General features: G+C 44.2%; 3 protein-coding genes and 1 pseudogene across 4 annotated transcripts; 3 read left to right on the top strand and 1 right to left on the bottom strand.

The window, feature by feature from the left end:
* The first annotated feature begins 20,401 nt into the window (after positions 1 to 20,401).
* On the top strand, positions 20,402 to 27,024 carry LOC125534164 (annotated as a pseudogene).
* A 5,615-nt stretch (positions 27,025 to 32,639) lies between these two features.
* LOC125539797 (CRIB domain-containing protein RIC10-like) lies at positions 32,640 to 35,615 on the top strand. Of its 2 annotated transcripts, none has more exons than XM_048703316.1 (5): positions 32,640 to 32,683; positions 32,765 to 32,876; positions 32,978 to 33,093; positions 33,166 to 33,247; positions 35,203 to 35,615. In XM_048703316.1, exons 2-5 carry the CDS (start codon positions 32,813 to 32,815, stop codon positions 35,454 to 35,456), a joined length of 516 nt encoding a protein of 171 aa, XP_048559273.1. In that variant the 5' UTR covers positions 32,640 to 32,683; positions 32,765 to 32,812; the 3' UTR covers positions 35,457 to 35,615. The 2 variants fall into 2 exon arrangements, with proteins under 2 accessions (XP_048559273.1, XP_048559272.1); XM_048703315.1 differs by having other exon boundaries at positions 32,658 to 32,676.
* Positions 35,616 to 42,368: 6,753 nt separating this feature from the next.
* Positions 42,369 to 43,312, bottom strand: LOC125534163 (vascular-related unknown protein 4-like). Its single transcript, XM_048697447.1, has 3 exons — positions 42,909 to 43,312; positions 42,717 to 42,791; positions 42,369 to 42,606 (listed from the first exon to the last, which is right to left on the bottom strand). Exons 1-3 carry the CDS (start codon positions 43,215 to 43,217, stop codon positions 42,439 to 42,441), a joined length of 552 nt encoding a protein of 183 aa, XP_048553404.1. The 5' UTR covers positions 43,218 to 43,312; the 3' UTR covers positions 42,369 to 42,438.
* A 14,930-nt stretch (positions 43,313 to 58,242) lies between these two features.
* Positions 58,243 to 59,307, top strand: LOC125539796 (ABC transporter I family member 1). Its single transcript, XM_048703314.1, has one exon. It carries the CDS (start codon positions 58,466 to 58,468, stop codon positions 59,138 to 59,140), a length of 675 nt encoding a protein of 224 aa, XP_048559271.1. The 5' UTR covers positions 58,243 to 58,465; the 3' UTR covers positions 59,141 to 59,307.
* Positions 59,308 to 72,089: the final 12,782 nt, after the last annotated feature.

Raw genomic sequence — 72,089 nt, 5'->3', positions numbered from 1 at the left:
TAGCGGTCGATGAGTGGAGTAATAGTAGTAGATGCAGGCAGGAGTCGGTTTACTTGTGTCGGACGTGATGCCTATATACATGATCATACCTAGATAATCTCATAACTATGCTCAATTCTGTCAATTGCTCAACAGTAATTTGTTCACCCACCATAGAATATTTGCTTTTGAGAGAATCCACTAGTGAAACCTATGGCCCCCGGGTCTATCTTTATCATACTGATCTCCTACTACTTAGTTATTTCCTTTGTTATTTACTTTGCCTTTATTTTACTTTGCATCTTTTATCATAAAAATACCAAAAATATTATCTTATCATATCTATCAGATCTCACTCTCGTAAGTGGCCTTATAAGGATTGACAACCCCTATTTGCGTTGGTTGCGAGGATTTTTTTTGTGCAGGTACGAGGGACTGGCGCGTAGCCTCCTACTGGATTGATACCTTGGTTCTCAAAAACTGAGGGAAATACTTACGCTACTTTGCTGCATCATCCCTTCCTCTTCGGGGAAAACCAACGCAGTGCTCAAGAGGTAGCAAGAAGGATTTCTGGCGCCGTTGCCGGGGAGGTCTATGCAAAAGTCAACATACCAAGTACCCATCACATACCATTATCTCCCGCATTACATTATTTGCCATTTGCCTCTCGTTTTCCTCTCCCCCACTTCACCCTTGCCATTTTATTCGCTCTCTCTCTCTCTCTCTATTCTCCATCTCTTTCCCTATTTGCCTCTTTTTGCCCGCTTGCTTTTTGTTTGCTTGTGTGTTAGTTTGCTTGCTTGTCACGATGGCTCAAGATAATACTAAATTGTGTGATTTCACCAATACCAACAACAATGATTTTATTAGCACTCTGATTACTCCTCTTAACGATGCTGAATCTTGTGAAATTAATACTGCTTTGCTGAATCTTGTGATGAAAGATCCGTTTTCCGGTCTTCCTAGTGAAGATGCCGCTACCCATCTAAATAGCTTCTTTGATTTGTGTGACATGCAAAAGAAAAAGATGTGGATAATGATATTGTTAAATTGTAGCTATTTCCTTTTTCGCTTAGAGATCATGCTAAAGCTTGGTTTTCGTCTTTGCCTAAAAATAGTATTGATTCATGGAACAAGTGCAAAGATGCTTTTATCTCCAAGTATTTTCCTCCCGCTAAGATCATCTCTCTTAGAAACGGTATTATGAAATTTAAGCAACTTGATCATGAACATGTTGCACAAGCTTGGGAGAGAATGAAACTAATGATACGTAATTTCCCTACTCATGGTTTAAATTTGTGGATGATTATACAAATTTTTTATGCTGGATTGAATTTTGCTTCTAGAAATCTTTTAGATTCGGCCGCGGGAGGCACTTTTATGGAAATCACTTTAGGAGAAGCTACTAAACTCCTAGATAATATTATGGTTAATTATTCTCAATGGCATACTGAAAGATCTACTAATAAAAAGGTGCATGCGATAGAAGAAATTAATGTTTTGAGTGGAAAGATGGATGAACTTATGAAATTATTTGCTAATAAGAGTGTTTATTCTGATCCTAATGATGTTCCCTTGTCTACTTTGATTGAGAATAATAATGAATCTATGGATGTGAATTTTGTTGGTAGGAACAATTTTGGTAACAACGCGTATAGAGGAAATTTTAATCCTAGGCCTTATCCTAGTAATCCCTCTAATAATTATGGTAATTCCTACAACAATTCTTATGGAAATTATAATAAGATGCCCTCTGATTTTGAATCTAATATTAAAGAATTTATTACTTCGCAAAAGAATTTTAATGCTATGATTGAAGAAAAATTGCTTAAGATTGATGATTTGGCTAGGAACGTTGATATAATTGCTCTTGATGTTGATTCTTTGAAACTTAGATCTATTCCACCTAAGCATGATATCAATGAGTCTCTCAAAGCCATGAGAATTTCCATTGATGAGTGCAAAGAAAGAACCACTAGGATGCGTGCTAAGAAAGATGCCTTTATAAGAGCGTGTTCTTCTAGTTCCTACGAAAATAAAGATGAAGATCTAAAAGTTATTGATGTGTCCCCTATTAAATCTTTGTTTTGCAATATGAATCTTGATAATGATGGAACTAATATGATCCACCTTTACCTAGAAGGCGTTCCAAGAATTCAAAATTTGTTGATCTTTGATGCTAAATTTGATAAAAGTGGGATTGAAGAAATTAAAACCCTAGATGTTGCTAAACCCACTACTATTTATTCCAAGGAATTTAACTATGAAAATTGCTCTTTGATTGATTGTATTTCCTTGTTGCAATCCGTGCTAAATTCTCCTCATGCTTATAGTCAAAATAAAGCGTTTACTAAACATACCGTTGATGCCTTGATGCGATCTTATGAAGACATAGATTGCAATCCTTCATGTCCTATTATTCTTGGTAGACCTTTCCTTAGAACGATTGGTGCAATTATTGATATGAAGGAAGGAAATATTAGATTCCAATTTCCATTAGGGAAAGGCATGGAACACTTTCCTAGAAAAAAAATTAAATTACCTTATGAATCTATTATGAGAGCCACTTATGGATTGCCTACCAAAGATGGCAATACCTAGATCTATTCTTGCTTGTTATGCCTAGCTAGGGGCGTTAAATGATAGCGCTTGTTGGGAGGCAACCCAATTTTATTTTTATTCCTTGCTTTTTGCTACTATTTAGTAATAAATAATTTATCTAGCCTCTGTTTTGGTTGAGTTTTTTGTGTTTAATTAGTGTTTGTGCCAAGTAGAACCGTTGGGAAGACTTGGGGAAAGTCTTGTTGAACTTGCTGTAAAAAAACAGAAACTTTAGCACTCTAGAGAACTACTCTAATTTTTATTTGGAAAGTGATATTTAGTTAATTCTTTTTGCAGATTATTAATAGATAAATTCCTCACGTCCAGAAATTTATTTTAGAATTTTTCGGGTTCCAGATCTTGTGCTAGCAACAGATTACTACAGACTGTTCTGTTTTTGACAGATTCTGTTTTCGTGTGTTGTTTGCTTATTTTGATGAATCTATGGCTAGTAAAATAGCTTATAAACCATAGAGAAGTTGGAATACAGTAGGCATAACACCAATATAAATAAAGAATGAGTTCATTACACTACCTTGAAGTGGTCTTTTATTTTCTTTCGTTAACGGAGCTCACGAGATTTTCTACTTTAAGTTTTGTGTTGTGAAGTTTTCAAGTTTTGGGTAAAGATTTGATGGATTATGGAACAAGGAGTGGCAAGAGCCTAAGCTTGGGGATGCCGATGGAACCCTCAAGATAATCTAAGGACACCTAAAAGCCAAAGCTTGGGGATGCCCCGGAAGGCATCCCCTCTTTCGTCTACTTCTATGGTAACTTTACTTGGAGCTATATTTTTATTCGCCACATGATATGTGTTTTTCTTGGAGCGTCTTGTATTATTTGAGTATTTGCTTTTTAGTTTACCACAATCATCCTTGCTGTACACACCTTTTGAGAGAGCCATACATGATTTGGAATTTGTTAGAATACTCTATGTGCTTCGCTTATATCTTTTGAGTTATATAATTTTGCTCTAGTACTTCACTTATATCTTTTAGAGCACCGTGGTGGATTTGTTTTATAGAAACTATTGATCTCTCATGCTTCACTTAGATTGTTTTTAGAGTCTTAATGGCATGGTAATTTGCTTAAAATCCTAATATGCTAGGTATTCAAAGTTAGTAAAATTTTCTTAAGGGTGTTCTGAATACTAAGAGAAGTTTGATGCTTGATGATTGTTTTGAGATATAGAGGTAATAATATCAAAGTCGTGCTAGTTGAGTAGTTTTTAAATTGAGAAATACTTGTGTTGAAGTTTGCAAGTCTCGTAGCATGCATGTATGGTAAACATTATGCAACAAATTTGAAACATGAGGTGTTATTTGATTGTCTTCCATATGAGTGGCGGTCGGGGACGAGCGATGGTCTTTTCCTACCAATCTATCCCCCTAGGAGCATGCGCGTAGTACCGAGGTTTTTGATGACTTGTAGATTTTTGCAATAAGTATGTGAGTTCTTTATGACTAATGTTGAGTCCATGGATTATACGCACTCTCACCCTTCCATCCTTGCTAGGCTCTTCGGTACCGTGCATTGCCCTTTCTCACATTGAGAGTTGGCGCAAACTTCGCCGGTGCATCCAAACCCCGTGATATGATACGCTCTTTCACACATAAACCTCCTTATATCTTCCTCAAAACAGCCACCATACCTACCTATTATGGCATTTCCATAGCCATTCCGAGATATATTGCCATGCAACTTTCCATCATTCCGTTCATCATGACACATTCATTATTGTCATATTGCTTAGCATAATCATGTAGTTGACATAGTATTTGTGGCAAAGCCACCGTTCATAATTCTTTCATACATGTCACTCTTGGTCCATTGCATATCCCGGTACACCACTGGAGGCATTCATATATAGTCATTTTTGTTCTAGTATCGAGTTGTAATCATTGAGTTGTAAATAAATAGAAGTGTGATGATCATCATTTTCTAGAGCATTATCCTAAGTGAGGAATATAAAAAAAAGAAAGGCCATAAAAAAGAGAAGGCCCCAAAAAAGAAAAAAAATAAAGAGAAAGGCCATAAAAAAGAGAAAGGCCACAAAAAATGAGAGAAAAAGAGAGAAGGGACAATGTTACTATCCTTTGCCACACTTGTGCTTCAAAGTAGCACCGTAATCTTCATGATAGAGAGTCTCTTGTTTTGTCACTTTCATATACTAGTGGGAATTTTTCATTATAGAACTTGGCTTGTATATTCCAACAATGGGCCTCCTCAAGTGCCCTAGGTCTTCATGAGCAAGCAAGTTGGATGCACACCCACTAGTTTCTTTTGTTGAGCTTTCATACATTTATAGCTCTAGTGCATCCGTTGCATGGCAATCCCTACTCCTTGCATTAACATCAATTGGTGGGCATCTCCATAGCCCATTGATTAGCCTCGTTGATGTGAGACTTTCTCCTTTTTTGTCTTCTCCACATACCCCCCCTCATTATATTCTATTCCACCCATAGTGCTATGTCCGTGGCTCGCGCTCATATATTGCGTGAAAGTTTATAGGTTTGAGATTACTAAAGTATGAAACAATTGATTGGCTTGTCATCGGGGTTGTGCATGATGAGAGCATTCTTGTGTGACGAAAATGAAACATGACTAAACTATATGATTTTGTAGGGATGAACTTTCTTTGGCCATGTTATTTTGAGAAGACATAATTGCTTTGTTAGTATGCTTGAAGTGTTATTATTTTTATGTCAATATGAACTTTTGTCTTGAATCTTTCGGATCTGAATATTCATACCACAATTAAGAAGAATTACATTAAAATTATGCCAAGTAGCACTCCGCATCAAAAATTCTGTTTTTATGATTTACCTACTCGAGGACGAGAAGGAATTAAGCTTGGGGATGCTTGACACGTCTCCAATGTATCTATAATTTTTGATTGCTCCATGCTATATTATCTACTATTTTGGACATTATTGGGCTTCATTATCCACTTTTATATTATTTTTGGGACTAACCTATTAACCGGAGGCCCAGCCCAGAATTGCTGTTTTTTGCCTGTTTTAGAGTTTTGAAGAAAAGGAATATCAAACGGAGTCCAGACGGATTGAAACCTTCGGGAACGTGATTTTCTCAACGAACAAGACCCGGGAGACTTGGACCCTACGTCAAGAAAGAAAAGAGGAGGCCACGAGGTAGGGGGCGCACCTGCCTACCCCAGGCGCGCCCTCCACCCTCGTGGGCCCCCTGTTGCTCCACCGAAGTACTCCTTCCTCCTATATATATCCACGTACCCCCAAACGATCAGATACGGAGCCAAAACCCTAATTCCACCACTGTAACTTTCTGTATCCACGAGATCCCATCTTGGGGCCTATTCCGGAGCTCCGCCGGAGGGGGCATCGATCACGGAGGGCTTCTACATCAACACCATAGCCTCTCCGATGAAGTGTGAGTAGTTTACCTCAGACCTTCGGGTCCATAGTTAGTACCTAGATGGCTTCTTCTCTCTTTCTAGATCTCAATACAATGTCCTCCCCCTCTCTTGTGGAGAACTATTCGATGTAATCTTCTTTTTGCGGTGTGTTTGTTGAGATTGATGAATTGTGGGTTTATGATCAAGTCTATCTATGAACAATATTTGAATCTTCTCTGAACTCTTTTATGTATGATTGGTTATCTTTGCAAGTCTCTTCGAATTATCAGTTTGGTTTGGCCTACTAGATTGATCTTTCTTGCAATGGAAGAAGTGCTTAGCTTTGGGTTAAATCTTGCGGTGTCCTTTCCCAGTGACAGTAGGGGCAGTAAGGCACGTATTGTATTGTTGCCATCGAGGATAACAAGATGGGGTTTTCTTCATATTGCATGAGTCTATCCCTCTACATCATGTCATCTTGCTTAAGGCGTTACTCTGTTTTTAACTTAATACTCTAGATGCATGCTGAATAGCGGTCGATGAGTGGAGTAATAGTAGTAGATGCAGGCAGGAGTCGGTCTACTTGTCTCGGACGTGATGCCTATATACATGATCATACCTAGATATTGTCATAACTATGCTCAATTCTGTCAATTGCTTAACAGTAATTTGTTCACCCACCGTATAGAATACTTATGCTCTTGAGAGAAGCCACTAGTGAAACCTATGGCCCCCGGGTCTATCTTTATCATATTGATATCCTACTACTTAGTTATTTCCTTTGCCTTTATTTTACTTTGCATCTTTTATCATAAAAATACCAAAAATATTGTCTTATCATATCTATCAGATCTCACTCTCGTTAGTGGCCTTATAGGGATTGACAACCCCTATTTGTGTTGGTTTCGAGGATTTATTTGTTTTGTGCAGGTACGAGGGACTCGCGCGTAGCCTCCTACTGGATTGATACCTTGGTTCTGAAAAACTAAGGGAAATATTTACGCTACTTTGCTGCATCTGTTGGGGAACGTAGTAATTTCAAAAAAAAATCCTACGCACACGCAAGATCATGGTGATGCATAGCAACGAGAGGGGAGAGTGTTAGCACAACGCGGTTGATGTAGTCGTACGTCTTCACGGCCCGACCGATCAAGCACCGAAACTACTGCACCTCCGAGTTCTAGCACACGTTCAGCTCGATGACGATCCCCGGACTCCGCTCCAGCAGAATGCCGGGGAAGAGTTCCATCAGCACGATGGCGTGATGACGATCTTGATGTTCTACCGTCGCAGGGCTTCACCTAAGCACTGCTACAATGAGGATTATGGTGGAGGGGGGCACCGCACACGGTTAAGAGATCAATGATCAATTGTTGTGTCCATGGGGTGCCCCCTGCCCCTGTATATAAATGAGCAAGGGGGAGGAGGTGCGGCTAGGCAAGGGGCGCGCCAGGAGGAGTCCTACTCCTACCGGGAGTAGGACTCCCCCCTTTTTTCCATGTTGGACTAGGACTTGGGGGGAGGAGAGAGAGAGGGGAAAGGAAAGGGGGGGCGCCGCCCCCCTCCTTGTCCAATTCGGACTTGGGGGGAGGGGCGCGCAGCTGCCCCTTGGCCTCCTCTCCTCTTCCTCCACTAGGCCCATTAAGGCCCATTAGGTTACCAGGGGGTTCCGGTAACCTCCCGGAACTCCAGTAAAATGTCGATTTCACCCGGAACACTTCCGATGTCCAAACATAGGCTTCCAATATAACAATCTTCATGTCTCGAGCATTTCAAGACTCCTCGTCATGTCCGTGATCACATCCGGGACTCCGAACAACCTTCGGTACATCAAAACATATAAACTCATAATGAAACTGGCATCGTAACGTTAAGCGTGCGGACCCTACGGGTTCGAGAACAATGTAGACATGACTGAGACACGTCTCCGGTCAATAACCAATAGCAGAACCTGGATGCTCATATTGGCTCCTACATATTCTACGAAGATCTTTATCGGTCAGACCGCATAACAACATACGCTGTTCCCTTTGTCATCGGTATGTTACTTGCCCGAGATTCGATCGTCGGTATCTTAATACCAATTTCAATCTCGTTACCGGCAAGTCTCTTTACTCGTTCTGTAATACATCATCCCGAAACTAACTAATTTGTTGCAATGCTTGCAAGGCTTAAGTGATGTGCATTACCGAGAGGGCCCAGAGATACCTCTCCGACAATCGGAGTGACAAATCCTAATCTCGAAATACGCCAACCCAACAAGTACCTTCGGAGACACCTATAAAGCACCTTTATAATCACCCAGTTACGTTGTGACGTTTGGTAGCACACAAAGTGTTCCTCCGGTAAATGGGAGTTGCATAATCTCATAGTCATAGGAACATGTATAAGTCATGAAGAAAGCAATAGCAACATACTAAACGATCAAGTGCTAAGCTAACGGAATGGGTCAAGTCAATCACATCATTCTCCTAATGATGTGATCCCGTTAATCAAATGACAACTCATGTCTATGGCTAGGAAACATAACCATCTTTGATCAATGTGCTAGTTAAGTAGAGGCATACTAGTGACACTCTGTTTGTCTATGTATTCACACAAGTATTATGTTTCCTGTTTAATACAATTCTAGTATGAATAATAAACATTTATCATGATATAAGGAAATAAATAATAACTTTATTATTGCCTCTAGGGCATATTTCCTTCAGTCTCCCACATGCACTAGAGTCAATAATCTAGATTACACAGTAATGATTCTAACACCCATGGAGCCTTGGTGTTGATCATGTTTTGCTCGTGGAAGAGGCTTAGTAAGCGGGTCTGCAACATTCAGATCCGTATGTATCTTGCAAATTTCTATGTCTCCCACTTGGACTAAATCCCGAATGGAATTGAAGCGTCTCATGATGCGTTTGGTTCTCTTGTGAAATCTGGATTCCTTCGCCAAGGCAATTGCACCAGTATTGTCACAAAAGATTTTCCTTGGACCCGATGCACTAGGTATGACACCTAGATCGGATATGAACTCCTTCATCCAAACTCCTTCATTTGCTGCTTCCGAAGCAGCTATGTACTCCGCTTCACATGTAGATCCCGCCATGACGCTTTGTTTAGAACTACACCAACTGACAGCTCCACCGTTCAATGTAAACACATATCCAATTTGCGATTTAGAATCATCCGGATCAGTGTCAAAGCTTGCATCAACGTAACCATTTACAATGAGCTCTTTGTCACCTCCATATACGAGAAACATATCCTTAGTCCTTTTCAGGTACTTCAGGATGTTCTTGACTGCTGTCCAGTGATCCACTCCTGGATTACTTTGGTACCTCCCTGCTAGACTTATAGCAAGGCACACATCAGGTCTGGTACACAGCATTGCATACATGATAGAGCCTATGGCTGAAGCATAGGGAACATCTTTCATTTTCTCTCTATCTTCTGCGGTGGTCGGACATTGAGTCTTACTCAACTTCACACCTTGTAACACAGGCAAGAACTCTTTCTTTGCTTGATCCATTTTGAACTTCTTCAAAATTTTGTCAAGGTATGTACTTTGTGAAAGTCCAATTAAGCGTCTTGATCTATCTCTATAGATCTTAATGCCCAATATGAAAGCAGCTTCACCGAGGTCTGTCATTGAAAAACTCTTATTCAAGTATCCCTTTATGCTATCTAGAAATTCTATATCATTTCCAATCAGTAATATGTCATCCACATATAATATCAGAAAAGCTACAGAGCTCCCACTCACTTTCTTGTAAATACAGGCTTCTCCAAAAGTCTGTACAAAACTAAATGCTTTGATCACACTATCAAAGCATTTATTCCAACTCCGAGAGGCTTGCACCAGTCCATAAATGGATCGCTGGAGTTTGCACCAGTGCATAAATGGATCGCTGGAGTTTGCACACTTTGTTAGCTCCCTTTGGATCGACAAAACCTTTTGGTTGTATCATATACAACTCTTCTTCCAGAAATCCATTCAGGAATGCAGATTTTACATCCATCTGCCAAATTTCATAATCATAAAATGAGGCAATTGCTAACATGATTCGGACAGACTTAAGCATCGCTACGAGTGAGAAGGTCTCATCATAGTCAATCCCTTGAACTTGTCAAAAAACCTTTCGCAACAAGTCGAGCTTTGTAGATAGTAACATTACCGTCAGCGTCAGTCTTCTTCTTGAAGATCCATTTATTCTCAATTGCTTGCCGATCAACGGGCAAGTCAACCAAAGTCCACACTTTGTTCTCATACATGGATCCCATCTCAGATTTCATGGCTTCTAGCCATTTTGCGGAATCTGGGCTCACCATCGCTTCTTCATAGTTCGTAGGTTCATCATGATCTAGTAGCATGATTTCCAGAATAGGATTACCGTACCACTCTGGTGCGGATCTTACTCTGGTTGATCTACGAGGTTCGGTAGTAACTTGATCTGAAGTTTCATGATCATTATAATTAGCTTCCTCACTAATTGGTGTATGTGTCACAGAAACCGGTTTCTGTGATGTACTACTTTCCAATAAGGGAGCAGGTACATTTACCTCATCAAGTTCTACTTTCCTCCCACTCACTTCTTTCGAGAGAAACTCCTTCTCTAGAAAGGGTCCATTCTTAGCAACGAATGTCTTGCCTTCGGATCTGTGATAGAAGGTGTACCCAACAGTCTCCTTTGGGTATCCTATGAAGACACATTTCTCCGATTTGGGTTCGAGCTTATTAGGTTGAGGCTTTTTCACATAAGCATCGCAGCCCCAAACTTTCAGAAACGACAACTTTGGTTTCTTGCCAAACCACAGTTCATAAGGCGTCGTCTCAATGGATTTTGATGGTGCCCTATTTAACGTGAATGCGGCCGTCTCTAAAGCATAACCCCAAAATGATAGCGGTAAATCAGTAAGACACATCATAGATCGCACCATATCTAGTAAAGAACGATTACGACGTTCAGACACACCATTACGCTGTGGTGTTCCGGGTGGCGTGAGTTGCGAAACTATTCCGCATTGTTTCAAATGTAGACCAAAGTCATAACTCAAATATTCTCCTCCACGATCAGATCGTAGAAACTTTATTTTCTTGTTACGATGATTTTCAACTTCACTCTGAAATTCTTTGAACTTTTCAAATGTTTCAGACTTATGCTTCAATAAGTAGATATACCCATATCTGCTTAAATCATGTGTGAAGGTGAGAAAATAACGATATCCGCCACGAGCCTCAATATTCATCGGACCACATACATCTGTATGTATGATTTCCAACAAATCTGTTGCTCTCTCCATAGTACCGGAGAACGGTGCTTTAGTCGTCTTGCCCATGAGGCACGGTTCGCAAGTACCAAGTGATTCATAATCAAGTGGTTCTAAAAGTCCATCAGTATGGAGTTCCTTCATGCGCTTTACACCGATATGACCTAAGCGGCAATGCCACAAATAAGTTGCACTATCATTATCAACTCTGCACCTTTTGGTTTCAACATTATGAATATGTGTATCACTACTATCGAGATTCATCAAAAATAGACCACTCTTCAAGGGTGCATGACCATAAAAGATATTACTCATATAAATAGAACAACCATTATTCTCTGATTTAAATGAATAACTGTCTTGCATCAAACAAGATCCAGATATAATGTTCATGCTCAACGCTGGCACCAAATAACAAGTATTTAGGTCTAATACTAATCCTGAAGGTAGATGTAGAGGTAGTGTGTCGACCGCGATCACATCGACTTTGGAACCATTTCCCACGCGCATCGTCACCTCGTCCTTCGCCGGTGTTCACTTAATCCGTAGTCCCTGTTTCGAGTTGCAAATATTAGCAACGGAATCAGTATCAAATACCCAGGTGCTACTGTGAGCTCTAGTAAGGTACACATCAATAACATGTATATCACATATACCTTTGTTCACCTTGCCATCCTTCTTATCCGGCAAGTACTTGGGGCAGTTCCACTTCCAGTGACCAGTCTGCTTGCAGTAGAAGCACTCAGTTTCAGGCTTAGGTCCAGCTTTGGGTTTCTTCTCCTTAGCAGCAACTTGCTTGCTGTTCTTCTTGAAGTTCCCCTTCTTCTTCCCTTTGCCCTTTTTCTTGAAACTAGTGGTCTTGTTGACCATCAACACTTGATGCGCTTTCTTGATTTCTACCTCCGCAACCTTTAGCATTGCGAAGAGCTCAGGAATTGTCTTGTTCATCCCTTGCATATTATAGTTCATCACGAAGCTCTTGTAGCTTGGTGGCAGTGATTGGAGAATTCCGTCAATGACGCTATCATCCGGAAGATTAACTCCCATTTGAATCAAGCGATTATTATACCCAGACATTTTGAGTATATGCTCACTGACAGAACTGTTCTCCTCCATCTTGCAGCTATAGAACTTATTGGAGACTTTATATTTCTCAATCCGGGCATTTGCTTGAAATATTACTTCAACTCCTGGAACATCTCATATGCTCCATGACGTTCAAAACGTTGTTGAAGACCCGGTTCTAAGCCGTAAGGCATTGCACACTGAACTATCGAGTAGTCATCAACTTTGCTCTGCTACACGTTCATAACATCTGGTGTTGCTCCAACAGCAGGCCTGGCACCCAGCGGTGCTTCTAGGACGTAATTCTTCTGTGCAGCAATGAGGATAATCCTCAAGTTACGGACCTAGTCCGTGTAATTGCTACCATCATCTTTCAACTTTGCTTTCTCAAGGAACGCATTAAAATTCAATGGAACAACAGCACGGGCCATCTATCTACAATCAAACATAAACAAGCAAGATACTATCAGGTACTAAGTTCATGATAAATTTAAGTTCAATTAATCATATTACTTAAGAACTCCCACTTAGAAAGACATCCCTCTAATCCTCTAAGTGATCACGTGATCCAAATCAACTAAACCATAACCGATCATCACGTGAAATGGAGTAGTTTTCAATGGTGAACATCACTATGTTGATCATATCTACTATATGATTCACGCTCGACATTTCGGTCTTAGTGTTCCAAGGCCATATCTGCATATGCTAAGCTCGTCAAGTTTAACCTTAGTATTCTGCGTGTGCAAAACTGGCTTGCACCCGTTGTAGATGGACGTAGAGCTTATCACACCCGATCATCACATGGTGTCTGGGCACGATGAACTTTGGCAACGGTGCATACTCAGGGAGAACACTTTTATCTTGAAATTTAGTGAGAGATCATCTTATAATGCTACCATCAATCAAAGCAAGATAAGATGCATAAAAGATAAACATCACATGCAAGCAATATAAGTGATATGATATGGCCATCATCATCTTGTGCTTGTGATCTCCATCTCCGAAGCACCGTTATGATCACCATCGTCACCGGCGCGACACCTTGATCTCCATCGTAGCATCGTTGTCGTTTCGTCAATCTTATGCTTCTACGACTATCGCTACCGCTTAGTGATAAAGTAAAGCATTACAGGGCGATTGCATTGCATACAATAAAGCGACAACCATATGGCTCCTGCCAGTTGCCAATAACTCGATTACAAAACATGATCATCTCATACAATAAAATTTAGCATCATGTCTTGACCATATCACATCACAACATGCCCTGCAAAAACAAGTTAGACGTCCTCTACTTTGTTGTTGCAAGTTTTACGTGGCTGCTACGGGCTTAGCAAGAACCGTTCTTACCTACGCATCAAAACCACAACGATAGTTTGTCAAGTTGGTGTTGTTTTAACCTTCGCAAGGACCGGGTGTAGCCACACTCGGTTCAACTAAAGTTAGAGAAACTGACACCCGCCAGCCACCTGTGTGCAAAGCACGTTGGTAGAACCAGTCTCGCGTAAGCGTACGCGTAATGTCGGTCCGGGCCGCTTCATCCAACAATACCGCCGAACCAAAGTATGACATGCTGGTAAGCAGTATGACTTATATCGCCCACAACTCACTTGTGTTCTACTCGTGCATATAACATCAAACCATAAAAACCTAGGCTCGGATGCCACTGTTGAGGAACATAGTAATTTCAAAAAATTTCCTACGCACACGCAAGATCATGGTGATGCATAGCAACGATAGGGGAGAGTGCTGTCTACGTACCCTCGTAGACCGAAGCGGAAGCGTTGACGCAACGTAGAGGAAGTAGTCGTACGTCTTCCCGATCCGACCGATCCAAGCACCGTTACTCCGGCACCTCCGAGTTCTTGGCACACGTTCAGCTCGATGACGATCCCCGGGCTCCGATCCAGCAAAGCGTCGGGGAGGAGTTCCGTCAGCACGACGGTGTGGTGACGATCTTGATGTTCTACCGTCGCAAGGCTTCGGCTAAGCACCGCTACAATATGACCAAGGTGGAATATGGTGGAGGGGGGCACCACACACGGCTAAGGAACGATCACGAAGATCAACTTGTGTGTTCTAGGGTGCCCCCTTGCCCCCGTATATAAAGGAGTGGAGGAGGGGAGGGCCGGCCCTCTCTATGGCGCGCCCTAGGGGAGTCCTACTCCCACCGGGAGTAGGATTCCCCCTTTCCTAGTCCAACTAGGAGTCCTTCCATGTAGTAGGAGTAGGAGACAAGGAAGGGGAAGGGAGAAGGGAAGGAAGGAGGGGCGCAGCCCCTCCCCCTAGTCCAATTCGGACTAGGCCTTGGGGGGCGCGCGGCCTGCCCTAGGCAGCCCCTCTCTCTTTCCCGTATGGCCCAATAAGGCCCAATACTTCTCCTGGCGAATTCCCATAACTCTCCGGTACTCCGAAAATACCCGAACCACTCGGAACCTTCCCGATGTCCGAATATAGTCGTCCAATATATCGATCTCTACGTCTCGACCATTTCAAGACTCCTCGTCATGTCCCCGATCTCATCCGGGACTCCGAACTCCTTCGGTACATCAAAACTCATAAACTCATTATATAACTGTCATTGAAACCTTAAGCGTGCGGACCCTACGGTTCGAGAACAATGTAGACATGACCGAGACACGTCTCCAGTCAATAACCAATAGCAGGACCTGGATGCCCATATTGGCTCCTACATATTCTACGAAGATCTTTATCGGTCAGAGCGCATAACAACATACGTTGTTCCCTTTGTCATCGGTATGTTACTTGCCCGAGATTCGATCGTCGGTATCTCAATACCTAGTTCAATCTCGTTATCGGCAAGTCTCTTTACTCGTTCCGTAATACATCATCTCACAACTAACTCATTAGTTGCAATGCTTGCAAGGCTTATGTGATGTGCATTACCGAGAGGGCCCAGAGATACCTCTCCGACAATCGGAGTGACAAATCCTAATCTCAAAATACGCCAACCCAACAAGTACCTTCGGAGACACCTGTAGAGCACCTTTATAATCACCCATTTACGTTGTGACGTTTGGTAGCACACAAAGTGTTCCTCCGGTAAACGGGAGTTTCATAATCTCATAGTCATAGGAACATGTATAAGTCATGAAGAAAGCAATAGCAACAAACTAAACGATCAAGTGCTAAGCTAACGGAATGGGTCAAGTCAATCAGATCATTCTCCTAATAATGTGATCCCATTAATCAAATAACAACTCTTTGTCTATGGTTAGGAAACATAACCATCTTTGATTAATGAGCTAGTCAAGTAGAGGCATACTAGTGACACTCTGTTTGTCTATGTATTCACACATGTATTATGTTTCCGGTTAATACAATTCTGGCATGAATAATAAACATTTATCATGATATAAGGAAATAAATAATAACTTTATTATTGCCTCTAGGGCATATTTCCTTCATCCTCAAGCAGTACAAGGTGACATTGACGACAATCATCATATTTAGTTCTAGATGATATCGACGACGATCATCATATGTAGTTCTACATGATATCGGCGACGATCATCATATGTAGTTCTAGATGATATAGCCACACACACATATGTAGTTCTAGATGATATCGATGACGATCATCATCCTCAAGCCTGGGCGGTGGGTGTTCCTGATAGTAATTAGGATGGCCTGTCCAACACGAAGATTCTTGCCAACGAGGAATCTCTTCCACCCAACCGAGTTCAAGTGTGTGCGACCATCTGTGTCCATGCGGTAAGTACAGGTGGTGATGGAGCCCCTTGCGGTAAGGCGTAGTCCAACTGAGCCTTCTTCATCAGGCTCGATACCACAACTCACAGATAGGTTCTTTGGCAATCTCTGAACAAGAAAAACATATCAATTAATAAATAGCCTCACACATGCTCTTGCAAATATATTTCTATTAAGTCTAGATTTCTACACTATCAAAAGACACAGTACTACGCATTTGTACTAATTAATCATGAATTCTACTAATAAGTATATATGGATTATCTACAGTATTAATAGTTCCTTGGATTCTACACTAATAAGCATGTGATCAGACTCTACACTAAAGTATATCATTGACTAGATTCCACAAAGCATATCATTAGACTCTACACTAAGCATATCATCGGATTCACTAAGCATATAATCGGATAATTTGCATTTGTAAGTATAACAATAAAGCATATATATATCATCAAATTACTACATGCAGTACGTATAACATACCATTTCATGCCGATCGACCATGGTACTTGTCAGGCGGGTCACGAATGGCACCCTGACAAAGTCATCACATGGCGGAATTATGTCCCATAGGTTGCACACCTCCTCCTCGCTCAGCCTCATTCTTTGAGCTATGATGGCTTCATGAAGTGGGTTCTCATCATCTTCATTGAGTGGGTCCTCATTATCTTCATCATCTTCCACCAGGTTGATATAAATGACAACCAGCTTGGGTCTTTCTGCTCTGAAGGAGAATCTGATCAACTCACCACCAGTAAGACGCATGCGAGCGAGGAAACGGGCCCATCCATCTCCTCCAATCTGTGACATATTGCATCCTTTCTCGACCTCCATAGTGTACGCCCCCCCCCCCCCCCAGGAGCCTCAAATGTCACAGTGTCTCATGTCAGCTTGTTGAATTTCAACCTCACATTGCATGGGACAATCTGTGTAAGAAAAGCAAAATGACACAATGCAGTAATGCCAACACTAAAAATAAAATAGTTGTTACATTTCATCTAATTTCTTACCGCCGCATGACGAAAACTCGGATGAAAGTAGATGCTGAATAGCTTGCCAGTTGCAAGGCTGCTGGCGCACCTTGACTTGTATAGTCGACATAGTGGTGCTGGTGGTGGCGCCATTTTCCTAAAGCAATATGATCAAAGGATTAACGATTCACTTCACAGGAAAGAAAAACAGTAGCATGTGATATTTTTGGTTCTTCCGCGAGAAACAATTTTATGGACAATTATAATCCTAATTTGGCCCCTATTGCCTAAGATAATTGTTTAAACAAACAAGTGGCAAATTTAACTAAATTGGCACCTACATTTTGCCAAAAAAATAACTTATTACAAAAAAACTAAATCGAGCATACTAAATCAACTAAATCAACTAGCATACTAAATCAACTAGCATACTAAATCCACTAGCATACTAAATCCACTAGCATACTAAATCAACTAAATCAAAATGTTCTAAATCAACTAGCCTACTAAATCAACTAAATCAACTAGCCTACTAAATAAACTAAATCAAAATGTTCTAAATCAACTAAATCAACTAGCCTACTAAATCAACTGAATCATATCAACTAAATCAAAATGTTACATATGAAAGCCTACTAAATCAAAATGTATGAGGAAGGAGGGACAAGGAGGGGCGACTCGAGGAGGGAGAAGATAGTAGGACGGAGGAGGAAGGCGGAGCGAGGAGGGGCCGACCGGCGGCGAGTGGAGGGAGGACGGATCGAGGAGGAAGGCGGAGCGAGGAGGGGCCGGCCAGCGGCGAGTGGAGGGAGGACGGAGGAGGAGGCCGGTACCGAGTCCAGCGAGGAGGATGAGGCGACAGCGGCGCAAATCGAGGGAGGGGCGACGGGGGATGACCGGCGGCGCGGGGGGTGAGGAGGAGACCGAGTGAGTGTGTGTGAGTGTGATCTGTGGATGAGGCTAGTGAGTGGGAGGAGATGGAATGGCATAGCAGTGGCGCACTATAGGGAAATGCGCTACTGCTAAACGACCTATCAGTAGCGCCTTTCGGCGTGGACGCGCTACTGCTATGTGTCAGTATGTAAAAATAGACATAGGCATAAAAATACATTGATCATCAATGGTCTTTTTGTATACAATCTGATTTGTCAATAGGAATCCTCGCCGGTTGGTTTAAGAACTGGCAAGGATTCCTATTGCGGCCACAGATCCTACACATAGAGTTCAATGAAGACCAAGTGTTTGTGAAAGTTGTAGAAGAAACATATTTAAGGTGGGTAAAACTCTCTTCACGGAGCGAGGTGGGACTAAATTTTTGTAGTTAATTTAGCAGTAACGATTATTGTCTGAATGCGCTACTGCTACGTTACGTAGCAGTAGCGCTATTTAGTTTAACGCGCTGCTGCTATAACTGGCCTTGCGGCGGCGTCGTGGAAATTTTAACAGTAGCGCTTCTTGGAGTGCACGCGCTACTGATAAACTTGTTTCAGCAGCGAGTTTCTATAGCCCGCGCTACTGCTACTTAGCAGCAGCGCCTGATTTTAAAGCGCGCTGCTGTTAAGATTCTGTGTATAGGCTTTTCACTAGTAGTGTATAGTTGTCTTATACTATAAAATGGTTCATATATATATCCTCTTGTCATCGAGCTAATGAACTTTGCCCGCATAAAGTTTATACAGGTGTATTCGCACCAGAATCTGTGTGGACGGACTTAACCACGTGGCAGAAATCTTTTGGTAAAAGGCATAGTAAACACAATCAATTTTCAATGTTCAACAAGAGAAATGGTGAAAACCAACCTCACAGAGGTAAAACTTATTTTCTTCCTCCTTCCTTCCTTGCTCCTGTAAGCGTGTTCTATTATACTGCTAGTACTAATTCGAACAAACTTGAAGTGAACTATCTTGATATAAGTCTGCATCTTTTTATACTAGTTGTAATCTAGTTTACAGGAAGGCTGGGATAAACGTTGCACCAAAAAAAGGCTCACGTCCCACTTTATATATAAAGCAATGATGATGCAAATCAAGCCATACAACACGAACCAGCAATGTACGCACACAAGGCTAGATACAAGGGTGTTAAGGACAACTACACAACCCCGAAAACTCGAAGCACACTAAACGAGGAAGCAACTTGGAGACGTCGGAGCTCTCAACCGTGAACGAGTCACCGCGAAGAGATGAAGTCGTGCACGACGAGCCGTGTACTTCAAGGGCGCGCCATCAAGAAGGGCAAGACATTGGAGCGCCGCCACCGCCTGATCCAAGGATCAAGGTTTCCCTCGAAGCAACATGAAGGACGAAGAGTAGCCACGACAACGCCTTCAACAAGGAAATGACGCCCATAGCCGCTGCCTCCTCGTCCTGGTAGAGCCAGAGCAGGCTTCCACCCTGGCAAGCACTTCTCCTTCAAAACATAGTACAACAGGCTATGGCTCCCGCGCCAACGCCACCGACCACCGGACTCTGGCTACCACGCCGCCCACATGGCCAAGTCACCTAGTCAATACCCGAGCCACGAGCTCTGCCCCTAAGCACCGCAGCTCCCACCACCAAGGCCGCCGCCCCGACATCCATAGCTCAAACTTCACCCTTGCCCCACGCTTGCAACCAAGATGACAAAAGAGACGGGCGGGAAGGCACCACCTTCCCAACCCCTGGACAACGCCCAAGACCACACTCACCCCCGGTCTAGCCATCTCTAGCCTCCACTGCCCCACCTTGCGCCTCCGGGCAAAGGAGAGCTCCCCAGTAGCGCACCACCACTAGACAGGAGGCAAGGATGATGTCAAGGCACCCCTGCCGATAGAACATCCCTCAACGGTGGGCGAAATTGGAAAAGTCTAGCCCTTTGGGCACCCTGCACACGCCTATCTTGGCGATGGAGCGGACCCGCTCTCAGATCAACACCGCCACCGAAGACCGCGCCATCCACCACCGCTACATCTGTCGTGAGCAGCAGGTGTCGCAACTCCCTCGACGAGGGCGGCCACGAAGGCAGCAGCGGCCTTGCCGCACCCAGATATGTGTCGACAGCCTCGGCCGCCGCAGCCCCGCCCCCGCCACGTACCTGGGCTCCTCGACGCCGCTGGCTCCTGCCCGACGCCCACTAAGATCCGACGCCTCATCACGGCGCCGACGCACGCAGATCGGGCGAGGTCCGTTGTGCTGCCGCCACCAGCCACGAGGTTGGGAGAGTTGGGCGGGGATTGCGCAGGGGTCCGCTCCGCAGCCACCTTCCTTGGAGGCCGTCCGGACTTTACAGGTGGCGCCTCCGGCGGCTACACGACGAGAAGGGGGAAGAAGGGGAGTCGGTGGCACGCAAGGATCCCCCCCCCCCCCCCCCCCCCCCACGTGTCGCCAGACGCGGGAGAATTACTATTACAATCCCAGGATAAACGTCGCAGAGGCGTCCAGTAACTCAAAGGGAGAAGGAAGACGCCATGGAGAAGACGCGGAGGTTCAAATCCGAGAGGCCCTCCGCCGTCAAGGAAATGAAGCTCACTGATGTCTAAGCCTCGTACTTCATGGTAACTACCGTCTTCCTCCTGAGTCACAATTGTTCAAAGCCAAGTATTTAGTATCCCTTTCTTTTTACTCTCTGTATTACTTGTTGACAATACTCATATGTACAACTATTTGACTCCTTGCTCGCTTACTGATCGACTTGGGACACTTTAGATCATCCTAAACATGTTCATCGAAAATTTCCTCCCGAAGGACAGCAGGTAGATGACGCTGTGGGACCCGTAGGCGAAGCCATGGAAGGTGCGGGACGAGTACACCAGCGGCGTGTGCCCCCCTGCGGCATTCAACAACGGGTGGGGCGTGCTCGTCATGGAGAACAACCTGGAGAGGTGGGACGTGTGCGTCTTCGAGCTCCTGGGCCATGACTACAACATCAAGCTGCACATCTACAGGGCCGTGCCGGAGATGACCCCTGCGTCATCGCCACAAACCCAGTCACAGACGAGTGATTGTGTGCCTGAAAGTGGCAGACATGTTATATTGTCGTTGTCAAAACATAACGTTTGGAATTATGTGTTTCCGTTTGTTCGCCGTGACCTAGGGTTTTTCCCTTGCCCCGAATTCCCTTTTATATGTATATATATGTAATCCCGAAATATTTGAAAGTTCCATCCAGCCGCCGGGCCGCCGCCCCAACCCATCTAAATCTCATCGAGATCTTCTCCCGTCCTCACAACCAACGAACCTCCATCTAAATCCACATCCAGATCTTCTCCCGTCCTCTCCTTCGAATTTGAATCGATCGAACACCCCTTGGAGAGGCCTGTATTCTGATCCATCGAGATCGCGATTGGTTCACTGCTACGCGCTTGGTAAGCCCTACTACGGTATATCTGATCTATGCTAGATCAACAAAATCTTTAGCTTTTCAATCACCTTGGCGTTCTACAAATCCATGGTGTGCATCGTGATTTTGTTCTTTCCACCCCAAGAAATGGTGTTCGTTGTTCCTACATGATTTAGTTCAGCGTAGATTCAACTTGTGGGATATAATTAATTACAGGTTTTACCGGTTGACAAGATTGAATTCCTTCTTCTCTCGCCCTGGGCGTATATTCCTAATGATGCATTCGGTTTTATGCTACCTCTTCTCCAGTGATAGTCGTTGTGTTGCTAGTTAGGCCATACTTTTCTTGTCTCAAGACAAGGATGGTGCAAATTTGAATCATCCATATATGCATGCTCTTGATTTCCTGAATTTGCACAAGAATGGTCGAATTTGTAAATCTCTTCAAGAAAAATAAATGTGTTAATTTGGCAAATACTCTAAAAGGATAAAAAAAAGGGGACCACTGTTAATGGATAGATCAGACAGGGTATCAAAACCGCATTACCTAGCGACATGGATATATACAGATATACAAGTATGCCGCGACACAAAATTATGTGTGCATGTAGCCACTATATATATATATATATATGTTAATATGTATGTATGTATACTGGTGTGCACTGGTGAAGCATCGTTAGGGCAAAAGTGTGTCGTTGCCCGCCTCAGCCTTTCTAGATACACCCAGCACAACCTCACCTCGCCCTGCTCAGCAAGAGGTGGGGCGGAGGTCTAGCCGAAAAGATTAGCTTAGTAGAAGCGTGAAGTAGTGCCAAGGGCGACCCATCTCTCGTGTCGTGGCGGCGTGGCCACAGCCATGCCCAGGCAGCGGCGAGCGACTTTTTTATTCTCCTGTGAGGTCAGCCACCATGTATTTCCTTTGTAGCTCCGCCACTGCTTGGGTGTCCAACATTCAAATATAAATATGGGATACATTTTGTTCTTTTTCCATCCCTCAAGAGCTTATATAGTAATTATATTTATGTTGATTGTTAGTTTTATAACAAAGGAGTCTGTAGGAGTGTTCTTGAAAATAAGTAATGCAGTTGGGAATATCCAATGCAAACAAACTTGTGTTTTATGTAGATTCAGCTCTTGAGTAAAACTTGAGTATATATATACATCATTGTTACCTTCGCCAAAAGTGTTATACTAATATATGCATATATTTCTCCTATTGTATTGCAGAGACAGAAGTGTGTGGCATATGTAAAGGTCCAATCATGGTACACCATCAAAAGCAATATAGCACTATGGGTATGATAGATGATAAGCAGAATGTGAAAGTGAAAGAAGAGGGTGGTGAAAATACGAATGCGAAAGAGAAAAAGAAACAAAGCAAAGAAGAAGGTGATAAGAAAAAGGAGGTGAAGAAGATGACTAAGTATAAGGAGAAGAAAGAGAGAACGAGGGGTAATGACAAGGATAATGAGAAGGAGAAGGAGGATCAGAGGAAAAGGAAAGAAAATGAGAAGAAGATGAGGGCACATAAGGAAAGAGAGAAGAAGGAGAATGATAAAGAGGAGGAGTTGAAGGAGCAGAATGACACAAAAAATTGCCCACAGTTCTTTAGGTTCCTAATGACCAGTTCATCTATGGAACAAGAGGTAAGTTTTCTTGATTCATAACAGAAATTAAGGAGACTAACCCATTTTTGGTCCTCCATTTTTATGTATCGTATTTTCATGATTGTTGTGAAGGTTCTCTTTCCGTTTGCTGTCCACTTTAGGAATGGTGCTTACTAATTTGACAAAGTTAAAATGGTACATATTTCATCAGAATTTTTGTTCGATTAGTCATTGATATTTTTCAAATATGGACTATACTATGTGGTCTGACTTTGAAAAGGAATAAAAGAGAGATAACATATCCGCAACATATATGAGTATGTCATCCAATATATAAACTAGTTCATCAAAGTTGATTTTATTCGTATTTATAGTTTTGTAGATTGTAAAGAAAAGAGACACATGTAAATTTTTCCCCAAAATATAATGCCAAGTGAGAGTGACCGAGACAATATATGCTTGTTTGGATAGGGGCTTGGACCCAAGCCTTGAATTCGTTTAGACTGATTATTTACACCATTAACTATTACCAAACTCTTGAAATCAATCTCCAACACTACTATCAAACATGTCACTACTAAAGGGGCAGAACTGATCGCTTTTGATGGGTGCCAGGATCAGCACTAATCTGTTGTCTGTGGAGACTCATCCATCACTCGTGGGATAGAGCCCATCAGTGGAGTGCCTATGTTTTAAATAGCGGGCTATGGCATTTAGCGGCGACCCTTAAAAACAGCTATAGCGGGCTATAGGGGAGCTATAGCGGCAAATTGTACGTGAAATCATTTAGCGGCAACACCCTCAAACAGCTATAGCGGAGCTATAGCGGGGCTATAGCCGGCTATTTAAAACTATGTAAGACACGGACAGTCGCTCGTCACTGACCATGTCAGCACTCTGACGTATATATGACCGTCCTTATGTGGTGACAAGTTAAATGCTATGTATTCATAGCATGCAGCACATATCATTTTTCACTATAACAAACATTTCATATATTCAGAACATTTGCTTGAAAGATTCTGAAAAACTGCATCATCACATAGACAGAAACTCATTACACATTCATCTGAACATAAAATCCGTCGGCCATTTGTAAGACATAGCACACAACCTTTTTATATTATTTTTTAGTTTTGGGTTGTGCTTGACATACTTAGTCATTGATTTATATGATAACATATGTTGCAGACAATTCCCGAAGACTGCCACAAATACTTGGAAGAGTGTACAGGAACAGTTTCACTGAGAGGTCCAAGCGGAAATTTATGGCCCGTAGAGCTGGCTAAAATCTCCGGGGAGCTATGCTTTGCACGTGGATGGAAGGAGTTCCTCTGCGACCATCGCATCGTGTATGGCTACCTGCTGGTTTTCCGTTACGATGGGAACTCACAGTTCTCAGTCACGGTATTCTTGCCATCATCCTGCGAGGCACCGTATGCGTTTCTAGCCCAGCCGCAGCGCATGGGCGCCACCGCTGTGGCAGCAAAGGATGAGAATGGGCACACGGGCACCAATGCAGATGGTACTGCCCCGCAAGAAGAAGACTCTCACATTGGCACAGGTGCAGATGGTACTCCACAAAATGAAGGAGAAGAAGAAGATGCTTCAGAAGAATATGAAGGGAGCGACAACATGAGTGTCGATGCTGACGGCGCTGGTCCACAAAAGGAAGAAGAAGATGCATTATCAGAGAATCCGGATAATGAGGAAGAAAGTGAATGGCGCAGCGCACCATCGCAGCAACAGAAGGAGGATCAAGACAAGATCGACAATGGTTTTGTGGTCGGGAAGAGGACTAGGTTCAGGAAGGTTGATGATATCATGACAGAAGTGGTCCGATCCAAGAAGTCCAAGGCTAAGGAAGGGAAAAGACATGAAGCTCAATCTAGTGATTCGAAGTCTGAAGGAGAAGCATTAGGTGACAGTTTAGAAAGTAATTAAGAAGAACCCTCCCACACTGATCGATTGATTTCAAAATTATTAGTACCACTTCTACTTTTTACATATATGTTGGTTTGAAATGGTTTAATGTTGTCAAATGATTCTTATGATGGTTTTATCGAGCTAATTGTGACTGTGTGCACATCAATTAAAAGCAGAATCGGGGCTTCGTCCACCCAGGAAGTCCAAGGCTACTGAGGAGAAAAGGCCTGAAGCTCCATCAGGTGATAGTTTGGCAGGTAACCAAGAATAACCCTCCGATGGATGATTGATTTCAAAATAATTGATAGTACTACTTTTTACATACATATTGGTGTCAGATGGCTTGGTGTTGTAAAATGATTTATGTGCTCTTGTTATCGAGCTAACATGTACATGTGTGCACATCGATGTAAGCAGAATTGGTCCATTGTTCACCCAAGAAGTCCAAGGCTGAGGGGAAAAGGTCTACTGCTTTAGCTTCTAAAGGAGCAGCATCAAGTGACAGATTGAAAGGTAATTAAGAGGAAGCCTCTGATCGAGAATCGGTTTCAAAATAAGTAGAATTTTTCTTGCAGGTAAAAAAGTATTACTTGTTTCACACACATGTATTAGTTTGGGATGGCTTAAATGTGTGTCAGTTTTCATTCTGCTATCTAGATAGCAATGGTCTTGTACTGTAAAATGATTCCTATATAAGCATTAGGTGACAGTTTAGCAAGTATTAAGAAGAACCCTTCCACACTGATCGATTGATTTCAAAACTATTATTACCATTACTTTTTACACGTATATTGGTTTGAAACGATTTAATGTTGTAAAATGATTCTTATGCTCTTTTTATGGAGCTAACCTGTGTCTCTGTGCACATCAATCCAATTATAAGCAGAATCAAAGCGTTGTCCACCCAGGAAGCCCAAGGCTGCGAAGGGGAAAAGGCCTCAAGGTCCATGTGGCCATTCGGAGTCTGAGGGAGCAGAATCAGGTGACAGTTTGGCAGGTAACTAGAATAACCCAATCAATGATTGATTTCAAAATAACTGGTACTATTTTTTACGTATATATTGCTATGAGATGGCTTGGTGTTGTAAAATGATTTCTGTGCTCTTATTATCGTGCTAAAATGTACATGTGTGCATATTGATGTAAGCAGAATTGGTCCGTCGTCCACCCAAGAAGTCCAGGGCTGAGGGGAAAGGGTCTGCTGCTTCATCAGCTTCTAAAGGAATGACGTCAAGTCACAGTTTGGCAGGTAATTAACTTGAAGCCTCCGATCGAGTATTGGTTTGAGATGGCTTAAATGCTGTGTCAGTTTTGACTCTGCTATTTAGATAGCAATGGTCTTCTCCGCTGAAAAAAGATAGCAATGGTCAATTGGTCATGTCATCGAGCTAACTTGCGCACATATAGTTCATACAGGTGTACTTGCGCCAGAATCCGTATGCAAGGACTTAACCAAATTACACAAATCTTTTGGTAAAAAATATAGTATGAAAGCTCAGTTCCCGATGTTCAATAACAGCAATAGTGAAAACCAACCTGGTAGAGGTAAATCTTCTTCCTTCCTACGCTGATTACAACAAAATTTGAACTGAACTATCTTAGTAATTTGCATCTTCTTTTATACTTAGTTATCGTCAAGGTTCAGAGAAGGCCGGAATTAAAGTCGCAGAGACGTCAAGTAACCCAAAGGGACAAGGAATATGCTATGGACAGGGCACAGAGGTTCCAATCCAAGAGGCCCTTCGTGATCAAGGAAATAAAGCACACCGATGTCTATGTGTCGTACTTCATGGTAATTGATCGAATTCTTCTCTGGATGGATACACATATTCTAAAACTGCATTGCTCGCTTACTGATCGACCTGGGACACTGCAGATCATTCCAGAAATGTTCGTTGAAAATTTCCTCCCGAAGGAAAGCAGGAAGATGACGCTGTGGGACCCACAGGCGAAGCCGTGGAAGGTGTGGTACGAGTACACCGGCGGGGAGTGTCCCCGTGCGGCGTTCAGCGCCGGGTGGGGCGCGCTCGCCATGGAGAACTACCTGGAGAACAGGGACTTGTGTGTGTTCGAGCTCCTGGATGATGACTACAACATCAAGCTGCACGTCTATAGGGCCGTGCTGGATATCACCCCCTTCGCCCTGGCCCCAAAACATCATCAACAGGGTTGTGCATAGCCCTTTGTTTTTGTTCTAGTATATCGTTGATGATGGAGGTGTGTGTTGGTGACTATTTTGTTGAATTATTATCAGATCATATTACTTGGTGAATCATGTTTTTGGCTGTTTTATTGAATATTGGCATTCATTGCTTTTCTTGTCGTAGCAAATATCAATATATATGTGATTTCTTTACAGAGAAAGCCATTAGATAGCTCTTTTTTACTGCATTGTTGATCAAAAATGGTACAAGAAAGTTCGGCAGTTCGGTCCAATTAAGGCACATTTCTTCTTGCGTCACTCGCTTAAGTACGGGATGCCAGATCTCTTAAAACTTTTTTTGAGGAAAGCTGTCATGGGCTCATGGCCGATTTTATTGATCGGGATTCAAAGATATATCATTTTCTAAGGCAGCCAAAATCAGGAGGATCGTCAAGCCATTGATGGTTACCCTCGGTAAACTTTGCCAGATTATGAGTAGCCCTATTGGCCTCCCTAGGGGAATGTGAAAAAACTACAGGAGAGAAATTGTGACAAAGAAAAGTACACTCTTCATATATAGCAGCCGCCACACCTAGAGAGTTTCCGCCATTGTGCATGAAACTTCCATGCAATCACTTTCAACTAATAGTCTATTGCACCCTACGTTCCCAGCAAGAATCAAACCGTCTCGAAGGGCGGTAGCTTCAACAGTAGGGGCATCCAGTGGCGGACCTCGAGTTTGACGACAGGGGGTGCTAACCTTATCACTTACAATAAAAGTACCATGTATAACCATAAAAAATTATCAGTTTAGCATTTTAACCCTATAATACACATAGAATTAGACTAATTACTACTAGGTAAAAAAAGTTTAGCATTTTGGAGGGGATGCATGGCACCCCCACTAGATGAGCCACTGGGGGCATCATCAACAAATGGGAGGTTCCAGCTTCCTCCTATGACAGGAACAACATGACGATCCCGGACGAATGTGCATGTCCATCCCGAGCCAGTGTCCTCGTTGAAGGTAGCGTCAACATTCAGATTTACAAAATCTTCAGGTGGTTTAATCCATCCTTGTCTAACAATCTGAGCACTACTCAATTTGTTAACTCTTGCAAAAAAAAAATTTTGAGACCAACTCTTGCAAAATTTAATGCCAGCACAGAGATAGACTGGGCCGATTTAACCGGCGCTTGCAAGCTGTCACCATGAGTACATTTCCTTCGCTCCCACCAAGCATACCAGGCAACAACAACGACTAGATCACACCTTCAAACACCTACCAGATACGGTGCAGCATTCTCATCCATTAGCAGTCGCTCGAGAGGCCCACTTCCATCAGCCACTTCAAAGCAAGTGTCTTCAATAATTTGCATCATTCCAAGGCATGACCATATACATTTGAAGAAGACATGATTCATACTTTCACAGTCCACTGAACATATAGGGCATTGGCTAAAATTCTGCATATGCCGATTTGCAAGGCCAACATAGGAAGGAATCGCCCCATATAAAGCACGCCAACAATGTATCTTCACCTTAACAGGTGTTTTGAAGGCCCACAAAGCTCTCCAGATAGGGTTGGTCGACGAAGAATTATTAGGCCTTGTCATCCGTAGTTTTCGACCATGCTGATTATCGCATTCAATATAATAAGCAGACTTGACCGTAAAAATTCGATTCTTATTATAGTGCCATGACACAAAATCCTCCATCATCACAATGGCCAGCGGGATTTCAGAATTCTTTCCACGTCAACGGCCCAAAATAGTTCTCTACCCAATGCTTCATCCTATACACGGTTTTCATCATCAATTAGTTCAGCAACCTTTGTAATTACTATATTTCCTCTCCTTGTCATTAATTACCTTCCTAGTTGGCCTGCTAGGAATCCAACAATCATTCCAAATATCAATTTTATTACCATCTCACACCCTCCAAATATGTCATCTTTTAAAAGTTCGAATTCCTGCCCAAATGCTTTGCCAAGTGTATAGGAGCTTCCCTTTTTCAGTTCACAATTTAATAGAACACCTGAGGGAAAATACTTAGCACGAAGAACTTGGGCGCATAAAGAATTTGGCGCACAAAGCAACCTCCAACATTGTTTTTACAAGATAGCAAGATTGAAACTCTCCAAATCCTTGAAACTCATACCTCCTTGTTTCTTTGGGATACACATTTTCCACCATGCAAACCAGTGCATATGCTTCTGTTGGTCAACATATCCCCACTAGAATTGGGACATTGCAGAGATTATCCCTTTACAAATACGTTGGAAAACCTGCAAACTGACATGACATATGTTGGTATAGCTTGAATGATGGATTTCAATAATGTTTCCTTTTCGCCAAAAGATAGCATTTTTTCCTTCCAACTGTAGAGAAGTATGCAAACTCTATCAATAAGATACTGAAATTGTTTGAAAGGGGGTATTATTTTCTTAGTTCTCTATCAACTTGACAACTTGTAGGCTTTGATTAAACAGTCCACTTGTGAGCCGTCAGACCCCGTTTTGTCCCTTCTACTGAAAACAAGGGTTTGGCTGATTTTCTGAAACAAAATATACACTTATTTGTTACTATTAATTTGAACTGGATCACGCCAACAATTTTGAAACGGAGGAAGTACTATTTTATTCTAGCTGAGACATCAATAATAACAACGTTCCCGGTATGGGCCCCTCATAGAAGAGATTAAGGAGCTTCTTCACTCTCGGGATGAATTTCGTTTGTGTTGGGCTAGGCATTGCGCAAATCGCGCAGCATATAATCTAGCTAGGGATGGTTGCCTTAATAAGTTGTGCAAGATCTGGTTTTCAATTCCCCCCTCTTGTATTCATGACATTGTTGTGGGTGAAGCCGCTTAGTTAATAAGTTGGCAGCGATGTTCCCCTAAAAAAACGCCGGGTGACAAGAAACTCACTTTCCCTGGTCGTCCTAGATACCTTTTGTGTGCCACAAAATAATACTTGAATCTTTGCCAAGAAGTGAAGAAACCAGGCACATCAAAACTATAATTTCTTCAAATTACATTATCTGTGTTACTAGTGGAGAAAACTGTTGACAAATCTTCATATAGTGCCAACGCTGATTTTTTAATTACCTGAAAGATTCTTGAAATGTATTTCCTAGTCACTCTTGACTTCTCTTTCGAAGTGAATCACTCTTGATTTCTACTGCGGGACTATATATCATTATCTCTTTCCTTAGGTCCATGAATTACCCCACTAATATGTATAAAAAATTTGCCCGCTTATTTTATCCCGGTCGTAGAACTTAGAATGACACAATCCCTTGTCAAAATGCATCCTTCTAGACACCTCTAATTTGAACATACCAAAGATTGAAAATGGTGTCCTGGACAAAAATTGTAGGATGCTCCAAATTTATCTTTCAGTATGAACTATGACTAAGGAGAAGCATTAACATTGACACCCACAAACTCTGTGAGGTATGCACATCAATCCTTTAGACACAGTTCATCAATCTGTCATTACACATCCCGTGTTTGATTCATGCTGCACGAGACGAGGTCATGGTACCTGTTTGATACATCTTTGTCATTTCTAGTTCTCATATTTGAATATCGTAATCTACTGCTATAGAGACACAGCCTGTGAGTTTCTCGTTTATGAGAAGTAAGTGACAACTTACCCCCTGATGTACCTTTCCGTCTAGCTAGGCCTTGCAAACTAACCTAAATAATTTCATCTGCCAAGTACAGCCTCATTTCTTGCACGTAGATAGACTCCGGACTAAATAAATTTCCACAGGAGGAGCCCCCACCAGGAAAATCAAGATCGTCTACAACACATCCTTCCCCCACTCAACGCCACCACAGCGAGCCGACGGGCAAAGTCCACACGATGTCAACGACAGGCAGGGAGTTCCTACTTGTGGATGGTGTCCTGATGCATTCATGTATGTAGTCCATATGAAAATATGTTGGAAAATTAGGCAAATTCATGGTTAGTTCTATTAAATAATTTATGACTAGAATGGTAATTAGCATGCGAAGCTCTAGCATACTGGATTGTCGAAACAACAACATCGCTCATGCAACAACTATCATAATTAAAGACAAGATCAGATCACGGTACACGTACTAATTGTCCGTAGATGAAGTTGCCATGACTGTTGCAGGAGCGACGATGTTGTTGACGTCGATGTTGGTGGTGACAACTTGTCCCGTGTTCACGAACTTCCGCAATCGCGTGGAGCGCTTCCCGAAAACCTTATTCACCATCTTCCGGTGTAGGATCAAAAGGGTGAGAGATTTCGAAGACCTGCTCTCCCATTGCCGGCGATCGGGGTGGAGTAGACTACGGTGATGGCGCAAGTAGAGAGAGGAGGCAAAACCCTAACTCGATTTTGGTGTGTCTTTGGGCATGGCCGGTAGCAGTATATATAATATATAGGACCAGAGGCAGTATCGTGCGGTGATCACGATCACAAACCTACTTTGGATTCTACGTTGTATACTTACCAAACAAGAAATAATTAACTTGTCACCAATACATCGAAAAATAAAACTGTAAAAGAAAGTTGCACCTATGCAAGGCAATGGACCGGTTTTCGGCAGACCATTCACGCATAGGTCGCATGTGTGCGCCGCCCCTGTCCGGCTAGGCAAGTGAGGGCGCTTGTGGTCTTCTATTTCTCTCCTCAACACGCCACATAAAGTGGCCAAGAGAACCCACTATATATAGAGGTCTCACACCTCCTCAACTTCCGGGACGAGATTAAACATTAGAGTCACCACTTGTTATTTTACACATGGACCACTTTGAGATTTTAAAAATTGTTAATGGGCCATGCCCATTCAATTCCAATATATTACTAGCATTGACTTGTAAAATAATGACCCGGAAGATTATCCCACAAGTACATGCTTCCTAGGCACTTTTAACTGCAGGACTAAAACTATTAGATCATGATAAGTGGCATACGTGTGGCATGGACACATGATAATTTCGAACGTTTTTTATGCTAAGTTTAGTAATGCGAGGATGGCAACTTTAGTTGTGAAGCATGCCAATTTCCTTTTCGGATTCAGTCTTTTTTTGTTGTTTTCCTTTTCAAATTGCAACTTTAACTGTAAAAATGTTAGGTCCAGATTATTTCATACCATACGTGTGGAACTTATCATTTGGGAAACTATTTTCACGCTTTCCGAGATTCAAGTTTGATCGTAAATTTAACCAACGAGACGGACTGTGGCGGGAACAAGAATTATACCACGGAATTATAGTATATTTTTTGTTCCCGACGCAGTCGGTCTCGTTGGTTAAATTTACGGTCAAACTTGGATCTCGAAAAACACGGGCGCACTATATTGTGAAATGGAGGGAGTAGCATCATGACAAATCCTTTCAGTCCATCTCATCCCTGTCGCAACACTCACAAACCCTGACTAAATACGTCCTAGTAGCTTCTTAATGACAAAATGCAAACACTACCAAAGCTCGAAAAGGACGGGCGGTGACGGGTCAGGAATCGCCGGTACACTCCAGACCATCTTTCAGTAGGAGCTACGGCTAAGGAGGAGCATCAACATCGGCGACCAACCACCCAATCTCCTCTCTGAGGTGGTACGCACATCAGCCTTTCAGACACATTTCACCAATCGGTCATTATTTACACGCCCGACGTCTCATTCCGCACGAGACCATCACGGCATCCGGTTGATAGTACATCTCTGTCACCCATTTCTCGTCCCGATGTTTGCTTCTAAGCTCATCCTTGACGTACTGTGTGTGTTCTCGTCCTAGGAAGGGCGTCCGTGGGCGGCAGCAAGCAGCCAGCAGGGTGCGATCGATATGGCGTCCAACTACAAGATGAAAGGGTTCTTCAAGGGCTTCAAGATCATCTCCCAGATCTTCGGTGAGCGCGTGTAACTAACTAGGACTAGCTAGTGTGTGGGTTTCTGAATTTGGTCGTGCAGAACAGGGACAGACAGGCGTGATCTGAATTTGTTCTTGCAGCGGCCAAGGAGCAGGAGATGGTGATCGGCCGGCCGACGGACGTGAAGCACGTCGCGCACATCGGCTGGAGCAGCTCCACGCCGGGGACGCTCACGGGGAATGCTTCTCCAAGCTGGGTAACCATTTCAGTGCGACCGTACACGCAAATTCTGGTTCCATCTGCCTGCCTGATCACCTTTACTTCCCAGATGAATGTCATCGAGGGGTCGTCTGACTTCTCGTCCTTGGGCTACTTCGCGCCGTCCGCAGGGACGTCCTGGACTTCTCAAGGTATGTTCAAACGTGCAACGCCGCTGTTTTCGTATGGAGTGAGAGCAGTTTTGTGTCTCTTGTCTCGGCATAATTCTCTATTTGGTCTGGCGGCTTCTTGTGATTGTGCCTTGTTTTGGGAAGATTATGATTCATCGTCTGAGACTTTGAGTGTACATGTGCAAACATGGCAACCTGCACTATTTTATGCTGGGCACGAGGCCACGTTCAACAAATTTTATTGGCTTGATCTTGATCTGGTATCCCGAAGCTGCGCCCGGAACACATGTTAGTAAACAATTCGCATGCTAGTGAGCCCTCAACCACCACCCAGTCCACAAGCGTGTTTTGCAGACATTTTGATAAAACTAGCATTTTATTGAAAATTATTAGTACCGATAAAACCAAAGTTACCTTTATCCCTTTTTAAAACTTGAAGGCAAGAGTTTCCCGGTTAATGTGGAAAACCAGGCTAAAACTATAACAACAACCATCCACACCGACCGTCATAGAACATGACAACCCATGGGGAACCACCAGCTTGGCTTACAACAGAAACCTCACTCAACCTTCTAGGTGCATGCAAGTGTCACCTTCATCGCTCCTCCACAAACTAGTGGTTCCAACTTCGTTTCAAATGGCCATCGACCATATGTGTGATAGTCCACTTAAGCGCTACCTTTGTCTTCACATTCCAGAATTAAGGGATCACACAAATCATGTTCAAACTATAAAATTGTAGAATTGTTTGGTCAATCTACCGATAAGTTACGTATTTGACAACAACATGCTAGGATACATGTACAACTACCTACAAATGGCAAACATTGTCTGCATTACACGGTTTTCGCATTTTTAGGACATGTTTGGAGCTTCTTCAGTGATCAGACGTATACATTAGGAAAGGGTGTATTTTTGGTCTCTCAGCTACTAGCGAAATCAAATTTTGACCCCTAACTCTATTACTAGAAATCCTTGGTCACAAAAGTGTCAAACACATCTAGGTTCGGTCCTTTGCCCAATCAAAAGGGTTTCAACAATGCCTAGCAGTGGCACATGATAGCTCAGTCAATACAATTTTTTTTAACAAAAATAAGAAAAGTAGGAACGACGGATGGAGGGCATTAAATTAAAGATTTTACTTTTTAGTTCAAAACTCAACAAATTTAGATAAAAACAAGAATACATATTTTTTAAATAGAAATTTAGAAGAAAAATATGGATTTTCTTCAGGAAAGTAGATTTTGTTAAGATTTACAAAAATAATAAATACTTTTTTATAGGAAAACTAGTTTCAACTTTAGAAGCAAAAATCAGGAATATTACCAAAAAAAAGGCCTTAAAATATGTGGAGCCTAAAACACAAAGAAGCGAATTTTTAAAAAAAAAACTTTTGAATCTTATTTATCCATGGGTTTCCAAAATCTTTTCCATTGTAATAGACTTTATAAACCCTTACAATCTTTAGTTACTTAATCGAAATGCTTTCGTTTTTCCTTACTTTTGCTATATTTTATTTTCCTATTATTTATGATTGATTTTCCAACCCTCGATGCTAACTAGGTCGCCACTAGTGGCGATTCTACTAGGGGGGCTTCGATAGGCTTAAGCCCGCCCTCCGAAAATCCTATTTTAACTAAATATACCACTTGAAAATTATATTGAGGTGTTTTACATGCACCAATTGCAATGCACTTGTTAATTAGATTAAAAACTTATGTTTTGAGCCTGCCCTCCATTGTCATGCTAGATTTGCCACTGGTTAGCACATGTATGAAACCACCGCATCATCAAAGACGCTTTTGGTGAAGTAAGGGACTAGATCTAGACGTTTTGACACTTGAGGGGCCAAAAATTCATGCTTTTAAAATGGAACTAAAATTATTATTATGTAGAAATTGGAAAAAATGGATTTTTTTAGTTGTTTTCTTGTCACTGATGAGCGTATAAAACAACTATATGTGACTCTTGGGCAGACTTCGAGCAGCAGCACCAACTCCCACGGGACATGTTGCCTCTCAAGATAGCTTCAGAGATCACCGGGGAAGACGTAGCGGCAGCTCCACGCCCTGATGTTCCACGCCCGCCACCGAGAAAGACAAGGCGAAAGAAGAAAACAACGGTTGGCTCTCTAGTAGATTCGTCAATGCCAAATGATTCATCTACATCAGTCTCGAAGGCAGCAACAGCCGTTACCGATACCATTGACACCAGTGGCGTGATGCAGTGACAGGCAAGGCTGCAAAGTGTGTTTGTAAGTGTGGGTGTGCGGTTCTAAAAAACTGAGAATTGTAAATGTATTGATTTCATAGGTAGCTGAATACAATGGATTGTTCTAAAAGCGTGCATTTCTTTTTTTCTCTTATGATTAATTCATCTTCATTTGTTACTTTCTTCTCATTCGCGGTTTGTGATGCCCATGTTCTTGCAACAAGATGACAGTTCGACTCTACTGATTAACTAAATGATGAAGTACAATCAAACAAGTTGGGATAGCAATGAATATCAAAATATCCTAATAAGATCTAAAGTTTCAACAGGGTCTTTTGATGTCTCCATTTCTAGTTGGATCTGCTTGCATCTCAATATTTCTCGAACCTTCTGATGAAACCCCATAATGAACCAACAAAAATAGGTCAGAAGTTAAAACACGATGACCTAGGACACAATTTTTACAAGGATATGTAATTTTATATCTTTCACCGAAAACTATACAAGAAAAGAGAGAACCAATGATCAAAGCAAACTCGGCATCATAGTTGTCGCTACCGTCACCATGAAGCTTAGGCCTCAATCTGCGTTGTCGGAAAGCCGTTAACCCACCTGGCCGAAATATAATAGTCTCCTCTCCACGGCAGCCATAACATGACGAGATAGAGTTGTGAGACTCTAATTTCTTATTATGTATCTCTACCGCCAAGGCATAGCCGCTATCCCACACAAGACATATATACCTCATAGAGATCCACACTTACCCGTGTTCTCCTAGTGTTGATAAATAGATCACCAAAGACTAGTATGGCAAAAATCGCGTCCCTTGCCCTGCTCCAACCAGGTTTGTTTTTTGCCTCACTTTCTCTCTATGGAAGCTTTAAAAAAACACAACAGACGCATTGTAGGCAATCAACATCTGAAATCCTGGCAATCATCAAGAACAAAGCTACTCTTGGGGTGACAATGGTTAGTGTTGATCTCGGAGGAGGAGATGATGTTGTACCTTATTTTCTCTCCTAGTAGTGTGGCTTTTCTAAACATCCTTGTATAGCTACATTTATAACTATGTTCCTTTCCTGTGTTTTGTGTAATTTGTGGATTGATTTCTTCTCAATTTTTCTTTGGCAAAATGAATGGCTCGATGAAGTTATTTCGTTTTTTTAAATGGTGAAGTTATTTTGTAACCTTTCTTTGCACTGCGAGGAAATAAAGATCCAGTCTAGCCCGGCTCGTTTGAGTGACCCTCATATTAGGTTTTTTTTTGAGGGGCCCCTAGAGGGAGCGACTATGTCTCGCTGTAAGCGAGACATAATCAGCTCAAGCAGAAGGCGGCGGCCTAAATGAGCCGGCCCAGCTCGCGTGAGGCCACTGCCTCTTTTTTGTTTGTTTGACCTTTTGTTTATTTTTTTCATTTTTTACTTTTGTTTAGTGTTCCAAAAATTCTAAACATATATATTACAAAATGTACTTTTCGTGATGTTTTGAAAAATGTTAATCATGCACTGAAAAATGTTAAATGTGTATAGAAAAAAATTATAGCGTACATACAAAAAGTGTATACAAAAAATATACAATGTGTGTTAAAAAAGTTGATCATGTATTTAAAATATGTTAATCAAGCATTTGAAAATAATGCTAAACAAGTATTTGGAAAAATGTTGACTATATATAAAAAATGTTGACCATGTATTAAAAAAATATGATTTTTTATCATGTATGTGAAAAAATTAATCAAGTTTTTTAAATAATGTTGAACAAGTATTTAAAAAATTTAATCAAGCATTCGGAAAATGTGTAGAAAAAAGGTTGATTATGCATTCCAAAAATGTTAATCTTGCAATATAATAATGTTAAAATGTGCATAGAAAAATATTGACCATGTATTAGAAAATTATTAATCTTGTATTGAAAACATGTCAATCAAGCATTTGAAATTTTCTAACTATGTATGGAGAAAACGATGACCATGTATTAAAGAATGTTGAGCGTGTATTTGAAAAAGTGTTCAAAAACATGCATTTAAGAAAAATGTAGATCATGTATTTGAAAAAATTCAATGTGTATCAAAAAATGTTTCATGTGTATACTAAAAATTTATATTGTATACTGAGAAAAGCACGAAACAAAAGAAAAATGAAGAAAACCAAAAAAATAAAGAAAATAATCAAAACAAAGAAACAAAACTAGACGGAAAAAACAAAGAAACCGTTCAAAAAAGCAAAACCAAAGTATAATGAAGAAAACCGATGAAAAAACAACGAAATCATAGAATATCAAAGAAAAAATAAAAAATAAATAAAACAGATGAAGAAATAAAGAAAATCAAAGAAAAAAAGGAAAAATGAAGCAAATAACCACCAAAGGAAACCAAAGTAAAAACCAAAAACAACCAGCAAAGAAAACCATCAGAAGAACCAAAAACATGAAAAAACAAAGGAAAAATAAAAATAAAATGAGAAAAAAATACAAGCGAGACGAGCGAACGAGCGAACTCACTCGATCAAACAAACTCAATGAAGGAAAAAAAAGACAAAACAGGCCGGCCCGGTAGCTACACTATGGGGTAAAAAGCTTCAACGGGAGTATCTTCTATCTCGCATAACGCGAGATGTGATTCTCGCAAAATCACTAATTAAAGAGCAATCTTTAAAAAGTCACTCCCACCTCTCATGTTGCAACAAGTGACGCACTACATGTGTGACATTTGTCGCAACTTGGGAGTTTTCATTTTCTTATAAATGCGTTTATTCAAAATGTTTTATCTCTTAAATTGTGCGTTCAAATCTCGAACCATTGAATTTCTCACGTCGAGATCTACGAGACTAGATCCCATGTTGATAGGGGAGAAGGCCAATTTGGCTCCCGGGCTCAGCTGCACCTGCTCCGATGAAAAAAATCAAAACAAATATTAAAAAAATTCAAAAAAAATCAAAAAAAATTGTGTGGTAGATAATTTGATGCGTGGGGTTCGCTGCAAATTTCAACCCGTTTGGATATTTGAGCAGCTCTCCACAAAAAATAAAAAATCGGGGTCTGTAAAAAAGTTTATTGTTCACGAACTGTTTTAACCCAATTTGTCTTTTTTGCCGAGAGCTGCTCAGATATCCAAATGAGTTGAAATTTGGAGCGGACCTCATGCGTCAAATTATCTACCACACAAAAAATTGGAATTTTTTGAATTTTTCTAGTATTTGTTTCTGAGCGGGAGCATCTGAGCCTGGGCTCAGATGCAGATTTTCAGGTTTTGACGAACTTTTTTTCTCGAAAAAAACCGAATCGAAAGCATGTTTTTTCCCTTTCCAAAAGAGGCATGGCCATGCCTCTCGTGGAAGCAAACCCGTGCCTCTTGCGAAAGGAAAAAAAATGTGTTTTTTTCGTTTTCAAGAGGCACGGGTGTCCCTCTCGCGGAAGCTAATCCGTGCCTCTCGTGGAACCAAATCCGTGCCTCACGGGGAAGTAAAAACAATGTGTTTTTCACGCAATTTTTTTCAAATTTTATTTTTGGTCCAAAAGATAAGAAAGACCAGTGAAAGTCTAAAGGAACCATCTAAAAAGTCAAAAACGCGTGCCAAAAACAATCCAGAGGAAGCATCCAAAGCGCGACACGTGACGATGGCTGAGAGCACGCCAAGTGGCATGCTCCCAGCCCATCCCTAGTGACACTTGGGGAGGCTCTCAAAGGAGCGCTCCGTCTCGTGCACCCCTCTTATTAGTTTTTCTTAGGGGTGCCCCTCTTTTAGATACGATTTTTAGGTGATTTTTTAGGGGTTTATTTAGGGTTTTTTTAGACAATCTCGCAAAACTTTATTAACCCATCACAATATTTACAGGAACGAAATGAAGATCTCCCGGCTGGCCTAACCATACATGGCGGCCAAGAGAATGTTTCGCTAGATTGTGAGCTTCAAAATTTGAGCTCCTAAATTCATGACCTATATTGCAAGATAAAAAACTAGAAGAATGTTCCAATATCTCCTGCAGGGGTTTTTTTAGGTGATAAGAGAGAGTGAATCGAAAGTGCATCCCTGAAATGGTCAGTCCAGCCCATTCTGGCAACCTAAATTTGGTACCGTCAAGCCCAGCCCAACTCCAGTCGAAACCGGCCCGAGGAACGGAACGCGATCCTCTTCACTTCTTCCGTCCGTCTCGCTCTCCGGCAAAGACGAGGCAACCCGCCGCCACGCCGCCGGTGGCAAAATCATCCATACAACGGCGGCAGGCTGCCGGCTTTTTCGCCCCATCACCGGCGAAGTTGTACCACGTGACTATGTAAGTGGATTTCACTCGTGGCTCTCGCTATCCTCCCCATCTCGTTCTTCACCTCTCCCCACGAGACCTGCCGACCTGTAAATCAGCGACCAACTTGTTAAATTAACGAGAGAATCGAGGTGGTGGCACTAAACATTGCCTCGGAACCGAGAAATTTGGAATTGATTATTGCAAGTTGCGCGTTGGAATTGGATAATGCCAACCGATCCCAAACCCTTGGCGAATTTTCGCCGCTTGCGGCAGCGCAATAGCCCGGTAATAGGGCTACTGGTGTGCCAGTGTGGCGCCGTATGGGCGCGGGGCGCCGGCTCCTGCCTGCAGCATTTTGGAAAGATCAAGTTGGGCAAGTGGCGATAAATTCAGATTTCTTTTTCGACGAAGCACCAGATTCCATGCAATGGTGGGTTGTTTTATATGTGTGCTTGGTCTGCAGTTCCAACCTGTTGTAAGTTCCTTGTCTCTTTCGGACACGGTGATGCCTTGCCGTTGCCGATGCTGATGCCGATGCTTTGACTGCCTATGATGATGGTGGTGGTGGTGATGCCACCGCTGCGCGTTCGCTGGATCTGTCTTGTTTCTGGTTTGCCCTCTGGAGTATGATATGTTCCCCTGGAATATGGGTTAGGCCTCTTGCTGACTTGACCAACAGCATATGCGATTTAGGTGCACCTTTCGCCTTTGATGAATGGTGAGTAGGAGACTGACTTCGAGGGGGGGAAATGTTTTCAGTTCAGAGCTGCCACTATTTCTTCTTTTATATCTTCCCCAATGTCAAATTACCATAAATGGTACTCCCTTTGGTGGTTAAATGGATTTTGATTCAGAAGTTGATGTCTCATACAGGTCATTCTCCTCTGTTCTTCCCAAACCAACCTTGACCGGCAATAATGCAACACCAAAGGCCTTTCAAAAAAATAATGCAACACTGAACTTCTTGATGTTCTTAGCTTGATGTTTTCAACCTTGAAATGCTTGAACAATATCTGGAGTTTAAAGAAATGTTTTCTTCTGCCTTTGCGCATCTTGCTGACTTAGCTAGCAGCACATGGATTTAGGTGCACCTTTTGCTTTTAATGAGTGGTGATTAGGGGCATTGTCGATAGGTCTTGTTTATGCTCACAGTATCCCCAAATGTCAGTTTACTGTAAATGGCACTCGCTTGGTTGTTACAAGGATTACTTCTGAAATTGTTATCTCGTAGTGCTTTGCTCTGTGCTCCCCAGACCTTGATTGATAATGATGCGCGGCACCAAACTGCTCAATGTTCTTACCTAGATGTTTTCAACCTTGAATTACATGTTGAATAACATCTGGAGTTTAAAAAGATGTCCTTCCGTGTTTTGCCCATCTTGTCTATTTTACCTTTGATATCTCCAAAAGTGCCACCAGATTCAGACTGTTGCTCTTTTACTACACTTTCCAACCAGTCCTTTTCATGGATGTCTTAGAGGTGATCCAGTATCCTAAGAAGTTTCCAACTAAATCTTATATTACGATCTACAATACCCAGGTTGTCATCGAAAAGTTCAGCGTATTAAAGATGAGTTAAGGATAACAGTCAGACCTGCCAAGTGGGGTTTTTAAGACTTATCCGCTGTATTATATGGAAAGAGGGTTTCCTGGCACCGCTGAAGATGTACCCTATGGAACACGAAGAAATGTCATGAATGTACTAAATAACATAAATGTGACTTTTCAGCCAGAAATTGATGAATGAGTATCACGTACCTGCGACAATCCTGTCCTTTAAAATGCTAATGGTTTGTACTATTTGGGAGGAATCCGAGGAATGTGCTTAGAGTTGTCTAGTACTAAAGGTCCACTGGATGCTAACTGCCTCCTTGTGATGGCGCATTGGAAATTTCTTACTTTGTTAGAGAAATGGGTTTGCTAGTTGCAACCTCCGTAAGACTGTATCATGTAAATATACTACTGACTGAACTTATTCCTAGCAGACTAATAAAGAACTTGTTTTGATTTGGTAAGTTTTGATATTTTTAGGAAGTCAGAGATACCCCTTCTGCTTATTCTGATTAATTACGCAGGCGTCTGGTACTTTCTAGTGATCAGTGATTAAAGAAAGATTAGGCTTTGTGTCAGAAGAGTATTACAGCTTACTTGTAGCTACCTACTGGTCACATCATTGACGTGTGCATATAGGCTTAACGGAATCTTTTGACCATGTGATTCACAAACTCAGATGGCAAACTGAATGAGCCAGCTCATTACTGATTATATTGATAAAAGATTGAGAATTACATAGTACATATTTCACTTCATGCTAGTATTAGCCTGATATCTTCTACTAATTTCAAGGTAAATGCCTGCATTTTGGCAAAATGTTGACGGCGTAAAAAATCTGACCCAAGCTTTCTGCTGAGGTAAGATACGTTTTACATTCAAGTTTTCAACTTGAACGTCACTGATGAATCTCACTGGGGTTGTATCTCAACTTCACATTTAAAATGTTTCGGTACACATACAATGTACTGAAGCTATATACAAAGTTTTCCTCACTGTCATGCACTTGAATATTTCTCACTTCTTGTTTATTATTTCTCGATAGTTGAAGGCCTGTTTTTATTAGTTAATGGCATGATTGGACAGCTCGACGGCATGATGGAAGTAGTGTTCTCAGCTGACACAGTCCACAAGAGAGTGATGTACGAACTATTTATATATATATTGTATATAACTGAACCATCGTTCTTACAGTACATGAACAGTAATCAGCCTAGGTAATCTATCAACATGGAGAGAGGGACTAAGCAAAGCCCTTTCTTCCTCAGATCATTGAACTCATTGAGCTTCTTCTCGTTGCTATTTCCACCGCTGATCACTTCTGGAACCGCACCAGTCGCCTGCTTCCTTGAACTCGCATCGAGGAAATACTTGGCCTGCAGTATTTCAGGAACACACAATTGTAAGAAAAAGCTTATACTATAATATCTAAACAACCTCTGAAGGAAGCTAGAAAGAGATGATAGTGATTGCTTCTCGAACATACCAGCTGGGCGGTGTTCATGTCCTTTGCATCCATGGTTAGAATTGACTTCATGAGCATATCATGCATGCTGGTTACCTGTACAACAATAATCATAATCATGTTAGAACCTAGAATAAAGGCTAAATATGTACTGCTGTTCATCAAGCTATCTATGACTAACTAGAGAAAGTTAATTTTTCTTCCTTTACTAACCTTAGGGCGAGCGGCGGAAGAACAGGCAGTGTCCTGCAGAGAATCATCCTCATCGTCTTCATCCATGAGGTCCGACGTGAGGAAGGAGTCGGTGTCGGAGCCATCACCCAAGGAATCAAATGAGGAAGAGAAGCCAGAGGAGAAATCACTGTCAGAGGCCTCTCCTCCTTGGTGACCCATCTCCTGTTTGTTGTCTGTTGATGCCACGAAGTTTGCAAAGTGCATAGCCCAGCTGCTCTCGCCGGCCGACATGGCCGCCGCCGCCGGCTGGCTGATGCAAGAAGATTGTGGCGATGTTGTGTTCTCCATGTGTATGAGAAACTGCAAGCAGAAGCAGGCTAGCAGCAGTGATAAAGCTTCTAGGTGGGTGTTGTGTTCTGGATGGAATGCAGGGTACGGCTCGTGCTGACCGTATATATAGCTCCGGCTCCGGCTCCAGCGAGTGGATATGAATGGAAGTACATGAGCGTGAACTGTCTGTCAGACACTGGCGCCCGTTTTAAAAATTGAGAATGGAGGAATCTTATCGTTGTAATGGTCTCTTGATCGAGAATAATTCCGTGATCGATCATTGTGACCGATCAATCGATCGCCATCATGCATATTCTTTGGTGATTGGGACCCAAGCAGCAGCAGCAGCAGAAGCAGAAGCAGTTGGAATGCATAGCCGGCTGGTGATACATGGAGAGCTACACTCCACCTACTGTAAGCCTCTCTTGCCAATCACAATGTGGTACGCTGATAGCTATCCAGTTTTCTGCTCTTTTCTAACTGCAGCTTTGTTTAACTAACATATGTTGGAGATTGCAGTATTGGTTCTACTAGTACTATCTCTCCATTTGTGCCACGTTTCTCTTATTTGAATGGGTTGATAGAGCTGCTGTACTGGTGGTAACTGCTTTGGATCCGGAGCTCAAGGGGTTACATATTCTAAAAAATGAAATCAAAAGTGCATGCACATGTTCTAAAAGAATGTCCCACATGTATATGTGGGAGAACACTATGAATCTACAAAGTTTTCTGAAAAGATACACATTCATTTGTGAGTAGGAAAAAGAATGTGTGGTTCAACATTACCTCCCTTTCAGTTTATAAGGGACACGTGTATTTCTAGATTATCAATATGATGAATGAATATGCATTGTACGCTACAAAAAGCAATACTCCCTCTATTTCTAAATGCAAGTTTTTTTAGATATTTCAATATGGACTACATACGAATATATATAGACATACTTTCGAGTGCAGATTCACTCATTTTGCTCCGTATGTAGTCCGTACTGGAATCTCTAAAAAAGACTTATATTTAGAAACCGAGGGAGTACCATTGAAGTACTGCTCAAAAAGGTTTTTCTAATGGTATATATACTTTTGATGGCATGTAACTTATACTATTTCGTTTGGTTAAATTAGTGATCTAGAAATACGGGCATGCCTATATAACAAACCGAAATTAAGAGAGGGAGTATCTAACAGGAACACTACTATTTGCTCTTATGGATAATGGCATTCCTCTTTTCTTCGCAGCCAGCCTATGCATGCTTTTTCCATCAAAATTTGCAGATTCATGGATCTTTTGGCATTTTTAAAAAACCAGAACGTTTAAGTAATGATAGGCTCGTTGTGGCTCATGAATAAAAAAGACCTGCGCTCCCGCACGAACCACTACTGAGCTTTCGCCGGGGATGGACTTTTCGAGCAGTAATGGCGAAAAGGTGCAGCGGGGGAGGAGATACGCTACAGTTCATCGTGATCATGGTGGCGCAGACGTGTGCTGGCCACCATGGACCAATGGCCGCGGGCCACGTCACGGGATTCATGGAGTCGTCGCCGTCGTCGTGGCCGTGGCAGCTAATCTGATCGTGGTGATCCCGTGGCGATCGCGATTACGCCGAGGATCTGCAACCCCGATTATTTACGCGCGCACAAGGATCCGATCGGTCGGTCGCCGGCCCGGAGCGGAGCGACCGTCCGCGTGCATGCCGACCGTATCCTGGGAAACCGTAGTTTAGTTGTCTCGTGGGGATTAACTCAACTCAAATGAGCACGCTTATTTTTCAAATAACGCCATAGCTTAGGCTTTGCCTATGGGGGTGCCCGACCACCTATGTCAATTAGAGTACTTTCTCCGGTCCTTTTTAGTTCTCATATAAGATTTGTCTGAAGTCAAGCCTCGTAAAGTTTGACCGACTTTATGGAAAAAAAAATACCAACATTCACAACGTGAAATCAATACTAGCAGATGCGTCATGATTTAAAGTTTCATACTGTATAACTTTAACATGGTAGATGTTGATATTTTTTCATATAAATATGGTCAAACTTTGCGAAGTTTGACTTCAGACAATTTTTATATGCAGAGTAAAAAGGACCAGAGGTAGTAGTTCACATGCGTGCACCACCAGCTTGATGGGTTAGCTGCAACTGATTTGCACATGCCTAGTTATATGCATATTGCTAGGAACTTTTTATTATTTTTTCGCAAGTAGACGATTATACTTTTTGAACTAAATTCTTTGGGTCTGCCCGTTGTAGCATACGCCATCATCGTAAAAACCTTCACGTCTTTTTTGAGCAAATTAAACTTTAAACAAGAAAGTTGAGGAAATAGCTTTTCTAGATTTAACTCCGGTAATTCCAGTTTATCTGAAAATGCAGACTAACTCTTGGATTTCTCTGAGTTTTACTATATTTATTTAAGAATGCGGACAGCCTTCCGTAGTTTCAAATTTTTACTACTCCCTCCGATCAATATTAATTATCGTTCAAATGGATGTATATAGACATATTTCAATGCTAGATACATCTGTTTGAGTGACAAGCAATAAGGATCGGAGGGTGTAGATATAGTTAATAATGCAGATTAATTTCTGAAATTCCCTGACTTTTACTATATTTATTAAGAATGCAGACTACCTTCGCGGTTTCAGAGTTTTACTAGATTTATTTAAGAATGCAGATTAACTCCCGGAATCCCCTAGTTTTTACTAGATTTATTTAAGAATATAGACAACTTCCCGTAGTTTCAGATTTTTACTAGATTAACTTCCTGATTTCGGTGAGTTTTAGTATATTTATTTAAGAATATAGACTACATCTCATAGGTTCAGATTTTTTTTACTAGATTTATTTAAGAATGCATATTTGTTTAAAAAATGCAGATTAATTCCTGGAATTCCATGATTTTACTATATTTATTTAAAAATGCAGACCAATTCCTGGAATTCTGTGATGTTTACTTGTTTTATTTAATTATGAACACTACCTTCCGTTGTACTTTCATATTTTTACTAGACTTATTTAAAAATGTAGATTAACTCCTGGAATTCCCTCCCCTAATCAAACTCCTTGAATTCCATGTCTTTTACTACTAAATCAGCAAAAATTAATATGGATCAGAGGGAGTATAACTTTTTAAGAATGCAAACTAACTCTTGGAATTCCTCGATTTTTACTAGATTTATTAAAAAAAATGCAAAGTACCTTCCGTAGTTTCCAATTTTACTAGATTTATTTAAGAATGCTAATTAACTCCTCGAATTCCTGATTTTTACTAGATTTATTTAAGAATGCAGATTAACTCCCGAAATTCCCCGACCTTTATTATATTTATTTAAGAATGCAGATTAACTCTCGTAGTTTCGGAATTTTACTATATTTATTTTAGAATGCAGATTAGTTCCTGAAATTTCATGATTTTTACTAGATTTATTCATTTATTCAAGAATACATACTACCTCCGTAGTTTTAAATTTTTACCATATTTATTTCAAAAAGCAGAATAACTCTTGGAATTCCCCTAATTTTACTATCTTGTTTAAGAATGTAGGTTAACTCCCATAATTCCTCGATATTTACCAGATTTATTTTAAAATGCATACTATCTTCCGTAGTTTCAGATTTTGACTAGATTTATTTAAGAATGAAGATTAACTCCCACAATTCCTCGATTTTTACTAGATTTATTTTTTTGTAGAATGACCTCACGTAGTTTCAGATTTTTACTAGATTTATATAAAAATGCAGATTAACTTCCAGAATTCCTTGATTTTTACTAGATTTATTTAAGAACACAAACTACCTGCCCGTAGTTTTAGATATTTGCTAGATTTATTTAATAATGCAAACTAAATCCCGTGATATCAGATTTTCACTATATTTATTTAAGAATGCGGATTAATCCCAATCTTCCCTTTACAAAGGCAAGATTTGATTGATGTGCTATATAACTATTTGAGTTGTTCGGTGGGAGGATCAAATTCAAAAATTGATGGTAAAGCATGGACAAGGTTATGGAAGCACAAATTACCAGGGGAAGTTAAGGTGTTTGCATGGAGATTAGCTTAAGAGAGCCTTCCAGCGTGGAATGTTGCATATGATGGAAACATGGCATGAGATAGTACATGTGACGTTTGTGGGTGGTTTGAGGACTCATGGTGACACTCATTTCTTGATTGTAGAATGGTAAGGAGTGTTTGGGTTCTTGTGGATGAGGATGTACATGAACAAATTATGGGTTGTAGAAAGCTGAGGGCGAAACAATGACTTTCATGATGGATGAAGTTGGTCGAATCAACAAGGGATCCGGTGAGGATGGCCAGCGCTCTCGCGACATACGTGCCCCACGTGCGTGCGCCGCCGCCGCCCCCACCTCTGCCGCCCCCGTCGCTTGCCCTCCCTCCGTCCCCGTTCAAGCCCACCACCCTCGCCATCCCTGCATCCGGCCCGTCCGCGCCGCGGCACCTCTCCTCCGCGTCGGCATCGGGGCTGGTTCCCGATCCAGATGCGCCGTCGCCGTCGCTGCATCTGGGGCTCTCCCGCTTGTCCCCCGGGATGGTCGCCGGTTTGCCCCCACCGTCCGGCGACTCGGCTCCATCGACTGAAGCCTCTCCGCTCCCGCCTCGTCTTCGATCCATTGTGGTCCGGGAGCCTGCCGCCGGGATTTGTGCTGACGGCCGTTCCGATGTCGCACGGGTCGCTGCTGGAGTGCCGCGGTCTGCCTGCTGCGTGCGGGCTTTCCCGGAGGTTGGTGCTGTTGTTGCTGCTCTGCCCTCCTCTTCACGGACTCGCCCCAATCTGTGGTAATCCGAGACGCAGCCTTGGCTCCGGAGTCAGCCGCAAGCATTTCGCCAAGGAGTGCGAGGAGCCGCTAAAGTGTTGGTGTTGCTACAAAGATTTCCATCTTGCCAGCCAGTGCCCTGGCCCTTCGTCAAAGCTCTCCTCGACGGTGCCTTCCCACGGTCCTCGACTTGGTGTTGGGGATCGCCGTGACGCGCCGGCCAGCCATGCTTCTATGCAGCGCTCATACGCCGAGGCTCTCTTAGCGCCACCCCTTGGAGATCGCTTGGCTCATAGTGTGGACGGATGTGTCTTCCCTCTCACTACGGTTGAGCAGGATCTCCTTGCTGCTATGCTCTCGGCTAGGCCGGTGGGCATCGATCCGTGGCCTGATGATCCTATGCTTGATGAAGCAATGGCGCCGTCCCCTCAGGTTTTGCCTGTCATCCTTGGTCCTAGGGACTGCTCCGCTTGGGGCGATGACATGTGGTTCAGCCATGGTGCCTCGTCCGTAGGGAGTGAGGAATATGTTGATCATATGTGCTCGGAGGCTACTCTTCTGTCGCCACACCATGGAGGCTCCTCCTCGTCTTCTGTGGTGCACTCCCTTGTACGTCCGATGCCGAGTCCAGAGGAGCCGCTCGGTTTCAACGCGCCTGATGTTCTAGTTGAGCCTATGGATGAGGTGTGCAATGTTGTTGCGAAGGTGGTGCAAACTAAAGCGGCACCACTATCTCTGGAGGATTTTCTCAGCAAGGTTACTTGTTCGCTCTCACAACCTCTGCTTGGGACCCCAGTGCCTTCGCATGGGGAGAAGAATGGCGGGCGACGGAGCGGGCGTCTGGATAAGAAGAACAAGGCGTGCAACATCCCGCCACCCAAGCGTGCAGAGTATAGAATGTTGGAGGCTTTTGATGAGTTGCCGGAGGTCAGCAAAGCAGAGGGGCCAGAGCAAAAGATGTAAGCATACCTGGACATGTACAAAAAACCGCTCTCACCGCAAGTGATCGAGGCGTTGAGCTCTTTGGCGAGGATCGCTGGGAAGTCAAAGTTGGACATGTTAGGATGTTTGCCACCTGATAATGTTAGCACATGATTCTTTGAGGCCGAGTCAGAAGAGTCTTTCGGTATGGACAGTTTCCCTTCGGCGAGTGGCAGTTATTTTGGTTGCACTTGAGCCTCGCCTAACTGCCTTGGGCTTGGGTGCTTTGGTGTCTGGCTCTGATGATGTCCCTTGATGCTGCGGTTGTCTTGTCCCTGTCCCCAAGTTCTAGTGCCTTTTTTCTTGTTTTATTTTTTTCTTTCTTTTTGGGTTTTCATTCGGTTTTCCCTGATTAGCCGAGAATGTTAGGTTTTCGGATCCGGTTTTCCTTATAAACTGGACCAACTCTCTTCTTCTCAATGAAATGCAAGAACCCCTGCCCCTTTCGAGGTGTTCTCGAAAAAAAAATGATGGATGAAGTTCTATTAGAAAGAAATTATACAAAGATGATCGTAACTTTATGGGCCATTTGTAAGACGAGAAGGGATGTAATGCATGAAAATGTTATTTAGAGTCCATTTGCGGCGTACTGCTTTGTAGAGAGGTTCTTACATGAGCTGGAGTTACTTTTTGACGTGAATGGCAGGAGCTCTGCCTTTGCATTATAGTAGAAAAGAGTTGTTACACATTACTCATTACATCTCTAACCAACTGGCCATATCATGTAGGTAAAAAACCTCAGTCTAGTGTCACTCTAGCGTCTCTCACGTGCTGTCCCCTATTCATGGCTAATTTGACCATGTTTACCTCATCAGAAATTGATGCGGCCAACTCTAGCGGACCCATTTCTTTGTGCTCGAAGATCCTTCTGTTCCTCTCCTTCCATAAATTCCACACTATGTAAGCTGCCAGCGCCATTTCCTCTTTGTTTCGGTCCTTCGATCCTCTGCCACGCCCGGTGTGCTCCCACCATTCGGATATGGACGTCGCCGTGGCAGCCGCAGTGCATAGATCGTCTGTTGATCTCCGGAGCAAGTCCCATATTACCTTGGCGAAGGAGCATTGCAATGAAAGGTGATTCGCTGTTTCCAACTCCTGATCACATAGGCTGCAAAGCGCGTTGTGTGGCCACCCTCGCGCCTGCAATCTGTCGGCCGTCCAATTCCTGTTTTGCAACAGCAGCCATAGGTAGAATTTTACTTTCCCCTCCACCATGCCTGTCCATACTCGTGCTAGCTCTGGTTTATGGATTCGAGCGAAGAATTGTGCCTCATAGGCAGAGGCACATGAATAAACTCCATTTGCCGTCAGGTTCCATACAACTTTGTCCTTCCGCGGCTCCAGTGTGACCTCTTGTACCTTGTCCCATATCTGAAAGAATTTTGTCAACTGCTCCTCACTGTTCATACTATGCAGCCCTGTCATCCATTTGCTGTTGTGCAACCCTTGCTTGACCGTCAGTTTTTTGGACCTTGCCAACTTGAACAGCTCGGGTGCAGAGACAGATAGTGCCTCGCCATTGAGCCATCTGTCCGTCCAAAATAATGCCGTGTCCCCGTCCCCTAACTGAATTTTGGTGCAGCTGGCGAAGAGTTGCTTATCCGTGTAATCGCAAGGCGTGTCCGAGCCTTTCCACGGCCTGTCCTCCTCTCCCCATCTAAACCACTCCCATCGAAGTCGCAATGCCCGGCCAAAGCAATCAATGCTCTTCACCCCAAGGCCACCATATTTCTTTGGCGTGCAAACTTGTCTCCAGTTAACCAAGCTTTTCCCCCCAATGTTTTCATCTTCCGCATCCCAAAGGAAATTCTTCCTAAGTTTGTCCACTTTCTTGATCAGCCATTTGTCCGGCTGGAAAGCCGTTAGGTAATAGGTGGCCGTGGCTGTGACCACAGAATTAATGTATACCAGCCTTCCCATACGGTTCATCATCCTCCCCCTTCTGTTAGATAGTCTTCCAGCGATCTTGTCAATCAATGGCTGCAGTTCAACCCTCCTTGGCTTCCGGGTCCCGAGTGGGAGTCCTAGGTACTGACATGGGAAGGCTCCTGGTTCCCCTCCAAAGATTGCGAACAGAGGCTGCATATCTATATTTGCACAGGCTATTGGGTAGGCCACTGATTTGGTCACGTTTGTTCTTAATCCAGAGGCATCCCCAAACAGGGTGAGGATGTCCTGTACAGCGTTAAAATCATCTGCCACCGGGTTGATGAACAAGGCTGCGTCGTCGGCGTAGAAGCTAGATCGGAAGCGGGCTACTCTCGGTCGTAGCCGCGATAAAATGTTTCTCTCTGTTGCCAACTGAAGTAATCTCTGCAGTGGCTCCATTGCCAAAATGAACAGCAATGGTGACAAAGAGTCCCCTTGCCTTAAACCACACCGATGACGGAACGGTATTCCAGGCACTCCGTTGAGCAGTATACGTGAAGAGGATGTTGAGAGCATCAGTGATATCATATCACGCCACCTCTGCCCAAAGCCCATTGCTTCCATCACCTCGAGAAGAAACGCCCAGCACACCGAATCGAAAGCTTTCGCTATATCCAATTTTAGGAACACCATGGGAGATTTGGAAGTGTGTGCGGTCTTGATCACATTCCGAACATAGAGAAAATTATCCTGGATGGATCGACCTCGTATGAAAGCGCTCTGATTGTGCATCACCAGTTTGTGGATCACTGGTGCTAATCTGGACGCAAGCATCTTGCTCACCAATTTTGGGATGCTATGTATCAAACAGATGGGTCTGAAATCAGTCACCTCCTGTGCCCCATCTCTCTTCGGGAGCAGCACCACATTAGCTGTATTCAATATATTCCAATTCTGTCCTCTCAGACTTTGCACACAGTTAACCGCGACTAGTATATCACCCTTGATAGTGGGCCAGCAATGTTTGAAAAAAGCTCCCGTAAATCCATCCGGGTCGGGTGCTTTTTCCCCATGCGAATCGTTGATCGCCGCGTGTAGTTCTTGCTCGGTGAAAGCAACCTCCAACTGGTCCAGATTGTCTGTAGGCAGCCCCAGTTCCTCCCAATTCAGCCCTGCCGATCGCCCATGATGGGATCCCATGAGTTCCCGAAATCTGTCCAACAGCAGACTCGCCTTGCTTGCATGGTCAGATACCAGCCCATCATGCCCCTTTAAAGCTGGGATGTAATTCTTGCGCCTTCTTCCAGAAGCTCTGAGATGGAAAAATCGCGTGCTAGCGTCCCCCTCCTTGATCTCTGTCAGACGCGATTTCTGCCTCCATCGCGCTCTGTCAACCGCGGCAAAACCCAACAGTTTTTCCTTTAGCATAGCCCGTAAACTCCTCTCCCCCTCAGAAAGCTCTCTTTCCTCCTGCGCCAAGTCCAGCATGAAAATGACCTCATTTGCCACCCACGAAAGGAAGACCATGTCCCTCTTTTTGTGTTTGTTCCATTCTTTCAACGCTCTAGCAGTCCTAGAAATCTTCGTGTGCAGCACCCTGATTGGATCACCAGATTTGACTTCTTTAGACCAAGCTTGGGTTACAATACCGTCAAACTCCGGACATTTCAGCCAGTGATTCTCAAAACGAAAGGCCTTGTAGTGAGCTGTCTCTATTTTCTTGAGGATCAAGGGGCAGTGATCAGAGACATTTGTAGAAGCAGGGGACAGCTGGTAGTGTGGGAAAGCGGCTTCCCAATCATTGGTGACCAACACCCTGTCAATTTTGGTAAGGGTGGTGGTCTGTCGTTCATTGGACCATGTAAACCTTCTTCCCAATAGCGGAAAATCGATCAACTCGAGATCCTCAATCATGGCTCTGAACCTGCCCATCAGCCTCAAGTTAATGTTGTTATTGCTCTTCTCACTTGCTTTGTAGATCATGTTGAAATCCCCCAGAACCATCCATCTTGGCAGCATGCGTTGCTTAATCCTTCATAACTCTTCCATGAACAGTGCCTTGTCTCCCTCAGCCTGCGGCCCGTAAACTCCCGTAATCGACCATGTGGTTCCATCAGCTCTGCTCCTAATGGTGCCCGAAACAGAGTAGTCCCCCGCCGCCAAAATGTTTTCAGAGATCTCCAAACCTTCCATGCACGCTAACAAAATGCCACCTCTGGAGCCTAGAGCTGGCAGCGCCAGGAAATTATCAGCAAATCGTGGCCCCAAAGTCTCCATCACCAAAGGCCTCGTCATGACCTCAATCTTGGTCTCTTGTAGACACACAATGTTGCACTTGGCATCAGCCACAAACATCTGTACCGCTCGCCGTTTCGCAGGGCTGTTCAACCCTCTAACATTCCAGCTTAATATTGAGCAATCCATAAACAAACATAGACTCTTCATACAACAACGCACGCACTGTCGATGATGCCACAGACAGCCTTCCAGTTTCACGACAAACTTTGACAAACTCAACACTACCCCGGCCAGACGCCTCACACAGACTCGCAATAGCAGGGCCAACCCAGCAGGAACATAGGGACACTAACATAGGAACTACTGAAACACACATCTGAAACTGTAGGACAGCACCTTATCTATCAGGCGCAAGCGGCCCGACCCAGCCTACCGGGGCACACCTGCTTTCCGTTGACCCCCAGCAGCTCCTCCACCGCCGAGATGAAGCTGTCTGGCAGCGGCTTCTTGTAGATCTCCCTGTACCTCTGTATGTCCTCGGCTGATGCGGCGACGGACGGCCCCGCCCCGTCCCAGACCTCACTTTTCTTCAGCAGCACCATCCTGACCTTATCCATCGTGGATAGACCCGCCGTCGGCTTCGCGGCCAGGCGGCCGCTGCTCCTTTTAGCCAGCACACCGACCGGTTCGGTCACCAGGTCGCCGCCGTCCGCCGGGGCTGGAAGCAGAGCAGCGGGTGTGGGGGAGGAGCAGGAGATGAGGAAGGAGCTGGAGTTACTCACCAAACCGCGGAAAGGAGAGGGATCGTTCCTCGTGAAAGGGTTGCCTGGCTCCACCTCAGGGTTAAGTAAAAAAGGTAATGTGGATGGTGCAATTTCACAATTGGAAGGAAAGCTTGCAGCAGTGGCTATTTTTCGTGCACACGATTGACATTTTTTGGGGGTCATGGAAGGAGTATTGGATCATAAATTTGTTGAAGTTGTGGCATGTCGAGAAGCTCTTTGTTTCAAGGAGGATCTACAAGCAGGAACGACTATGATAGCTCATGATTGTGCATTTGTAGTACGAAGCACAAAAGAAAGATCAAAAGGGCTAACGACAATGCTAATCAAGGAGATTACGAAACTAGAAATGTCTTTTTCGTTATGAGAGGCAGAGGCGAATGTTGATGCCCGCAATATTGCTTGAAATTTCTTAGCTTTACTACCAGGCCGCCGCTTATGGCTTTTGAAGCCCCCGGGCTATGTAAACTCGGTGATATTTGACTAACAAAGCTAGGGTGTTTCTCTCAGGAAAAATTGTTGGTAGACCATGGATTTAGAAAATCCCATGAATTAACTCGGGTCACATGTCTGATTTTGGCTACATCATTTGATGTAACTGATTATTCTTTGCCTTGGAATAAAACTGGCTATTGGGCAGCCAAAACTATCGTGACAATACACTTTGACTCGTTTCTATAGTTTGCATGCCTTTGTACTACTTTTATTGCTGTATTTATGTTAATGCACTTTCCAATGATACGTAAGCAAGGTATTTCGGGTCCTTCGTAGGGAAGGCATATCATAGATAATTATACTTCTCACTCATATATCATATCTGGTAGGTTGTGGTACTTCATTGCTACAAACATGGGTTATTGTAAAATAATACATGTCATTTGGATACTTCTGTTCAATTCTAAAGTATTTTTATACAATACAAATAGTTGAAGTTAATTTTACGAAAGAAAAAAGGCGGATTATGGGAGTGTTTGACTTGAATATATTATACACTTGTTGCGTTGTGCTGTGCCACGCCAGTATTGGCGTACGTGGGTGATGCGCATGCGTACGTCGTTGGTTCGTCACATCGGTCGATCTCATCCACAGTAGAGTAGAAAAGAGGGAGAGGCAAGTCAAAGCACGCAGCGCGGCCTAGCTATGAAGCTACCTGCAAATGAACGAACGAACTCACTCGTGGCTCGCCCGGCGACCGCAGACGTAGAGTTGTATATACACAACGTAGAGTAGGTCGTATATGTATATCTTGTGGCCGATCAGCAGCCACCAGCAAGCAAAGCGCAGCGATCGAGCCCTGATGGAAACCGCCCAACAGAATCGATGCATGGACGCACGCGGACCAGGCAAGTTCACGGCCAAAACGTACGTTACTCACTCAACCAAGAACCAAAGAGAACTGCCCAATACGTTAGGGCATCTCCTACACCGAACCCCAAATCGTGCAGCGACCGCACGGTTCGAACATGTTTTGCCATCTAACATAGTACATGGTACTATATCAGCTGTGGCTGATTCAGACGTCTTTTTTCCTGCAAACCAGAAGTAAATCGGGCTTTGTGAGAGTTCAGACCGCTGCCACGCAATGGTCTGACAAACTTCGCCTACCCAAAACCCCTCTCCCTCGCCAGCATGCTTTCCCGACAGAGCATCAGCTCTACATGCCCGTCCAAAGGGGACGCGGACGCTCACTGAGGCCGGCATTGAAGCGACTCGTCGTCCGAGAGCACCGTCCGCTGCATGCCCGCTCTGCACCCCTTCTCTTCACATTGAAATGACATCCGTCTGCCGCCTACAACCATTAAACCACCGTGTGTGCCTACGAACCTACTCCAGCGCCCCGAGCACCACAGTTTGTGTCTATGCCGGCCGACATTAAACACCTATCACCGGCTGGCGCCTCGCATCCACCGCTATTTAAACGTGGTCCGGTGCCGAGCAAGAACCACACCACACATCCGCCACTATATACACAACGTAGAGTAGGTCGTATATATATCTTGTGGCCGATCAGCAGCCACCAGCAATACACAACGTAGAGTAGGTCGTATGTATATATCTTGTGGCCGATCAGCAGCCACCAGCAAGCAAATCGCAACGATCGAGCCCTGATGGATACTGCCCAACAGAACCCAACAGAATCGATGCATGGACGCACGCGGATCAGGTAAGTTCATGGCAAATACGTTACTCACTTGACCAACCAAACAGTTGATGGATACTGCCCGACCAGTTTGAGATTGGATGTTTAGAAGAATGATCGTATCATTAGCCTATTACGGCATCCTCAACGATGACCCGCAAATTGGCTTTGGCATTCGTCCGTAGACATAGAGACCAGTCAACGGATACTGATGCGGGAGCCGGTTATTCAATGCAGTCTTATATATGTCTGCCAGTAAATGGCAATATGATGTTCAAATAAAGTTCAATCCATAGCGCTTGCCAGGTCAGCACGAGCGCTTGATCACATGCCTGATCATCACATGCTCGATCACAAGCAAAAAGAGGCATGTAATGCTCCGGCCATGGTGGCGTCTTTAGTCTTTACGGTGGGTGACACGATGGCCGCGACCTCCACCACGTTCGTGACCAGCATGCCCACTGCCACGTGCGCCACCAGCACGCCCTCTGCCGGCCTTCTGCTTCTTGAGCTTCTCCTCCTTTGCGGCTTTCCCCGCGGTGATTTTGCTGCGTTGCTGAGTTGATCTTCCGGGCGAGCATGATGCTCGGATCCTCCTGCATCTCCACCACCTCCAACTCAGGCAGGCTATCCTCCGGTTCCATGAGTTGGCGGCGGGGGAGGGAAGAAGTGAATGGAGAAAAGGGCAGGAATTGGGTGGAGAGTGACGGGATGGAAGAATAGAGTGAGGGATTTTGCCATGGAAACAGGGCGACGAGCTACAAAGCGCGGGCTCCGCCTTTCTTTTGGGTGGGCCAAGGTTGTTAGCGTCCGACGTGTTTCGTGTCCAGACTCCAGCGAAGCCCCCCACGTTTGGTTCCAGCTTGCAGGAAAATCATGGTTCGGACTGCTCGCCGATGGATGGGGATCGGCGTTGGATGGCTTCTGCGGTCCGGGCAGCTACGTCTGGATGGATACGGGCGGTTAGAGGGTCCGCATTAGAGATACCCTTAGGGTGTGTTTGGTTGGAGAACGAGATGGAATGGAATGTCATGGTATTTTCGTCAATAGCGAGGCCGAGGCGTCTGATAAATTTGTCGGTCTCAAGATCCATAAGCTCAGTCTCTTATGAAGATGCTCATAGAGATAGAGTGGGTACATACGATTTAAGAATGAATGTGGGCGTGTACATATGAGCATCTGCTTTTGTATTCGTATTTTAGAAAAACAAGCATCAAAACTTCAAAAGTCCACTCTTCTTCTCCTATGCGGTGTTCTGCGTTGGCCAGCTAGAGGTAGCTAGGCACCCGATCGAGATTTCGCGCCTCGATCCCGGCTTCTGGGCGGCACTACTGGCCAGTCGGTTTTTTTGTTTTTTTTGTTTTGAGGGTTATGGCCAGTCGATCTTGGCGTACGTGTATCACACATGTGAGTGGTTCGTCTCCGACGACTAGACATATACAAGGGCCAAATTGCACACACTCACACATGTACTACTACAGGAGATCAGCCAGCAGGGCGCGAGGTGTACCGCTGTCCGATCGATTTCCCTCCAACGGCCGGGTAATGGACCTACACTCCATGCCTTTGCTTTGCAATGGATGGATTAGTTTTTGAGCCACATGCACGGAGCCAACGCGACGGATCAGGCCGTTGGTGGAGATTCTCCTTGTGGCGTCTCTGGCCCATGCATGCATGCAAATGGACACAGCAGCGTACGTACATGCAAGCAGTCGCAGTGCATGCATGGTCACGATGGTCTCGTGATCTCGTCCAGCACAGAACAGTTGCGAGATATCCAAAGTTGAGCAAGCGTGATTTACCCTCGTCGATGAGCTAGCGGCGGCGTTCTTCATTATTTTTTTTCTTTCGAAACGGCGTGCTCCATTATCACATCCTGATTCCTGAAGCCGTTATGCATTATTGAACTGTAGAGTTACCTGATTTTCCAACTTGAGCTTATGGGTGGCATTATCGCGTCGTCTTATATATGGCTCTATCTTAACCTTGAGCTTATGGGTTCTCGTTGAACTGTGGAGCTACCTGATTTCGAAGTGTATGTGCATTAGAAATGCTATTTTCCTCCACGCGAAAAATTAAAATTAAAATTAAATGCTCTTTTCCTACGCAGAGAATTCAGAAATGCTATTTTTCAGGCTTTCAGATAAATGCTGTTCCATTTCACGAGGCCGTAGGACCATTTAGGCCCATTCCCGCAAAGGCCACCCACGGGCCTCCACGTTTCCCTTCCCGCACAGCCAGCGTAGGCCAGGCCGTATCGACCGTCACGTTGTCCTCACGGCACGGCCCAACCAACCCTCGCGTCTCCCCCCGCTTCCACCTCTCCGCGCACCGCCGCCGCCGCCGCCGCACTCCCACGCACGCTGCCGCGGCGGCCACCCACGCCCGCCGCTGCGCTCGCTTTCGCGCCTCCACCGGTCCCACCCGCACCGCGCCCGCGCGCCCGACCTGATCCCCCGCGCCGCTCGCGAGCCGCCATCCAGCAGAGATGCCGGCCCTGAGGCCGCCGCCGCCGCGCCTCATGCTCAACGCCGTCTCCTGCATGCGGAACGCGCAGACGGTGCTGCGGGACATCAACGTCAGCGTCCACGACGGCACGGCGCTCGTCCTCACGGGCGCCAACGGCTCCGGCAAGACCACCTTCCTGCGGATGCTGGCCGGCTTCTCGCGCCCCTCGGCCGGGGAGATCCTCTGGAACGGCCACGACGTCACCTCCCCGGGCGTCTTCCAGCAGTACAAGCTGCAGCTCAACTGGATGTCGCTCAAGGACGCCGTCAAGGAGAAGCTCACCGTGCTGGAGAACGTCCAGTGGTTCGAGCTCCTCGAGGGCAAGCACGGCAGGTCCGCCCCAGCCATCGAGCTCATGGGCCTCGGCAGGCTCATGAACGACAAGGCCAGGATGCTCTCCATGGGGCAGAGGAAGCGCCTCCAGCTCGCCAGGCTGCTCGCCATCGACCGCCCGATCTGGCTCCTCGACGAGCCCTCCGTCGCGCTCGACTCCGAGGGCGTCAAGCTGCTCGAGTACATCATAGCGGAGCACCGCAAGAAGGGTGGGATCGTCATCGTCGCCACGCATCTGCCCATTGAGATCGAGGATTCCATGAACCTCCGTCTTCCGCAGCGGTTCCCCCGGAGGAAAACTCTGGTTGATCTTGTGCGTTGATTGATGGGAGCTCAAAATATGTAGCTGTATCTTTCTAATTCTTCTCCAGCCATACAAGTTTTGCGTTGGAGCAACTTCTGATGGTGCAATTTTGTGACACTTTCTTCTGGAAAATAAGAACATACTATTTGCCATGTCAATATATATGCTGGTGCCTGCTTTGCTCACATACTGCATTTTGGAGATTTGTGGTCGTTCTTTTGACTTTGATTTACACTCAGTCATGCCAATATGCCATTGCCACCTGGTAGTGCAATCTTCTGTTCTTATTCAGTGTCTAGCAGTTTTAGTGATGAGATGCAGTGTATTGTCCTGAAGCTTCGATTGGCGGAAAGCTGCCCAGATTTGGAGATCTTTTTACAAGGTAATGGACTACTGGTTTAGGAATTAGGAATTTTCTGTATACAACCAAATTTTATCGTTCCAGTATCTCGTGTATCCAGTATTGACTTCTGTCCTGAATTTTGGTAGTGATGTTTACCCTGGCTTATGATGTTAGGGCATATCTTTGTCTAGCTAGTGCTATGATATTTGAGTGGTCTACTGGTCTTGCTGTCCATTTTTAACACGATGTTTGAGTGGTCTTTGTCTAGCTATTGCTATAATCTTTGAGTGGTTTTCGATGTCGCTGCGGCTTCTGCAGAGATTCCCTCGAAGGAGAACTTTGGTTCATCTTCTGCGTTGATGAGGGCTTGGGAATGTAGCTGTATCTTTCTAATTTCTTCTCCAGTCATACAAATTGTGTGTTGAAGCAACTTCTGATGGTGCAATTACACTCTAAAAAATTTCAACATATTCGCCATATCAAAATATAATGCTGGTGCCCCCTTTGCTCACACACTGCATTTTGGAGATTTATGGTCATGGTTTTGCCTTCGATGTGTTCACCTATTCATTCCATTGCCACCTGATGGTAGAATCTTATGTTCCTAACTCATTGTCTAGCAGTTTTAGTCATGAGATACGGGGCATTGGCCTGAAGCTTTGATTGGCTGGAAAGGTGATGAAATTTGGAGATCTTTTTACAAGGTAATGGGTTGTTGGAATTAGGAATTCTCCATACAGTCAAACTGCATTGTTCCAGTATCTCATGTGTCCAGTATGGTAGACTTCTATCCTGAATTTCTGTTAGTTATGTATACGCCGAACTCGTTTATGATGTTAGGGCGCATCTTTGTCTGCTATTGTTATAATCTTTGAGTGGTCTACTCTGCATTTTTTTAACATGATGTTAGAATTAGGAATCCTCTGCCAGCCTACTGAATCAAGCAGGTCCTGTTTACCTTCAAGAAATTTGGCAACTAGTGGAAGCGCCCAATTGGTATGAAGTTGAAGAGGTCTAATAGGATGATTTTTTATCGCCATGATAATCCACTAGTGAATCACAATTAGAATGAAAATGATGCTACTTGCACTCCTTCCGTGAAAAAATTGTTACTCATACTGAATTTGCCGTGCATTGTATTGTGTATAGATAAGTTTAGTATATTGCAGATTGTTAATTTGCTATGTAGATGGTCTAAAAACTTCTTTGTGGGTATTCAGAAAAGGCGAACCACCAAATAGTTCTATAGTTATTTCTGGTGTGACTGGAACCATTTTGTAAATTGCTCACTTAAATGGAACCTTCAAGTGCATCACTAGGATCAACATCTCTCCGTAGAATGTGGCAATCTGAAACTTCTGAATAATGTCTAGCTATTGCTCTAATCTTTGAGTGGTTTTCGATGTAGCTGCGGCTTCTGCAGAGGTTCCCTTGGAGGAGAACTTTGGTTCATCTTCTGCGTTGATGAGGGCTTGGGAATGTAGCTGTATCTTTCTAATTTCTTCTGCAGTCATACAAATTGTGTGTTGAAGCAACTTCTGATGGTGCAATTACACTTCTAAAAAATTTCAACATATTGGCCACATCAATATATATGCTGGTGCCCGCTTTGCTCACACACTGCATTTTGGAGGTTTATGGTCATGGTTTTGCCTTCGATGTGTTCACCTATTCATGCCATTGCCACCTGATGGTAGAATCTTCTGTCCTAATTCATTGTCTAGCAGTTTTAGTCATGAGATGCAGCGCATTGGCCTGAAGCTTTGATTTGCTGGAAAGGTGATCTAATTTGGAGATCTTTGTACAAGGTAATGGGTTGTAGGAATTAGGAATTTTCCATACATTCAAACTGCATTGTTCCAGTATCTCATGTGTCCAGTATGGTAGACTTCTATCCTGAAACTTTTTTAGTTATGTATACCCTGAACTCGTTTATGATGTTAGGGCGCATCTTTGTCTGCTATTGTTATAATCTTTGAGTGATCTACTCTGCAATTTTTTTAACATGATGTTAGAATTAGGAATCCTCTGCCAGCCTACTGAATCGAGCAGGTCCTGTTTACCTTAAAAGAAATTTGGCAACTAGTGGAAGCGCCCGATTGGTACGAAGTTGAAGAGGTCTAATAGGATGATTTTTTATCGCCATGATAATCGACTAGCGAATCACAATTAGAATGAAAACAATGCTACTTGTACTCCTTCCGTGGAAAAAATGTTACTCATGCTGAATTTGTCATGCATTGTACTGTGTATAGATAAGTTTAGTATATTGCAGACTGTTAATTTGCTATGTAGATGGTCTAAAAACTTCTTTGTGGGTATTCAGAAAAGACGAGCTACCAAATAGTTGTATAGATATTTCTGGTGTGACTGGAACCATTTTGTAAATTGCTCACTTGAATGGAACCTGCAAGTGCATCACTAGGATCAACATATCTACGTAGAATGTGGTAATCTGAAACTTCTGAATAATGTCTGATTGGCTATTTGGCATGCATATTTTGCATGCAGAGATGCCAAAATAGTGTTGTTTCATGAGTGGGACATGTACTTTGTCATTTGCTGCTCCCATTGGTTCATGTCTGCTGGAGAAGATTCTCAAGGAAACAGATGGGTTTGCCGAATTTATAAATGTACCGTTGTACCATAGATTAACATTAAATTTCTTTGATCTGTTTAAGGCTTCATTCTATTGCCTGCTGCATAGGAGGGGATTGGATTCTTTTACATTGTTTGACATAAGTATTTATCTTGCAGTGATCTGTCTTTGTAGAGAGAAAAAGAAAGCAGAAACTAGGTTGACAAAAATTGCTAAATTAAATCTTAGCGGCATTATATATTGCTGATATGCTTATATGGCCTCCATCTGAATCTTGAGTAATGTCACCATGCTGGTTGCAAGTTTATATATTGATAAAATAAATCTCAGTGGCATTATATACTGTTGATATGCTTATGCGATCTCCTTCTGAATCTTGAGCAACGTCACCATGCTGGTTGCGAGTTTGAATATATTTGGTGCAGTATGCATTCTGTATACTAGGCTGGCCTATGTACTCTGGTACTACATTGGCGCAGGCTGTAACAAGGGAGCACTGAATGGTGTACTGATAAGCCCCCAGGGACCATTGGAGAGGTGCTCTCTGACCCCATTCTGCAAGTAGCTGGCCCACTATTCAAGACAAGGTGTTAAGCCACTTCCCAGGCCAGCACGGAGCCACCAATACTACATAAATGCCCACTGTTTCTTTTGCTGTATTTTGTTTGGTTGTTTGTTACTTCCTCTCTAGTCCCCCACCTACAGGATTCTAGCGTGGAGTCTGTTTACAACGGATCAGGATTGAAGATTGATCTTTATAGTGCAAATGCTCAGGCCTAGCTCAGATCCTTGATAGCTTGATCTTTCTTGTAAATGAAAATGACATTTCTGTGTCTAGAGAGTTCATTATGATCCAGGCCATCTGGCCCAATACAGTTGAGCTGAAAGGATCCTGTTATGATGTTCTGACTTAGATTTGATTGCTCTAAACAAGAGTTAAGATGCGTGTTAAAATCACTCACCATTCATTATATAGTGCCTTAATCGTGCTTTGGTAGATGAGTAGGTGGAGTATTTGATGTTGTAAGAGTGAGGTCTTCTCTTTTCTATTATTAAAATATATACTCCATGTACTCATAGTTATTCATTTATATTTTTTCTGTCGTATATTAGGAGGTAGATTTTATTTTCTGTAACGATTTGTATTTTCTGCAGAGCATATATCTTAATTGTGTGTGATTTGTGATGGAACGAGAAATAGAGCCGATCTGTACTGAAAAAGGAGGCCTGAAGATCCAAAGAGAGAAAAGCTTCAGTATCAGGTTAGCATATGAACAGGGTTGCCTTTCTTCCTTTCAACCTAAAGTTTCCGATTCCTAGTGCAGATTACTTATTTCCGCTTTCATGTGTGTGATCAGGGAACATGGAAAACTACTAGTAAAACATGAATAGGAATGAAAAGGCAGATAAACCTCCCAATTAATTGAGCCTATGTCTATTTTAGAGCTGAACAGTGTTTTGAGTTATGGGGTTACTTAATTCAAAGCTGGAGTAGAAGGAATATGACAGTGATACCTAGAGTATATTTATGGCATTAAAACAAATGTTTGCTTGACATTCAAGTGTCATGCTGATTTAGCCTTAAAGGATTACCTAAAAGTGGAACTTCTTTGCTGTTAGTGGTTAAGACAACAGGCATGGGCCCAGCCCTTATAAATATTGCCAAGTTAAATTGTTCATCATGGGTGCCTTTTGTTAGGATTCTCTTTAAAGGCTGGTGTCTTTGACCACATCAAACATTTAATCACAGACTTGAAATCCTATTCCATTCCTTAAAGGAGCACATGACATGCACACACACAGGACCTTATTAATACACATACTAATGTTAAATGGCGTAGTGAAGTGCTTGATCCCCCAAAAGTCTAGGAGGGAGACATGGAGGCATAGCCATAATGTATTGCTGCCAGTACATTGTCTCTCTAGGGCATACTATAATAACTGCAATCACCTCTGATGTAAATGCCATCCTGCTTTAGGACAGGAAGCTTATATCACCAAAAAAAAGGGTATCTGCACTTCTACTTCAACCAGCACAATAATAATACATGATCAGGTGTGTGCCACATGTCAATATCAATTTGGCATTATTGATAATACTAGTATAATTTTGTATGGAATAGGAGACGATATCTTGCACATGTATATCTAATCAAAACTGATTATCCATGGTGAGATGACACCATCAGAAGGGTGCTCTTAAATGACACACACTCTTAGCCAAAGTTCATTCAGCAAACGTACAAATGTTAACTTTATTTGGTGGTAGTTTCTGTGAGGTCTACTACCAGGTTGTGTATAATGTTGCATTGATTGTGACACTGACACGTTGGTTAGGAGGTGACAGGCCGTATATAAAGTAAGAGAGAACTGTTGAGCAGTTATTAGGATTGACAATTCAGGATTGTGGCCCCAATGATAGTAATGCTAGGCAGAGAAGGCAACCACATCTTCTGTTCTAGCCCATTATCAGCAAAGGGAAAATTGATTTGTCATGATAATTAGGAGCTACTTGTCATGCACGACGTCCATGGATTATCTATATGGAGAGGGAGATGCCATGGGTGTCCCAGTGGGGTGTAGAATAGACCAGTTTCACTTTCTAGATTTATTCCTATCCTCCATCATCGTTTCAATTCTTGAAAGGGAGAAATTTATCCGTCCGAACAAGTTGGTTGCCCGTGAAGGATAGATATCACCATCGCTGTGGTGTAATGTTAGGGTTGATTGGAGGTTTCTCTTTCCAACAGATTGATATGCCTAGCCTACCACAGCGTACGAATACGACACACTCGCAAATCCTGACCTGGAAATTTCCATTGCTGTTTGCTATACGTGCACGGCAAGCTGTATAGATTTGCATGCAATTAAAGGGAAAATTCGACAAATAAAGAAACGGTACTGAATGCCAGTCCATTGAAGGAGAAAGATACCGTACATCTAGGTTGCTTAATCCGGTACATAGTTCCTTACTCTTGGAGTAGACTATCAATAGATGTTCATTAATACCATAGGCAGTTTGCTTGTTAACATATGGTAATCAATGACCATCAGGGGACATCTTAATAAAATTTCTGACCTAGAGGTTTAAATGATCTTGTGCTTCCTAGTCTGCGAATATTATTTCCGTGTACAACTGTATACTATTGAATGTTCAAGTCAGTAGACATACACCTTCCTGCAAGTAGGAGTAGGTAGCACTTATACCTGTGGATGCTATGACAATGAACTAGTACATGTCACATAGTAGAATGTATTACATGCCACAATTTTTTTGAGATAGGCCCTTTAAACCGAAAGGGAGGGAGTAGGTCGTAAGTATTGAACACTTAGTTAACTATGTGTCACATAATAGACCATACGCATTGAAGTGTGTACAATTAATTAAACCATCTGAAAGCCCCCTAGAATACATACTCGATCTGCACATGCTTGTATTGAAAAAAAAAAGTATACGTGGAATGCTATCCTTCATGAGCTTAATAATTAATATCCATTAAACTATTTATGCTGTCGTTTTTCTTCTGCAGAAATATAAGCGTGATTTTGTCGACCGCGCATAATGTGCCGCATGAGCGGGCTACAGCTGGTGTTCCAGCAAACCCCTCGCTTAGTTGATCTTATCAACCCAAATCATCAAATTCCAAACAAAAAGAAAGAAATAACTTGTGGAGAGCTACTTCTGAGTTCTGACAAATGTAACTATTCTTTTCCTCTGCAGAGGGAGTTGTACGAGCTGGAGCATTCCGCCGATCAGATGCGCCTTCAGTAGCCCCTGGACCAATCAATTCTTGTTTCTCCGCGGACTGTGGCAATTCTTACGTGCGGTAAATGCATATGGTATATCTGTGTTAACCCATTTCCCCCTTTACGAGTTTTATCATCAACCATATATATGTAGGAAAGAAAAATTTCGACAGGCGAGCAAAAAGTTGAAGAAGCGGATTAGGCAAGAATTTGCATGAAAAGCGCATAATCATTTTAATTTAGCTCAAAATACGAACTTAATGTGCATAAACTATCTCCGCTGTCGTTTTTCGCCTGCGCAGATATAGGCGCGACTTTTTCGGCCGCGCATAATGTGCCGTGAGCGGGTTACAGCTGGTGTTCCTCCTGCAAACCACTCGCTTAGTTGATCTTATCAACCCAAATCTCCAAGTTTAAGAAAAAAGAGAAGGAAAAAAAAAATCTTTTGGACAGTTACTTCTGAGTTCTGACCGATGTTAAACTATTCTTCCATCTGCAGAGGGAGGGCTGTGTAGTACGTGCTGGAGCATTCTGTACCGGTATAGCCAATAACTCGCAATTACGCTCGTCGATCAGGTGCGCCTCCAGTAGCCCCCTCGGATCAATCAATTCTGGGTTTTCTCTTTAGAATGTGGAAGTATTTACGCGCGGTAAATGCATCGACAAGTTGTTATGCAGTTGGACAGTCCCATCGACCGTGCTGCTGAAGTCAGCTGTAATGTCATGGCATGGCATGAGAAGAACGTTTTCTTGACAGGACGTGTTTGTAGGAACAATTTGTGAACCACAGCTTAAATGCTAGGGGCCTGCTGCACTTAATCGAACAAGGGGAAATGAAGAGGGGGATTTTAATAGAAGAAATCGTAGCGGATGGCCAGCAATAACTCCTCCTCAACGCACATCCTGACAAGTCCATTGCTCCTCGGTAACACAGGTAACAGTAGAAGTAGTTTGTTTATCTGTCTATAGGGCTCCTTCGCCTCTTGCATATTTTACTGTGTTGTGCCGCACAATTACTACTACATTCTTCAGCTAGTAGTGAGTTTGTTACTGCCACTGGTAAAAATATACGGGCGGTTGATACACGCCATCCTGGTATAGAGTAGATGACCATTGGTATGAAAATTGAGCGGGAAATTTGGGTTTGAACTGAGACCCGACGAAACCGGGCGTTAACCAACGGTGAAAAGAGGCAGCCAGATCCAAACTCCCCTGTCGAAATCGGGTTACCGTGCCCCGGTAGCTGGTATGGCGCGGTCCGGCATAATAATTTGGTGTAGGTCTTGTATTTCTTGTTTCTCCCCTCGACCTGTTTTGAAATCGTTGAGCTGGCCACAACACAACGCTAGAGTAGGAAGGAAACCAACTAACCCATGCTCGTAGGAGGATCTTGGTTGAGGGGGTGGCAGTTGACCCCTAATAAATGGCACTAGATACTAATCAACGCCTTTTGCTCTCGCTGTGCAGAGAGAGGGAGGGAGGGAAGAAGATTAGAGGAAGACGCAGACTGATGAAGCAAAGACCTGGCATTGGCCGCGCGTAGCTGGGTGGCTGTGGGCGGGCCCATGATTGTAAATGTGCGCCTGTCCCGTTGCTCCAGCCTCCAGCCTCCAGCAGCCAGCAGGGAGGCCAGGTGCTTGATCATTGCGCCGGGCCCATCCGTCCGTCCACGCGTTCCCGGGGATCGATGCAAGGTGACAGTGGCGAGTACGTGTGCGCGTGGGATGGCGCAGCAGCCCCAAAGTTGTACTACGTGGTGGCTTGATGAGATGAGAAGAAGGTGCTGCCGCCTGCCGGTGGATCTCGCAGAGTCGTGCGGGGCTGAGGTGGTGGTCATGAAAGGTGTACTTTCGTCGCCGGCCGAGGCGAATTCCAATTCCAATGGCCGAAGACGGCGACGGGTCCAGAGTCCAGACGCCCAGCGGCGTGGAAGAGAGCGCAGGCTTTCGATGGTGTGATGCGTGGTTCGTCCCTTTCTTCTTCGTTCGTTTCTGCTCCTTGTTCTGTGTTTTTCCATGGATGGTTTGCTGAGGATGAGTTGCGCGTCCATGCAGGCGGCACGGGGCGTGACCGGGTCTGGGACCGATACCCGATGCCCCTGCTTGCCGTGCGCCATGGGATGGGGGTTACGTACGTACGGGTTGAGCCGTTGCATTAATCTCATGTACTAGCTGCACTGTAGTGCTTTCAACATGCATTTACGATACGTTTGACCTTCCGGTGTAGGGATTGACACAGGTACGTAATTGATCAAGCCAGGTGAATCGACCTCTGTTGATCATTCGTTCGTGTTGCCACTGAGCCACTGATCATGTGAGAGTGATATCACTTGACCTCTTCCAGCCGAGCGAATCCATTCATCAACTGAGAAAGGCACAAGTCCATCATGCCTGGGCATGGCATGGGAGATGCGAGTCGTCCCGGAAACGGTTTGTTCGTTTCATCAAAGCGAGTCGAGTCAATGCCGGCCCGCCCATGCAACTATGCAAGGAAGAATTGAGGCCGCCAACTTTGAGCGAGTCGTCAGGACCATACCCACACCAACAAGGTCAGGCAGCCTCCCTATTCCTGGTGATAATTAGGACAGGTTAACAAGTTGAAGAGATCAGAGTCAACGTACGTATACAAGTCCATTCCATTCATACCAAGAGGGAGCTAGTAGTAAACGGTTCGACCCGGTCGTCAATACGTTTCTACACTGATGGAGATGTGACGACCATCAGGATTTGACATTGTCTTGTGTACTATATCGCCATGATCGACACGAATGAGAGGTCTCCATCCATCAGAATTGAAACGGCGATCGAACACCGGGATCACGTTGCCGGGTGGGTCCCTGACGCTCCTCCCCGGCGCGGCCGGCTGCCGGTGGTGGAGCCTCGATCGCGTGGTCGCGTCGGGCGACCGGTCGACCCATGGATGCGAGGGAGGCATGAACCTCGTAAATGCTCGCCGGACCATCCGGCCCGGCTAGCCCCAGCCCCAGCCTCTCCTCCTCTCCTCTCCTCTCCTGTGTGGGCGTCCACCTCACGCGGTGACGCCCAGGGACCATTCAATGCGGCGAGACAGAGAGAGATGCAAGCGCGTCTCCAGCTAGCGCTAAGCCCATCTCATGTCACGCGTGCATGGATCCATCCAGCCCTGCCACCCATCCCCGGCCTCTGCAGGCGCCGATCAGTTCGCGGCGCAGTCCTAGAGCTTCCTGTTGGCTTATATTACCCCGGCGATCGTGACGTCCAGCGTTTTATTACAGGTTTTTTTTACCGCGTTCCACCTTGTGCATGCTACGTGCGTCTGCTTCGTCGTGGCATGCATGCCACAAGCCAGAAGATCTCGTGCGGCTCCGTGACACCACTCCAAGCAGTGCAAGCAATAAAATCGACGAAGCACGCATACGGGTTCGGACTAGGAGGCATAGCTACGTACAGGCAATGCAAATGCCGATGCATGCATTGCATGTGCGCGCGCATGCAGGGCACAGGAACAAGAAGAAGGCCCATGAGCCGTCGACCGATCGGGCCTCCATGAATGCATGCACGCACGCATGCAGTCAAAGAAACAAGCCAACCATCCGTGCATGCGGCGCGCCTACGAAATTAAGTCCATACTATTCCCACCCCGCGCACATGCACGTTTCGATTCGGCACGTACGTACGTGCGTGTATGTATGTATGTAACGTACGGTCGATACATGCATGCGTCGATCCTTGCCGAAAGAAACGCCGGTCGAGCGAGTCTCCAGGTTGGCGTCACACCTATACCTAAACCTAAAGATTGATCGCGAGTGACAGAGAGGCCGGAGGAGAGAACCCATTGATGGCTTGCTGACCTTGGTACGTGGACGAGCACAGTGTAATCGGTCGTGTTCCGATCGACCGATCGGTCATGTGGTTTCTGCTTCATGATTGAGAGGGTGCTTAGGTCGCTTGGCCTTGGTGTTGGTGTTTGTTGGTTTTGCCCATCCAAGGTGCGAATAGAGGTCTTCTGCGTGACTGGATCGAGCTGGATTAGGGTTTGTGTCTGCTATTGCGGTGCACTATGATCATATATGTTAGCATGGGCCGTGCTACGGTGAGTCGGGTGATAACTTCCGGTTATCCGCCGCCTCCTCCATCGCCAGGTCAGCCACGATCAAACGGCCTGCAGTGTATCCTTCATCTCGCTCCTCTTTCCTTCGCAACACTGCTCATGTTTCTGAAACATCAGCGAAGCTGCAATTCGCCACACGCATCCATCCTTCGCGAGAACAACATCGAAACACGGCCATGTTTTAGAAACACCGGTGAAGTTGCAATTCGGCAAGCTCGCAGACTCGCATCTCCACAGCATCAACGATGTTTCGGAAACGACGGTGAACTTGAAATCCAGCGAGCTCGCGGCACCCACACCTTCGCCAGCAAGAGTCAAAATATTTTCTTCTATTCCAACCTCAATTATTCTTCACTTGTCAAGCATCATGTGGTGGGGAATGATCTATGCACATATATCCAGTTCAATATATATACCTGGGTTTAATAAGTCACCTCCCAATTTCCTTACCACTAGATATAAGCCTCCATATAACCCACGTCTTCCTCTGGGTCCGATGGAAACAGTTTTTTCTTCTTCTGAAAATATGCTTTCAATGCCAGCAATCATGGAAGATTATATGATAGTTGAGTATGTGGAGTTTGCTAAATCAAAATTCTTACATAGACCCTTTCTGAAACTAAGATGAATTAAAATTGGTTGATGACTAAAAATATAGTTTGTTAAGTTTCAAGAGAGTTTATGATCTAACATGTGAATAGTTTGCTACTTGATCATTAGAAGTTTTATGAGAAATAAGGTGTTGTTTATGTTATATAATGATGGTAGAAAAAGTTCACATGGCGCGCCTTAGGGGGGTCGGGAGTGCCATCTGAGCTTGTGGGCCCCTCGTAACTCCCTTTGATGTGAGGCCCTCAACGCCTCGTGGCACATTGAGTGGGGCAGCCGCTCCCGCGACCCGCTCCCGCGACCCGCTCCCGTCCCCGCAACCCTAGCCGCCGCCGCCTCCCCCTGCCCGTCGTCGGCGGGATCCGGCCGCCCTTGCCGGCGCGCGGCCCGGATCCGGCCCTCCCTCTCCTCGCCCTTCCGCCCCCTCCCCTCCTTCCGCCCTCGCGTCGCCTCCCCGGGAGGCGGCCGGGGCGGCCCCCGCGCCGCTGCACTCGGCCTCGCTCCGCTCTTCCTCTCCCCTGCCGTCGCCGGCGGGCGCCCCCGGCTCCGGCCCGGGGGGTGCCGGCGGCGGCAGGATCTTCCTTCCCCGCGCGCGCGTCCTCCTGGCCCGGGGCAGGGGGACGGCAGCGGTGTCGCTCGGCTTGGCGGCGGTCCGGTGACCCGGCGGGGTGGCCGGCGGCAGACGTGGTGGCGGTGCTGCTCCTTGGCGGCGAGGCAGCGTGGTGGTGCTGGGTGGCCAACGTCGCGCCCCCGGCCCAGATATGGGCCCGGCGGGCCCCATCTGGGTCCTAGCGGGCCGGCCCCCGGCGTGGCCTCGTTGTCTGCGGCGCGGTGAGGAGGAGGAGCGGCTTGGATATGGGGCATCGGCGCCGATGGCGTGCCGGCAGCAGCACGAAGGCGGGAGCTTTACGGGCCCACGAGGGCTCGGCCGGGCCTGTGGGCCCACGGGCCTGGTGTGCTCCTGCTATTGCGTCCGGACGGCTACCGTCGCTGACGGTGGAGGTGGGGCCCTTCCGCGTGCCGACGGTGCTGATGCCCTAGTCCCGGCTCTGATCCTTCGCCGCACTGTCCTCATTTCGTGGTGCCGTGGTGAGACGGCGTGGGGGCCTCATGACCGCGTTGGCGCTGGGTGGTGGTTGGTTTGGTGGATGGATCCGGAGCGCCCGAGGTGCGGGTTGGGATCGGGGGAAACCCCTGTCGGCGTGGCCGACACCGGTGCGGTGGTGCCTGAGGGTGTCACCTGACCTTCCGGGAGGGCGTCGGGGGCTACCCTGCCTCTCGTCTCGTCGTGTACCGGGGGAAACCCTTGGCAGCAGCGTCGTCATCGTCGCGATCCTTCTTGGAGGTGTTGATAGGTGCCGGCGCTTCGGAGTCTTGGAGCCTAGGGGTAGATTCCGGTGGGCGCAGCGATCGCGAGGCTTCTATGTTTTTGTTGATCCGCCGTTGTCGGCATTTGTTTCTTTTGCTCTTTCTCTGTCGTTTCTTTTGGGCGTGTCTATGCTGCTTCCGCCCCAGCACCTATCTCTGTTTGGTTCGGTTGGTTGCTTTGTATACAAAGCGGGGGAAACCCTTTTTCGGTA

Source organism: Triticum urartu, chromosome 2 (assembly GCF_003073215.2).
Source record: "Triticum urartu cultivar G1812 chromosome 2, Tu2.1, whole genome shotgun sequence".
NCBI lineage: Eukaryota > Viridiplantae > Streptophyta > Magnoliopsida > Poales > Poaceae > Triticum > Triticum urartu.
The sequence above is the reverse complement of the archived record's forward strand: the minus strand, read 5'-3'. Positions and strand labels throughout refer to the sequence as shown.

Bases quoted from the DNA above. Each gene is read 5' to 3' on its own strand.
- LOC125539797 (XM_048703316.1), top strand. From the start codon at position 32,813: ATGGCGTCCAACTACAAGATGAAAGGGTTCTTCAAGGGCTTCAAGATC. The intron at 32,877-32,977 runs GTGAGCGCGTGT...TTGTTCTTGCAG, and splicing joins GATCATCTCCCAGATCTTCG to CGGCCAAGGAGCAGGAGATG. The intron at 33,094-33,165 runs GTAACCATTTCA...TTTACTTCCCAG, and splicing joins GGAATGCTTCTCCAAGCTGG to ATGAATGTCATCGAGGGGTC.
- LOC125539796 (XM_048703314.1), top strand. From the start codon at position 58,466: ATGCCGGCCCTGAGGCCGCCGCCGCCGCGCCTCATGCTCAACGCCGTC.
- LOC125534163 (XM_048697447.1), bottom strand. From the start codon at position 43,217: ATGGAGAACACAACATCGCCACAATCTTCTTGCATCAGCCAGCCGGCG. The intron at 42,792-42,908 runs GTTAGTAAAGGA...ATTGTTGTACAG, and splicing joins CTTCCGCCGCTCGCCCTAAG to GTAACCAGCATGCATGATAT. The intron at 42,607-42,716 runs GTATGTTCGAGA...GAAATACTGCAG, and splicing joins ACATGAACACCGCCCAGCTG to GCCAAGTATTTCCTCGATGC.